Source organism: Cucumis melo, chromosome 4 (genome assembly GCF_025177605.1).
Source record: "Cucumis melo cultivar AY chromosome 4, USDA_Cmelo_AY_1.0, whole genome shotgun sequence".
Taxonomy (NCBI): domain Eukaryota; kingdom Viridiplantae; phylum Streptophyta; class Magnoliopsida; order Cucurbitales; family Cucurbitaceae; genus Cucumis; species Cucumis melo.
The window spans coordinates 3614167-3685707 of NC_066860.1; the positions used below are offsets into that span (position 1 = coordinate 3614167).

The window sequence follows — 71541 nt, forward strand, 5'->3', positions numbered from 1 at the left end:
CGTTGGCCTCAAATCTATAATACAATATGAGTTTTTGTTTGCTGTGATAATAATTTTGATAACAAGTAGTAGTGGATTTTTTTAGTAAATGATGAATTTATTCACTAATATAATGTTTTCTTTTATTGTGAGCTTGGGGATCAAACCTTCCACTTCTAGTATAGAAGATATGTTGGTTACTTTTGAGCAAAGCTCATTTTGGCATCGGTAATATATATAGGCCAGTCTAGTGAATATTCATAAGAGACAGTTTGGTTCATAATGACCCCTAGTTAATTCATGAAACCATTAAGCACGGCCGTTGTAGTTTGGTGGGTTATAATATCTCTACTTGAAGCAGCAACCAACTAATGTTTAGTTCGTTTGGTTTTCTACCGGTGTTCAGATCATATTATGAAAGTGAACCAATACTTGACTTTGCCTCACTACAAGAAGTGGGGCGACTCTCGACGCATAAATACGTCAGCGTAAGTATTAATAACATCGAGAACTGAATTCCTGACGCAGAACGCGACGTTGGGAAAACCGTCGGAAGAAACATATCGGGAGATTCTCATTGCGTCACCAACAAGGCATCGAGAATACACTTCTCTCGACATTATCATTACCGACGGTCAGCTATGCATCGAAAATAACTATTGCCGATGTTTGTATATCCGATGTCATCCATGTGTAGACAATAATCGACATATGTACTACGTCAAAAAATATAATGAATATGTAATTTTTTATTTTTTTTTGAAATATTTTCTTGTAATATTTTCCTATAAGATTTAGTTCTTGTAAGACTAATCTTCTTGAAACACTCACATTCATTTTTTATTTAATTAAAGAAAATTCAAAATAAATTAGTAAAATAGTAAATTACGAGATACAAACAGAAATTCAACAAAAAAAATGTTCATAATACAAACAATTCAAAAAATGTAACAAAGTTCATAATAGAAATAAAAAAATATTCCTCACTAAAAAAAGCACAAAAAAAGTCATACATCTTCTAACGAGTCTCGTACGCCATTCTACATCGCGAGTCCTACAATGATACAAAAGTGACTAAGTTTAGTACATAATGCATATCATCACTAGATACTGTCATTTCAAGAACTTAAGAATAATGAAAACATATATACGTACTGCAAAGCTAGGGATCTTGTGGTGGTCCTTGTTGTGCCCAAGTCATGTCCTATGAGCTTTCGCATTTGTTCCACTTCTGAAGCTACACATTGTGATTTCTTGTCTGTTGTTCAATCTGTAGCATAACTTCATCAAGTGCAGCCTGTAATTGAAGCTCTATTGTGGACTACGAATATGAGGTCGTGGTACTGCTCGCACTACCCATCCTGCGAGCCTTGGGCTTGGGTCCCCAAGGCCTTTTAAATAGCTCGGTCGTCTACCCAACACCGTCTCGAATATCTCGTTTCCAGAGAGTGGCTGAGTACCCTCTGAGGTAGGCTGGGATTGGAGTTCTAGTATTTGATTCTATAACAAATTTAGAAACTATCTTAGTAAATAAAAAATATATTATATATTAAAAAGGACAAATAAGAGTAGAAGTGTTGCTTGGATAACTTACATGCACATCCTCCGCAGCCTGTGACACAAATGTCCCTTCTTGAATGTGTGTTTGTCGGAATAATTCTACACAGTCGACCGTCTCCCCTTTTTGCTCAGCGAGCTTGAGCTGTTGTTGTAGAAATGACTTTGACCTGTTGCTGTGATTGTAAGGTTTCTTTTGTGTAGCAGTCTTATTCGTCCGTCAATTTTTATACATATTAAAAGTTGAAATCATAATTAACCATGACAAAGGGTTCAGTTGCTCACTGGAATACACGACGCAAGTAGTGGTCACAGGGGTAGTGTTAATCCTCATCACGTCCCACCAATAGGTATGGTGGGTTAGTACGAGCCTCCTCGAGGCTGCTGTAATTTTTGAAGTGTCTGTGACAGTCGGCCCGAAACTCTTTAAAGGTGCTGAGCATCTGATGCTCAACGAACCTATTCATTGGTTGATTATTGAAATCAAACATAAAAACCACATTAGCTTGGTTAACTTAAATATCTTTCAAATGAAAATAGAAATGTGTAGTGGACTTACCTAGAGGTCGGCCTTGAGACCTTGAAGTATTCTCTGCCTACGTTCGTCCACTTAAGGCAGCAGTCAGGAAATGTCTTTTCCACACACAGCCTATCGCCTGGCTGAAGCGAACGACGTGTGGGAAAATATGCTTCTCCGTGCCACGGGTGATCATCATCGAAATCTGCCCTTTGGTTGCAACGTAGCACTCCAACTCTAACAGTCGAGATTGCACACATCTCCTAGGAGTCGGAGTCGTAGATGGTTAAGAAGTACCTGCTCAATAAATTATAAAAACATACAATGTTAGAAACAAAGTTCAAATAATCCTAAGTTAAAATATATATCATTATTAGACTCACCTGAATTGTCGTTCACCGACGACGATCCTCCCACAGGTTATCTAGCGCCTCTGTAAACTTGAGGAACATGACATCGCTCTTGTCTTAATCGCTCGAAAATGAGAACATAGGGCTTGTACACATACAAAAGAAACATTCAATAAGCAAATACTAACACATAACTAAAATCGAAATATATAAACTGCAGAAATATGTGGCTACGTGGTTTTTCACTATCATTCGTCGTTGTCGCTTATTCCGCTTGTATGTGACAAGTGCTCATCTATATCATTGATGAAGTCGTCAGTAACATGACGCACAATCGATCTTTCAACGATTGTGAGATTGATGTCAATCCTGCATGGAGTGTCATCATCGATTATGATTAACCTTGTACCGAGCCTGGCCACATGTTGCAAATCAACAAACCCTTTCCAATACAATACACAATCATACTTGCACACATGAATTGTCTCATATCCTAAGCCCAAATCACGAAGTTTTTGTTTGGCTTCATCAGATGAACTAGGGATAGTACTACTACACATTGGAAATGCTACTCTTAAAAGTTTTAACAATATGTCGAAGGACTTATTACTCCAACCATTTAGAACCTTCACCATGCATTAACTTAACCAAAAAATTCGAAGAAAATTCAAAACAACCGAGGTACACATTACGTGCTTCATTCAATAAGTCTTGAAATATATTTGTTGTATCTTCATTTATATCTACCCCAATATTTTCCTCGACATTTCATCCTCCAAACGACCTTCCTTCGTTTCCTCTTCCTGTTCCATCGGGGCTTGTAAAGCATTAAGCATACTAAACATATCATCTTCTTCATCAAACTGCCTACTACTAGTTCCTTCATCAAATAGATTACTACTAGTTCATTCCTCAAAGTTTTATGTATCTCTAAAGCTAACTGACTCTCCATGATACACTCATTCTGTGTAGTAGGGGGATATTCCAATAGTCAGTAGATGTTGTTCCACACCCTGTAGTGAGTTCCAATTTGAGTTCATACATCTCTTGCATGGACACCTTATTCGTCTGTAAGCATCAACATGAAACTTGGTAACTTCTAAAAATTGGGTCACTCCCTCTTTATACTTAAGGAAAAACTTATTCCTAAGTTTCATCTAGCTCTTATCCATTGTTTAAGTCCCTAAAACATAAATAGGTTTAATTAGAAACATATTCCTCTCCTTTCACATCCTAAACTAACTCCTCTGAACATACAATCTCCCAAAATTTTCACTAAAACTAACTTCAAACTATAGAAGTTACCGTAACTGCACGATAGCCACCACAATCTAATTAACCACAAACAAATTCAATCTTCACATCCTACCCACCCCTTCCAACAATGCTACCTTACTACCACCCCTTCAAATCCTTAGAAACCCAAACAAATTCAAAATGAAAAAAGCTACCATAACTGCAGGATAGCCAAAACGAATCTTAACACAAATTACAGAATTTTTAAAACAGTAATAACCCTTAGCCCCCTCCCCTAAATTTTTAACTCATCTCTTTCAAATATTCAATTAAACCTACCTCACCTCCTTAAAAAGTTCAATTTATCAATTCTCTATTCCAATTGAACCCCCCCCCCCCCCCTAATTCAAAAATTCCAATTCAAACCTACTCTAATTCTTAACCCATTCCGTTCAATTAACTCTTCACCCTCAAAATTTTTAAATTTTGGAACCAAAATTTAAATTCTCCAACCTAATTTCTCAAATAATTCCCCCCTCCCCTAAATTTTCAACCCACACTCCAAAACTAATTCAATATTTAATCTTAAACTAACTTCAAAAAACAAAACTATAAACTAACTAACTTAAACTAATTTCTAACTTAAACTAACTTCAAAGTTAATGAGAAATTGCTTTAAACTTACTAGAAAAGGAAGAAGGACGACGTGGTAGCGAGGAGCCGTGACGACGAGGGGAAGCTTAGGCGCGGCGAGGGCGACGATCCTTCTTCTCTTCTCCTCTTTTCTTCGTTTCAGTTCTGTCTTTCACAGAATTGAAATGAAATATATAGGAGAACTCCCGACACCCCACGAAGACGTCGAGATTTCTACCGTATACCCGACGCCATTTTTGACGCGTCACTAATGGCGTAGGAAATTGGTAACATATTTTTCGATGTCATGGATGGGCCGTCGGGAACCTCTGCTCTGACATAATTAATATTCATGTATTTCCTGATACCCATGCAAGTCGTCGGAAAATATGTTACCAATTTTCGACGCCAGACGAGAATCGTTAGGAACAAGTGTCACCATGCCCAACTTCTTGTATGGGGCATCAGGATAAGTTAAATTTCTTTTTTAGTTGTGAACTATTCCCGACGCCATAAACCTAGATGTCGGAAATGTCTTCTTGTTTTTCGACGCGCTTCGTGAATCTTCGAAAAAAACGAAAGATTAAAATAATGTTTTCGACGAATTCCGACGTGTGCAAAACGGCATCGGGAAACAGGTATTTATTCCGACGTTCTAGCTTCTGACATCTAGAACCCTTCAATTTCTTGTAGTGCCAGTGCAAAGATTGACACTCTTAAACGATGGGACTTGTCAAATAGATGTTGCGCAGATATCCATAGGTTATCTAAGGTTTTGTTTTGTTACCTAAGTTATCATCAAACTTCTTCATGAATTCTCTTAGCTATTTCTAAGTACCTAAGTTCTCCTCTATCCACTAGGATTGTCTCTCTTAAAGTCAAGGGTGGCTGTTGGTAGGATGTAGACTTTGTCGGCATTGGGTCTACCAATTTAATCTCTTATATCCCTAAAGGCCTAGACTCCATGGTCTCCACCTATTTCCATAAATGTACCCATAACATCATTAAATGAAATTATTACTCAAGTACAAAAAAATTGTTTAATTTTATTGATAAAAACCATATGTGAAAAAATAGATGACATTTTTAAAAGCTTGTAAACAGTGTGTGAAATAAGTATCCTAAGTGAAGGCTATTAATTTAACTTAAACACAATAATTATTATTGTTTTAATGATGAAAATAATTAACTTATATAACCAATTTTCATCAACACATACATACCTTTTGGTATAAACATTTATTTGAACACAAATGAGAGACAAATAGAAATTTTTATTTGGTAATTTTCTCAGCATTATTAATTATCATTTTCAGATATCTTAATTGAAATTTCTGAATAATTTTTTATTTTTCGGATTTTCACATTATAATATTTTGAATTAGTTAGTTGAAAACCAAAGCCAGCATCAGTGAAAACTCATTAATACATGTAAAATACTAAAATTGTTTTTTTAAACTTCTCAAAGAAAAAAAGTCTTAATTTTTATTTTCTTAACTTGACATAAAAATCATTGGTGTTGTTTTTAATAAAGTAAATGTTAAAGTAGACTCAGTTAAAAAAAAAAAAAAAAAAGTTAAAGTGGACTCAACACTTGGAGTAAACATTTTTTTTTAAAAAAAATTAATCCTAAAATTATGATTATAATTTTTATTTGGCTTAAATATTTCAAAATGTGTTACACATGGTTTAGTTTCAATTTAGTTGTTACAAAATTTATTATTGTATTTGAATTTTTGATAGACTAATTAAAATTTGAAAATCAATTTATTTATACAGTTGTTTTTCTTTTAATGATGTAAATAGAGGTCTAATGATTTTAACTTGTAAGGGTTAATTTTTCTTATGATCTAATGTAATTCAATGAGCATTAATTTTAGAAGAAAATGTGTACTTATTTTGTGTAAAAATAAATTATAATAACAATTTTTTCATTTTGGTATAACGTATGATTAAGTTCCATGAAAAAAACAAAATAAAAAAAGAATAAAATATTTTTCCATTTAAAGAAAAACAATAATAAAAATGGAGGGATTCAATAGGAATTTCGGAGGGCCCACTTCCCAATTCCAACTCCCCACTCACTCACTCACTCACTCACTCACTCACTCACTCACTCACTCACTCACTCACTCACTTTTTTTTTTATTATTATATTAGAAATTAATAATTATTGTTTATTTCGCTGTCAAATAAAAATAAAATTGTGGGGCAGGTGCAGCTCACGTGCCTCCTCACATTGACACCACATTTAAACACTTTCATTTTCAAAGGCTGCTGCTTTATATTCTTCACAAAAACTTCCTCTTCCCTTTCTCACACTACTAATGGATTCTCTCCCCTTATTCCTCACCGGGACTCTCCTCGCTGCCGGCCTTTACTGGTTCTTCTTCATCTATGGCTCCGCCGAACGCCAAGGCAAACTTGCCGTCAACCTCTCCGGCGGCTCTATCTCCTCCGAGAAAATCCAAGACAAGTACAAACAATACTGGTCCTTCTTCCGCCGCCCTGAGAAGATTGAAACCACCGAAAAAGTCCCCGATTATGTCGATACCTTTTACAACTTAGTCACTGATATTTACGAGTGGGGTTGGGGACAATCCTTCCACTTCGCACGTCCCATTCCTGGAAAGTCTTACAAAGAAGCCACCCGTCTCCACGAAGAAATGGTCGCCGATCTAGTCAAAGCCAAACCCGGCGATCGGATCCTCGATGTCGGATGCGGCGTCGGTGGTCCGATGCGATCCATCGCTGCTCATTCCAAAGCCAATGTAGTCGGAATCACGATCAACGATTACCAAGTCCAACGTGCTAGATTACACAACAGAAAAGCTGGATTAGACTCGCTGTGTGAAGTGGTATGCGGAAACTTCTTAGAAATGCCCTTTTCCGACGAAACCTTCAATGGGGCTTACGCTATTGAAGCAACGTGTCACGCGCCGAAGCTTGAAGATGTATACTCTGAAATTTACAGAGTGCTGAAACCCGGTTCGTTATTCGTATCGTTAGAATGGGTTTCTACCGATAAATACGATACCTCAAACCCAGAGCATGTGAAGATCATTGAAGAGATTGCAAGAGGGAATGCTTTACCTGGGGTCAAATCGTACAGTGACGTTGCGAAATCGGCGAAGAAAGTAGGTTTTGAGGTTTTGAAAGAGGAGGATCTGGCCAAACCGCCGGCGCTGCCGTGGTGGGAGAGGTTGAAAATGGGGCGAGTTGCGTACTGGAGGAATCATATACTGGTGACGATTCTGGCTACGTTGAGAATCGCTCCGAAAGGAACTCTGGATGTTCATGAAATGTTGGTGGAAGCAGCTGATTATTTGACTCGAAGCGGCGATGCTGGAATATTCTCGCCTATGCATTTGATCGTTTGCCGAAAACCGGAATCCCCTAAAACTTGTTAGAAGAGTTGTCAATCAAGGCCTCTCCGGTACGGCGCTGTTTCTCACATCTTTTCTTTTTCTTGTTTCTGTTCATTATTTTACTATTATTACTTCTCTTGTTTTCGTCCTCGTCTTCGGCTAATATTAGTTTTTTTTTTTTTTTTGTTTCCTTCATGTAATTGGAATTATTATTTATAAAGAAAAAGAGAAAAAAAAATGGGTTTTTTGTTTATTATATATCTAGAAAAAAAATAAAATATTTTTAATTCGGTTCGTAGCTGTCTATTGAGTCGCGACTCGCGAGGTTTTGTCGGGAATGGCGTTCCGGTGTACTTTGGCTGCATGCAAATATTTATTTAAATCCGTAATTGTCTTCTTGAGTAAATATACAAATGCAACACAACATAAAAATTCGATTTACTTTAATTTGATTTAATTTAAATATGGAAATGTTGAGTTTTGAAGTTGTTGCGAGAGAGAAACATTGATGAAGAAAAAAACAAAGATATATATAATTTATTCGGAGATCGAGCCACGTGGGACACGTGTGGTGGGGGAAGAGTGAGCTGTACAAAGATTCTTGGGAAAGGAAAGAAACAAAGAGGATGAGACAGTGAAATAGAAATTGCAGATTTTATTTTATTAAAACATATTATTATTATTATTATTATTATTATTATTATTAAGATAATGAAGAAAGGCAAGGTTTGCACGTGACTTCAATGAGAAAAGCAATGTGCCTGTTTCCTCGTTGTCTCCCCCCCTAACCATTCATTTTTCTAATTCATTTTTGGCTATGTGACACAGCCAACTTTTGTTGTTTCTTTCCATCAATATATATCTTATTTTATTCTTGATAATAATATTTTCATCTTTTACCCAAATTCAAATTATACATAATATGATTTCTAATACACTCCTAATTATTGAACAACTTTATAATCGAAATAATATAATTAACTTTGAAGGTTGAGAGAAAGGTAAAAAAAAAAAAAAAAAAAAAATCATCATTAGAAAGAGAATTGAAGAAGAAAATGGGCAGCATTTGTTTAATGTCGCATTGCTTTGCCCTCATCAAAGTGGCTTTTACAACCTTTTTTTCTTTCTTTTTTTTTTTAATGGTTGATTTGATGTCTAAAGTATAATGAAAAGTGAATATGATAAAGAATAAGAGCTAGCTGTTATTGACATATTCTTCAAACTGCTTTTCTTAATTAATGTTATATATTATGGATTTAAATAAATATTTGCTTTTCTCAATTTAACTCCAACTTGCTTTCTGTATTTAAGTCTTTGAAGGAATTTTACTTTTATCAATTTGTTGGATCATAAGAAACCATTTCTAAATTAGCAAAGATCAAAATGGGACAACCATAAATTTATGGAACCATTGATATGTGAACGAGTGACAATTATTCCAAAATGAAAATTTTAGGTTAAATTTCAAAACGATGAATTCATATTCCTTTCTCTCTCTCTCTCTCTCTCTCTCTCTCTCTCTCTCTCTCTCTCTCTTTTTGTTCAGATTACTTTTTTTGGAGAAAATGTTATTGGTCGTAGAATTTTTATTTGGACTAATTGGACAGATTTTTCTGATTTACGTTGCGTAGGTGTTGAGAGGCAACGATCTACAATATTGTGAATGTTTTTGAAAATGTCTAAGTTACAGATTTGGTTGTTGTTGTTGCTTATTGTATTTTTTGTTTGCAATTTTCATTTGATGATTTAATTTTATTTTTCATGGTAGAATAATCAATAATCAATAATCAATATCTTTGGATAAGATTTTGTGGCATCCCTAAGATAACAAGGTATTTACATTAGTTGTTAAAATTAATTCATATTTATTTATTTAATTTAATTTACTATAAATATTCTACACATGAAAATGGCAATAATGGGACGAAAATGGACTCTCTTAGTGCAGGTGTTGTCTTTTCAAAAGAAAATTTGAATGTGACATTTCTAATTGTTAATCACGAAATATTAAAATCAAAATATTAGGTAGAATATGTATAGTTGGTCTTGGCAGAATGCAACTTTTTCAAAGTATATGTTTGATGAGGATCAATTGATGTAAACGATGCACATATGATATATATTCAGAGGACAGTGATTACACATCCAACATGTGTTTCTTTTCATTAAGTATGGAATGCACATATGTATATATAAAATATAAGAATTAGAGTATTACAAAAATCATATAACTAAACTTTAGGAAAAGAAGACACTAACTTTTAAAAATACAATTCTGAAAAAATACCAAGTAAATTTATATATATATATATATATATGTAATGGAGTTAAATTATTCTTCAAATTACAATTTTAAATGTACTGCATCGGTTTTTCAAAAATTCAAATATAATTTTAATTTTTAAAATTATATTATATTAAACTTTTTCATTTTTTTTAATAATTAAAACAAATTTCAAATAATGGGAAGAAAAGGATTTTAAAAAACAAACTAAACATTTAATTACTTTAAATTTAAACTACTGATTATAGAGGATAATATTTGTTTTATTATTTGATTTTTTATTTTTTAAAAAGATAATATTTTGTCATTCTCTTTCGGAGTCATTGACGAACAAAACATTAAGGGTGCGTTTGGGGGAAGGGTTGATTTAGGGAAGGGTTAGTGTTAAGATAAAACTAGTGTTAAGTTAAACCTAGTTTTATCATAACCCTTGTTTGGGGGAAGGGTTTAAAAAGGTAGTTTTATGATAATATGTGTTTGGGGGAAGGGTTAGGTGGGTAGTTTTATGGGAATTTTATGATAAAATGTGTTTGGGAGAAGGGTTAGGTGGGTAGGTTTATGTGGATTTTGTGATAAATTTTATTTGGGAAAATTGTTAAATGGGTTGGGTTAATTAATTTTTTATGTGGTATAATATATTTAAATTAAATTGTAAATATCATAAAAAAATTATTGCATACTTTTTTACGAAATCCTCGAATCCGTCTTATTCTCCTATTTTATTTGTTGTATGTGTAATGTTATTAAATTAATACATATAGTTGCCCAAATTAAAATAAAATTGTGAACATATTGTGATAAATTTATTACAATTAATTTTTTATAAAGATAAACATTACCAATGAGGAAAAGAAGTTCTTGACAATAGAAAATGCATAAATAGTCAACATCATACAGATAAAAACGTAAGGAAATAATAAGCAACACAGGTTAGTACAAACAGAAACTATCTCTCTATGTCTCGTAGGAGGACTCTACAGAATCCCTCTCTTTCATCCTCAGGCATGAGTACGAAACCCCGAAGGTCGTCCATACGAGACAAAAGTAGCCTTTGCAATAACGCCCTATCCAAACTCGTAAGTTCTGGCATCTCACGCAATATGCGAAAGAATTCCGTGCGTACGTGGTTGTCATTTGTAAGGTTCACTACAAGAAATCTGGCCTTTAATGTCGGTTTAAAACCGACATTAAAGGCCTTTAATGTCACTTGGCGACCGACATCTTTGCGAGCGTTATTAAAGGGCTTTAATGTCGGTTGGGCTTTAATGTCGGTTTATAACCGACATTAAAGACATCTTTAATGTTGGTTATGAACCGACATTAAAGGCCTCAATGTCGGTTATAAACTGACATCTTTGAAGGTGTTATTGAAGGCCTTTAATGTCGGTTCATCTTTAATGTCGGTGGATAACCGACATTAAATATGTCTTTAATGTCGCTTATGATACATCTTTAATGTCGTTTTTCCACCGACATTAAAGATGTCTTTAATTTTTTTTAACCGACATTAAAGTTGTCTTTAATGTCGTTTTGAAACCGACATTAACGATGTCTTTAATGTCATTTTTTCAAATTTATTTTTATTAAATCCTTACATTATTGTTCATTTTGTATGACACCAAATAGTTAAAAATGAAATCTTTTACTTGTACATATACAAAATGAAATCTTAATAATGTGTACATTTATATACAACTTGGATCCAAACACAGAAATTATGAAGCTTAATTATTACACTGATCATCCTTTGAAAAAAAAAAGAAAAAGAATATATTGAGAGAGCAATAACTAAAACTGCAACTAATAGCAAACTAGAACGCTTCACAAATGACTAACTTCAAGATCTTGTCACAAAGATGAGGGTCTGGCTAATTGTACTCACTTGCAACCATTTCTTCTATTGCAGGCATTTGTTTAGTGATAACTCCCTGTAAAAGACATCAAAACAGAAAAACCTTGTAATCCAAAACTTCGAATGAATTATAAATTTGTTGTTTTGTTTTGCACATGCATTTGTGCACTTCCGTTGGCAGGTGCACATAATGATGTGAAAAACAAATGCAACCCTAAACAGAAGAAAACAAACTTTTACCTGTCTTGTGCAGCTCTAGATTCAACAGAAAGTGCAACTTGCCAATCATTAAACAAATTAGGATACTCCTCTGGATCAGTAGCTACTTCCAGAGCTTCCTCTATCATACCTCGTGCTTCCAAGAAACGGGCCACACTAGCAAAGAACAGGATCAATTATCATACACCAAACTTTACTAGAAAGAAAAGTTGAAATCCATCGGGCACAACCAAGAACAAACTCCCACTCCAAGACTTTGGAATATACATACCACGCAAAAGATAGAGAAATCCCCAAGAAGCAAAAAGTTTGAGTATGAAAACAAGAGCCCTTGGATATTCAGAATATTTTAGCACGTAAGGAGATAGTAAATACCCAAGAAGCAAAAAAAAAAAAAAAAACGAAACAAAAAAGAAAAAATAAAATAAGTTCTTTTAAAAGACAACCCAGGGTATGAGGGCCCATCGATTCAAAATATTTCAGGTACAGATATCCCATAAATTTCCATATGGTTAAATACTATAAGATTTTCCATTTGAAATATTGTCAAATGTTAGGTGTTGAATTAAACATTCAAGGGGGAAACTGAAGAAACAAAACACAGAAAGGGAAAAGGAAACAAACAACACAAATGAATCTCAGACTGCATCAGAACTTGCAGGAACCATCCACAACCATGGAAACAAATAATGGGGTAGTACCTTCATATCCAAACAATCCTAGCTTATCATGTACAAGCTAGGCTAGAAAGAAAATATTATTGAACAGCAAAATATTCTCAACACTTCAATGAAAAACTTTAAACTCTTTGGACTATTACCTGTTACGATGCTCTTTGGGAATTGAAGGTAAGATTTCGTTGGCTCTTTCATAGTCCCCACGCATTACAAGGGTCTTAACACTTCAATGTGTATCCAACGACACTGCATCACAATAAATACCATCAAACTTCTGAACACAGCTCATATCGAATCAAGATTCCATGACTCTACGAAAAGGACTACAGTTTCCATACTTGAACTCTTTGTCTATCAAGTAGACCCGACTTTGGCTGGCAAGATATCCAAGCAAATACATGGGTCGATCCAAATGGAACATTGTGGTTACCTGAAATTATGATGTTATTTATCAAGTTAGATTTTGGCCATTAATCCGTACATATAGAAACGACTTTTAAGGCAATGCATCAATCCGTACATATAGAAATACATCAAAACAATGATGCAGTGAGAAGCAAGATTCAGATCCATATTGTGTAAGGAAAACAATTGAACTTCATCGACTTCTTAACGGCATAACAACTATTCTTACATGGTTAACAGAGTTCCTCCATAGATGTGCTCGACTAACAATGGAACAACATAAAATAATGATAGTTCCTTACTTTTCATGGATGTACAGACCACCTAAGTAGAACATAAGTTAGTAAATAGAAAATATAGGAAGAATCCACTAATAAATACATGATTCAACATCAGCTTTAGCATAAACAATATGCACATTCATGGGGGTTCAAAGTAGAAACAATGAAGTTGCATTACAACACAGTTAAATAAAAGATACCCCACATTATTAGGAATGTTTACATTAGCATATGACTCCAACACATTACAAGTAAGTCATTGTCCATACTGCAGCAGGCCCTAAGTTCGCAAAAAAAAAAAAAACCATACAAGAAAATCCGAGGTAAAGTACTCCATATCATTACTAAATACATTTCCTAACTCTTTTTATTTTTATTTTATTATCCTTTAATCAAATACAGTTGTGTACTCCATGAGTCTGAATTTTGTTCTTTTTTTTTTTTTTTTGAGAAACCAAAGCCAATAATCACTCTCAAGTGAACACAGTTGAGAAAATACAGAGTTTGTAGAGGAAAAAAAAACAGATCTCTAACTGTGTTTTGTTTGTTTGTTTTTTCATGGATTATGACTGTAGAAAGGAAATGGCTAGTTTATCAAAAGGAGATGTGTTGATAATTTTCATGCAGGCCATTCTGGAGTTTGTACAAACTAATTATATTGCAAAGTAGTTGAATGCTCTTAACTTAATTCAGATTATATTTACTTTGATGGGTTTTTTTTTTTTTTTGTATGTGTAAATGAAATTAAAAATGCAGGTCTACATTTGGTTGGAATGCTTATGGGGTAGGGGTTAAGTATACATCAGCAACTTTAGGAGCTGCAGCCTTCAATTGTATTCCTGTCACCACTTTCTTATTTGCTCTTATTTTAAGGTACATTCACATTTTATTATCTTAATTTATTTACCTTTTCCCTAAATGTTGTAGAGCAAAAGAAAATAAGCTACAGCTGCCTCTCATTATAGTGTCCAAATTAGCCATTTAACGGTTTCTTTTGTTGCTTTTGCTCTAAACCTCTTTAGACTAGAGATTCTTGTCTTGGCTAATAAATCCGAGATCATTAGTTAACCAAGAGGCACCCAAAACATTAGAACAAAACTAGCCCGAAAGTATAATAAATGAGTCATTGAGGTCGTAATATGAAGTAAAAACTTGGTTATTAAACAAGGGCCGCCAAGATGAACTGCAGGACAGGGAATAAAAAAGAATGTCATCTAAATTCAGGACTAAACTATTGGCCTAATCTTAGCCATCCAATGTGTTGAGTGTGATGTATTTTGGGTTAGGTACTGAGATTATCACAGAATTAATAATGAAAAAGATTGAGATTCAGAAACCCAATTTCAAGCCAAAATAGAAACTTGCCTGATCAATGAAGAAATCGAAGTATTGCTTGAAGTGATTACGGATCATGTGTTTTCCAGTAGAGAGAAAATAGACAAGATCATAGGATTGAAGTGCAGAGTAAACAAATCCAATAACATTCACTGCCATACAGTACCTACAAATTTAATGAAATTCCCCAATTGAATCAATTTTAGAATATCCAATTCAATTGAAGTTAGAAGGAAATTGCATAAGAAATTTCAATAGGAAGAAATGGTTTCATTGAACGAATTGATTACCGGAATTCCTTATAGCGATAGAATGAATCCAAAGCCCAGCCCTGATCCTTATCAGAAGCCATAACCGAAACCGAGACCAAACAGAAGGCAAATCCACAAATTCTAAACCCTAACAAGATCTTCTTCCTCAATTCCTCCTTCTTAATTTTCTTAATCGATAAACTCTCCATCAACTTCCGTCCTCGCCCAACCTTACCCCCATCGGCACTCTCTACATCGCCATCGCCATCACTATCGCTAACCTCTTCCACCTTCCGCACCCCCTGTATTTCAGTATCCACCTTCGTCACAACAATCGGCTCAGATGGCTGCGCGCGGTTGGCTGCTACAGGTCTGGGAGATGGAGGATTAGCGGAGGCGACTTTAACTAATTCAAATTGGCTCTCTTTGAATCTACTGATAATCTCCACGCTCTTCATCAAATTCTCCATTGCGCTGTTATCGTACATTCTAGATCCATGGCCAGGGGTTCCTTTAGCCTTGATTATCAACTACCATGGCGATCTGTCGGCGTAAAAAACCCTAAACTCATCTCTCGGTGAAGCTTGTCCTTCATCCATCATAAACCCTACATTCAACTCCTTGAACTCCTTCGACTGAACGAACTTCGCAGCTCCATCAAAACCCCCAATCTCCATCGGACAGGGATGAAATCCCGGTTTCTGAGATTCCAAATGGAAAAATGATCCATACCAAGTCACAAGAAGAAGAGGCTTACCTGGACCGAACTCGAGTGCCTGCATATGGAGACCGATTTCTTGTGCTTGAGATCTGAGGAAGGCGACGGCGGAGGCGTAATCGGGATCTGGATGTGCGGTTTAGATTCTGAGGTAGCGTTGAAAGCGAGAGACCAGACAATCTTGATCGGATTCATCATCAACGTACTGCGAATGGCTGAAAAGGAGAGAAAATGAAAGGAGAAGAAGATAAAGAGTAACTGAAAAGAAGCGATAGTGAAGACGGAAGTTCGACATGGGCTGTGCCGGTGGTTGCGGTGGTCAAGTAGTTCAAGTAAGTGGTAGAGCCGGTCGGAAAGTGATGAGATTGAGCAGCTATCGAAGAAGAGAGGGAAGAAAGTGATCGAGATTGAGAAGGGTGAAAGAAATTTGAGAAAGATGAAAAATAGTGTGGGGAGGGTTTGAGAAAAGAGTAAAGTAAGAGAGAGAAAGTTGAATTTTTACAAAATTAAAAAATAAAAATAAAAATAAAATAAAAATGGGCTTTAATGTCAGTTCTAAAAAAGCAGGGTGTTTAATGTCGATTTTAAACCGACATTAAAGCTCTATCTTTAATGTCGGTTTAAAACCGACATTAAACATCCGCCTTTTGAAAAACGACATTAAAGCCCATTTTTCATTTTTTTCACCCGACATTAAAGACTAGATTTCTTCTAGTGGTTGCGTGCTGGCCACTCCGCAATCTGCCTGAGTTGCTCGTTTGTTTGGTCGAGCGCCAGATGTATAGCTTCTACATCGAAGTCTCGCTGACTTCCCCTCTTCCTCTTCGATCCACTTGATCCGATCCTACCCTCTGAAGCGCGAGAAGGTCGAGATGCACGTACATTGTCCTGCGAGATGTCAACTCCCTGGCTGTACACGGGCGGGAAGTCCTCGTTTCCATCCCCCATATCAAATCTGTCATATCCCCCACCAGGCTCGTTAGACCCCACGTCCGCGAATGTCTCAGCGAACCGACCGGTCGCCCTATCGCGACCAAATACATATGTAAGCTCGTCGTAATACGGGAATGGTTTGTTCAGGAGTCCTTTCGCTGCAGGATGCGACTGCGGGCACAAAAAAAATATGACGTGTGAGTACTAATTGAAAAATTGTTTACGCGGTTCTTCACGTTGTATGATGCGGTTCTTCACGTCGTGAGCGAGGACGTGCAAGAACATTGCTACCATTTCCTCAACATCGACAATTTCAGTTGAAGAAAGACCAGCGACATTTCTAAGTAAATGGCATAGAATTGCGAATGTTCGCCTATCCATCCGCGTGCTTTGCCGACACACAAGATCTGACTCGTGTATCATGTGAAAGTAAGCAAGCTCCCTAATTCTATGGCGTGTATCGGGCGGTGTATGTGGGAGACGCTTATTGTTGTTCATTAATAGCTCCAACGTTAGTAAAATCTGACGTTGGGCCAACGTGAATGCAGTTAGAACTCCAATAAGTGTTTGTTCATCCATTACAATGTATGTAAAGTTCCCTAAAAACATGTACTATTTAAATTAGTACAATATCGATATATTGTGAAAAGATATGTAAACTTAGTAATATCCATATTTAGTAAAACTATAAACATAGAACAAAAAAATTAGATTATGACTGACGAGAACATTGAAAACCGAACAATAGTTTGGAATTTGTAATTTGAAATTATGACTTATAATTTTATTTTATTTTCAACAATTTTTACAATCTATTTTAGTTCTAAAATAAGTATTTTAAAAATAGAAATAAAATTGGTTGAAAAAAAAAAATTCAACAAAACATAAAGAAGGTTAAAATAAAAGAAAAAAGTTTGTGGTTAAAACATCTTAATAAGTTTGTGGTTAAAATACAATTTCATACAAATGTGTGAGAATAAAATAACTTTAGAAATAGTTGAAGTTTCAAAAGTATAAAACTAAATATAAAAATTGTTATTAAATGAGGCTTAAGAACATTAGAATCGAGAATAGGAAAAATGTTTGAAAATCACCAACATTTATTTTCTTTCTTTAACGTCACAATATGCTACATAACCTATTTTCTTTTTTCTTTTTAGGAAAAAACCTATTTTCAATGTATATATATTTTTGAACTAAATTTTAAATTTTTAGATGAAGAGAATATTTTGAACTAATTTTAAATTATTTAGAATCTATATGAATTTTTTTATGACTTCTATATTGCTCATAATTACTAATCTCAATATTTGATCTTTAAATATAAATGAACAAAATACCAAATATTTGAAGTGAAATAAATAATATATCATTTCTCTTTTTTTATGAAACAAATAAATACATTTTCCTTGTTTTAATAATTTTTGTTTTAATTATTTGTTGGTAGAAAAATAAAAGTTAGAATTTATGTTTAAAACGTTTTGGACTAAATTATTAAAACAAAAAATGTCATTAAACGTGTCTACTCCTAAATTTTCAAAGCTTCAAACACATTTGTACAAACTTTATTACTATATAGAAAAAAAATTGTTAAAAAACAGAAAATTAATAGGATACATTATGTAACAAAATTAAATCGAATGTTCTATATACATATTATAAACGAAACAAAATGTTAATTATAAAATTATACAAAACCAGAAAAAAAATGAACAAAAATAAAATACATTATCGAAAGCCTACAAACGGCTATTACAAGAGTACCTCTTCAAATAATTTCGAACTCCTTCGTCGCAACGTCCTACATAAGAGAAGAAGATGATTATTATTTGTAATTAAAACACAATAAAAAACGTATGAAAAAAAAATAAGTAAACATACCTTTTTATGACGAAAAATTAAACTCCAAATGAAGATTGAATCGGGAAACCGTAAGAATAAGATTAATTTTAATTTAGTAGCCTCAGAGTTTTGATTCCATTCAAAATAATGAATGGAATTCCATCATAGTTATAGAAAAAAAAATAAAGGACAGAAAGGTATAGAAAACATATCGCAAAAACCATATACTAAAAAGACATGGAAGAGACAACCTACATGGTAACGGTAATGAATACAAAAGATAAGTTACAAGCACAGAGAGGGTACAAAAGATACATGGTAACAGTAAAGAAGAAGAGGACTTACAAAATATAACTTAGAACCACAGAGATGATACAAAGAGGGAGAAGAATGCAGTGAATCAAAAGAGGAAAGGTGGCAATATATAGGGGAAAGATGGGGCAAGTTGAGAGGACTTGGAGGGAGGTAAACAAAAATATAAAGACCAAAATACCAAAGTACAGCCAACTATCAATAAAATACAGGCCCTGTCTCTCTGCTACAATTGACATAAAGTATAGCATAGTCAAAGGCTATATACTGAAACCTATACCAAAACCATACCCTACAAAAACATGGAAGAGACAACACTGGACAGAAAGGAAGAAGAGACAACACTGGACAGAAACAATACAGACAAATAAATTAACAATGTAACAATACAGACAAATAAATTTTGTAAATTAAAGTAAATGAAAGTAAATGAACAGAACAATAAAACAGAATAGAAGGATTGTAATAAATTTTGTAAGCAAATGTGAAGTCAAAACCATACACTAAAAAGACATGGAAGAGACAACACTAAAGCAATAAGACATGGCAAAAGAATACAGAGAATACATATAGAGAACAATACAAGAATTGAAAAAAAATGTAACAAATTTTTAAATGAAACAATTGTACAGAGAGAGGTAAGAATAAAACAATTGTAAAAAAATACAACAATTGTAAGAAAATTGGTAAGAATACAGAGAAGACATGTTACACAAATTCAGTATTACACAAATTCGAACTCATCATGGCCGGAACTACATACATTCATTACAAAATAACACATAGGTAAAGAATACAGAACACAGAATACATAAGTAAACAATACAGAACAGACAACACATAGGTAAACAATACAGAACACAAAACATATAGGTAAACAATACAGAACACACAACACATAGGTAAACAATACAGAACACACAAGACATAGGTAAAGAATACAGAACACATAACACATTGGTAAAGAATACAGAACAATTCAGCACAAATTCGAACTCATCATCGGCTTTAAAAAAAAAGTGGATTGAGAACTCCAAACCTCCCTACCAAGCTCCAATGGCAGAGTGAAGAATCTGTCCTATTGCCAATCGAAAGACCCGAGAGCATAATCGAACCACGGCGGCAAGGAGGTTTGAAGGAGGCAAAACCCACGATTCCAAAAAGGAAATCGTGTTCGGAGCCAACGAAATCGTCGGCTTCAACGAACACAGAAGTCCTTTCAGAGTGAGAGAGACGGATGAGAGAGATTTAGAGAGAGATTCGGCGTAACGAAATCCGGTTTCATCGCGAAAACGCAAGGGCATAATGGATTAAAGGATGAAGACAAAATTATGAACATTCGTTGAGGGAGAAGACGAAAGGAACAAATGGATTAAAGGATGAAACGGAAAAAACCAAAATCGACCGGACAAAAGAGAACGAACACAAACCCTAGAAAAGTTGAGAGAGAAGACGAAACGAACGAATGGATTAAAGGATGAAACGAAAAAAACCAAAATCGACCGGACAAAAGAGAACGAACACAAACCCTAAAAAAGTTGAGGGAGAAGACGAAACGAAACATGGATTCGTTGAGGGAGATGACAGAAAGAAGAGAAAAAGGAAAAAATTTCGAAGAAGAAGGGTTGAGGAGAAGATTGAAATCGGTTTGAAGGAAGAAATCGAACACGGATTGTGGGGAAGGACGAAACCGGATTCACGAAAACGGGAACACGCGTATCGCCGTTCAAAGGGGAAGAGGAAATCGTGTTAAGGAAACCCTAAAACTAGGATTTCCTTAACATTGGGCCCAAACGGGGGTTAGGGTTGGGCTAACCTAACCCCACAGCCCAAACCCTAACCCCAAACAGCCCCTAAATGTTGATTCTTTTCATGTATAGCAAAATGACCTACTTATTTTACCAATATAACAAATTAAAATAAAATAAATATTTTATTACAATTAAAAAATCACTATATTATAAATTTTTTAAAATAATGAATATAAAGTTTAATGTGCGTATGTTTCTCGACTAGTTTTATATAGATTTGTAGATAATTAAAATTATGGTTCCATTTAACTTTGTAACCCTCCTTAATATTTAGCTAATTTTACAAATTATATTTATAATAATTAATATTGATAAGAGGAAGAAATTTTAATTCATGGAAATTAACTTGATTCTTTTAATTTGTAGCGTAGGTGTTACGATTTCTAATTTTTATCATTTGATTCTTTCTTCCAAAGACATACATTAAATTTTAATTCTTAGTTACGCTTGCTGATCTTTTTGGATGATTTATTTTGGGCATGATGATTCCTTTGGAAGAAACAACTTTCGAACTTGATGATCTTCGTATAAATTATAAGTCTTTGGACTTATATATTGATGTTCTTAGATGATCAGCTTTGAGACTTAATGATCTTTCAATTAGATGATTGATGTTAAACTTGTTGATTAGTTTGAATCGAACTTTGACTAGTTATAATCGGATTGGATCGACAACTAGCTTGTTGATAGAGTTGGATTCGCCTATGACTTTCTGATCAAGTTGGATCAACCTTTAACTTGTTGTTAGGGTTGGATCATTGGCTTGTTGTGATCGGGTTTGATTGACCTTTGTCTTATTGATTTTGGTTTGGATCGATTTCTATCTCTCGTTGAACTGCTTGTATCAACTTATAGTTTGTTGATGAACTTGGGCTAGCCCTTGTTTTGTCGATAAGTTTGGATACTTCTCAAGCTTGTTAATTTACTTGGATCGACCTTTCAAGTTTTTTACTTCAATTAAAACTTTAAAGAGTTTTCAGATCTTTATAATAGCGACAATCGATCTCTGGAGCTTTAGTCAATCATAATTTTAAAATATGTATTTTGATCTTTAAAACGTCAGTGAGTTGTTTTCTTTAAATCTTTAAAACTTTAACCTTTGGAGTTTTAGTTTTTATAATTCCAATCTTTAGTTCTTCCAAACCCATGGAAATGAAGGATAAAATTTCTATTTATAGAGCATCCAGTCCATGGGCCTTACGAGGGTTTGCGCATGATTATTGGTCTGTGGATTCAATCCCAACTAAGAACTCGTTCTAATTGACTTAAGTAAAAATGTTTTTAATAAATACATTTCTTTAAACACTTCCTATAAAATGAGTTTAAAATTTAAACACATACGTATTTTGTTTAAATATTTTTATAAGATCATAATTTCATTTAGTTTGTCATATACTTAATATATTGACGTCTTCCAAAGTCAAGGGTCATAGCCCACAGACAAGCCCATGCCCATAGAGTATCAAAATGAGGCTGAGGGAAGTGCACTTTCTAGAAAAGATATCAATTTCTCAAGATTTTGGTCGACCAATTATGAACCGATGAATATATACCAATCGAGAAATAGTTGAGCCAAACTTGGATTAGCACCTTGCAATCATGAGTGTAAGAAATGTCCGTGATAATACCTTCACTTTACCACCGGAAAGGAGAGTAGGTAATTCCAAAGGAGAGACTCACTTTTTCTTTTTTTTTTTTTTTTTTTTTTTTGTTTCGTTGAACTAAATATTCCTTCTATTAACAAGAGGCTCATTGAGATCTGGAGAACAACAACAACACTAGCAACAAAGTTTGAGTACCCGCATTACGAAGAAGCAAGAACATAGCAAGAACAACTAAAGTTATTGCAGTATACAAATTTGGACACTCCTTGTCATTTAGAAAGGCATGTTTGCTTTTGTTCTTCATAATCTTTAACTTGGAATATTGTACAATCAAATACAGCATGCCACATTCAATACTTTGCAATAATATTATAATTCAAATTTGAATTCCAAATATAATGATAATGATAATAATAAGAGGAGGGCTTTTGTGTCTGTGATGTCACTTCAATGAAATTAATTTAAACAGTTGAATATTCTATATTTGCATGCCATTTTTTGACCAATTTTTTGTTTGTCATTATTTTTCATATGATTAAGTCAATATCTCTCATTTTCACCTTAGACAGCTTGCAATAATTAAACAATAATCTGTTCTTATCTAATTCCTAAGAAATCAATTTCAAAACATGATAAAACTCCGTTAATGTATTTTGGTCCATTTACCTTTTTTGTTTTTGTTTTTTTAAAATTATTTCTTCATTTTTAGTATTATTTGTATTTCTTGAAAGTTACCATTTTTTATCCTCTAAAAAATATGATGGTAATAAATACAAAGTCAATGGAATTTTCGGGGGAAAAAATTAATTTTTTTTTTCTTTATAAAAAAATGTTTTCAAAAAATTATTGTTTATCCGTTATTAATTAAATATATTAATTTAATTATCTTCACTTTTCATTTATTAATTCTAAGATTCAAAGCTTTTGCTTAAAATAAAGGAGGGGTATTTTCGTAATTTTATTCGAGATATGTCTCTTAAGTGAAGAGGCCAACATGACCGTTATCTATTATCTATCTGTTGACTTTTGAAAACCCACAGTGATCCTCAATCCATTGGGAAGAAATCCAACAATTCATCTTCGTAATATAATTTGAAGATTATTTTATAAATAAAATTCAATTTATTTTTTATTTTTAAAATATTGAAGGTAGTTATTATGGCAAATTGCAAAATCTATACGGTCGGAATTATAATATCACCTCTGAACTTTCAATAGCAAGAGTTGTGCCACCAAATTTCTAAAAATGTTACAATCGGATATGCTCAAGCTCACAATAATTGTAAAAGTGTTACAATATTTGACCCATGTTGTCATGAATAAAATCATCATCTTAACCAAACTGCAAATGAAATATGTATTAAGTTTTTTCTGTTATCGTTTTCTTTGTTTTGTTAAACTAACAATATTTGAACTCGTGATCAAATTCTCTTTTTAAATGTTAGTAAAATGTGAATTACAAATTATAGAAATGTATTTATTTTATAACTTTTAACTATTAATTTTAAATGGTAATCAAAACATCTTAAATTATTAAAATTTAGTTGTATATTTCAACACTTCGATCTACGTTTCTTTTTAATACTAATTTCCTATTTCAGAATCGTATTTTATCGAATTCGCAGCGTTAATTTTGAAGTGTTGAACACTTGCTTACATTATTTGTTTCATCACATTCTAATTTTAGTTAAAACTTTGAAATTAAGATTTAATTAAGACTTTCTTTTAATATAATTTAGAAGTTTTTGTTCAATAGTAATATAATCTCACTAATAAGAGTTTCAATAATGATGAGGTGTGAATCATATATTTCACCTTTATGTAATTATTAATATTTTATCCATGGAATTATGTTTGGATTAAACTTTTAGAGCTTACTTTATTTGGATTAAATAAATTTAAAAATTTAAAAACCATATCATAGAAGGTTAAATTTTGGATCATCACATATTGTTGTGTAATTTGTTAAATAAAGATGAAATTACCATAGGGATCAAAATTTGAAACTGAAACTAATTAAGAAGATTAGACCGATACACCCAAGTAGTTAAAATTAAAATAAAAGGCATAAGGTGACAAATCTAAGTTTTACAACGATGTTACGTGTTATCATCATGATGGTTGAAACAAATAAATTTAAGTTTTTGAAATACTAAATAAGTTTAAGTTCATAGACCAACCAAACTCAAACTCACAAATGATAATTTATAAAAGCAAAAAGGTTTTTTTATTTGAAGAGTTAAAAAATTTACACTAAATTTTCAACTAATGATAGGACTCCCAAAGTTAAAGCACTCGAAGCTAATTAATTACCCTTCAAAATAAAAGTACTTAAATACATTCACACCCTGAACAAGGTAATAATATGATAATACTATAAATCAAACCGTACCAACATAAATCGATAAACTTCATAAAACACATTTGAACAAAAACCTAACACAAATACATGTATTACCTAAAATCAATATCAATCCAGAAATTAATACTCTGTAAGTGTAAAGTTGCCGATTAATTTCCTTTTTCTTTACGGAAAATGAAATTTGCCATTCTAGATTTATATTCAAATATTCTTACATTCCTTTCTTTTGGGGTAAAAATACAAAAAGAAAAAAGAAAAAAAGCAAAGGAGTATAGTATCATTTTTGTTTGACAATGGTTGAGCTGAGTTGAAGAGGTGTTGGGGGAACTACGGTTCTTCTCTTCCATATATTTACTGCTTTTCTCGGTTGAAATGGCCCTACTTCTTCACCAATCCACACCGTTCTCCGCTCCTCTCCCTCCACCTCATCCTCCGGAGCAATCTGTGCTGTCCAATCAAAATTCGCCAAAGCCCCACGTCCACTCGAGAATCTCTTCATCTGATTCACCCCCGGCGCTCTCTCCGGCAACGGCGCTTTCCCCGTCTGAGCCCCCGCCACGCTGGATTTTGCCCTCCCTTGTACTTTCCCACCTGTAAAAATTCTCTTAATCCTCGACGGCGGAAGCCGATTTTTGGACTCAACCGTCGCCGCAGCCGTCTTAGCCAAGTCCTTCAACTTCTTCTTGTGCTTGATTTGGCCGATGCACGACACCTTCGGCGACGTAGGCTCCGGCGTTTCGAAACCGGAGTTATTGGATTTGGTAATTCGCGCATCCCGTGGTATGATCGAAAACTTCATCGGACCGGAAAATCCTCGACCGGCGAGTGGTCGAGTTTCCCTACCGGGACTGACCGGTGGGTTGTGGAAATTAACGGCGGAGGCGGCTCTGGGAAGAAATTTCATGAATTTGGATTTTGGATTGGAGGAATGTTTTTCCATGATCATTTATGTGTAGATTGAAATTGTTGAGGGTGTAATTATATATATGTAATTAATAAAGAGTTGGTTTTTATGGAAATCAGTTGACATTTATTTATTTAGTTAAACAAGGAATTGACAAAGGCTACTTCCGTCATCTTTGCTTTGGTCAAACGAGAAACGTCGGACCAAGAAAACTTCTCCGGCTAACTGCTATTTGGTAATTTTCGATCACTTATATAAAGAAAAACAACCAAAAACATTATTCACTACTTTCTTTTCTTTTCATTTTTCACCCTTTAATAAATAAAATTCTATGACACTCCTAAATCTATCCAATTTTAAATTGTTAATATTTTATTTAAGATTCAATAGAATTTGAAATTTTGTAATATTTTATAAATATTTTTATGATTTTAACTGTTATTTATGATAGATTATATTTTTTTTTCCACGTGTGTATATATACCTCTACAAATAAAAGAAGGAAAGAATATATAATTTTTGTCTATGTTAGGCTTACAACTTTTTGTCTATGTTATACCTTAGAAAATAAAATCCTATCTCTTATGTTTTAAAAATTTTACATTTTTATTTTTTGTATTTAAATTTTGCATTTGATTTTAATTTAGTTTTTAATTTTGAAATAATACAATTTTATATTTTAAGTTTGAATTTTGATTCAAAATCTACACTTTTAAGCATAATTTTCAATTAATATATTAGCGTAATTGATGTATAAAAATTAGGAGATTAGAGTGCTGCTTTTGATTTAGGATAAAAACATTCAATTTAATAATATTCACTTTTACTATATAGTGTTAGTGCATATTTAATTAATTTAATAGAATTTTAAAAATTATCATTAAATAATTTTAACTTTACATTATTAAATTTCATTTTAAATTTTCACTTTATAATTATTTCAAAAGGTCACATTATTCTCAAAAAAAAAAAATTAGTATTTTGTAAAATATTATAACTAAAATTTGAAATTTAAAACCATAGTATCAAATAAAGACGAACTTCAAGAATAAAACAAAAACATCTCGATATCTAAGGACTAAGTTGGTATTTTCCTAAAATTTAAAAACATCCAAAATTTGTTGACAAAAAATTTACTTTTCGTCCATAAAAGAAATAAGATAAAGCAAGGTTCAACTCACTATTATTTCATATCTATAAATAAGATTAATAAATTCTTGACAATAAAAAAATAATATTTTCAAATATAATAAAATGTACAAAAATGTATAAAATAAAAAAAAATTAAACCTATCCGTTTTATTTCTTAATTTATTACTATTATTAATAATAATTAGTTGTACGTAGTTGTCAAGTTTTGCAATTGGATTATGAATTCGAGAGGTTCCTGTGATGTTCCAAATTTTATTTTCCCCATCTCAGTCATCAAGAAGCCAATATTGAATGAATTTAATGTCAATTTTATTTTGTATTTTAATTCAAAAAAATACCTTTTTTTTTTTTTTTTGGTTCTCGAGAAGTTAAATTAAGAAATATTTAATACAAGGAATTAGTCGATATATGTGATAATTGGGGGCGATATAAAAAGAAGTGCACTAAAACGACGTGTCGCACGCGCCCTCATTTGTAACGGCACGTTTTGGCTATGTTAAATTAAACTAAACTTTAAAACACACTTTTACTTTAATCATTTTTAATTTCTCTTTTAAATTATTAATTTGCAACAATTTTTGGTACTTGAGAATTTTTAATTTTGTATTTATTTAGTTGTGAAAGTTTATAATTTTGAACGAATTTAGACTTTTAGTATGTAATCTTAAATGTGTAACAATTTAAGATATATTTGAAATAAGATTTTTGGGTGAAAACCAATAAAATTAGTTTTTTTTGGAGTGTATTTTAAATCATTTTTATAAAAATTAAATAAAAATAATTTTAATAAAGAAAAATTGTCAAAATGTTAAATTTGACAAAATACTTATAGTAAAACTTTAGATTCTATTAATGATAAATATTGATAGATATTGATATGTTTCTATCAATCATATTGATAGATAGTAATAGAAGCTTATCAGTATCTACCGTTGATAGAATCTAAAATTTTATTATATGTTGTTAATATTTTAGTTTATTTTACTATATTTAAAAGTTGTCTCTTTTAAATAAATATTGTTTTCTCGAGTCATTTCAAATAGATTCTTGGTCTCCAACATAAACAAAATTATCGAAAGTTAATGTCAATTTTTACGATTATATATCTAGACATTGTATTTTATAAAAATATTAAATCTCCAATTAGTTTATCGATTTATTTATAAAAGAGATCTCAGTAAAATTTTTCACTCATTTTTACATTAAATCATTACAAATTTTAGAGTTTACTGATAAAATTGTTTCATAGTAAGATGTAAAATTTTGGATCTCAATTATTAGAAGTTTAGTATTTAGGGACTAAATTTCGTTATAAACTAAGGTTGAACTAAATTATATCTTCCTAATTTTTAACCTAAAATAAATTATTTCTTGAGACATTTTCAAACATCCTTTGACTGATTGCATTTGTACTCACTCACTTTATCAAATTATATATATATAGTAATTTATTTTGGGTAATGGAAAACCCAAAGAAATCAGAAAAGTTTGAATTGGTTTGGTCAAAATAATGAATCCTATTTGTTAGTTTTAATTTTTAATTTACTATGGGTTCTAAGATTTCTTATTTGATTTGATTTTTTTTTTTTTTATAGTCTCTTTGGTCCGTAGTATGTGACATTAGTGTGGTGCTTTTTTTCTAACATATTTTATTTAATGCCTAAGTTGGGAATAAGCATATAAAGTAGTGTAAAGCCTCATATAATTAAGTTTTCATAATTCGATATAATATAAAATTTACCTCCACGCATAAAATTAAAATTTTGAATCAACCAGTAGTTTACGATGATATTAAATTAAGTGATCTAGCTAGGGAGGTTATGTATTCAAAAGCTTTTGCATTGTTATTTTTTCCAAATCAAAATTGATTTTCTACTTTTTTTTTTATGTTTTTCATATATCAAGCTCACGAGTGAAGGGAGATCGTTGAATGATATAATGATTAAATTCGTCTTCACCCACAAATTTAAGTTGTTGGGTTCATCAGTGATTTAAGAATTCAATAATTTATTATTGGCATTAATCGTCAAATATATCTGTAGGTATTCGTTTTGACTTAGAGTCTTCATCTCTTATTAGAGGGCAACCTTTCTAAACCTCGCCCTGATTATCGTGGAATTAACGAGACAATTTTTCTTTCTTTTTGAAGCATACAATTTTTGTGGGCCTATTCTCTATGGATTAGTCGAGATTACTAATCCTATGACAATTTCGTATACGTAATATAATTCATTCATTGAAAAAAAATATTTTTTTTCTTACCAAATACGTCGTACATGTTTTCAATAAAAAAAATTGCAAAGATGGAAAATCAAATCAAACCTTCAACCTAAAGAGGAAGATTGTATGACGATTAACATTGAGTTAAGGTGATAAAACCTAGACCTAGAGATGAAGAGTTTCTGTCTAAAGAAAATGCACAGCATAAAAAAAGAAGACATTAGCATAAAGATATAAACTTGCTAAGAGATTAGAGATTCAACGCTAAGTTATCGTCTCGCCTCGGAGGGAAAGAAGATGAGAATTTGTGATATAGAGTAAAATAAATATAATATTATTTGTGGATGAGATAAGGTATTATTAATTGGTTGAATTTGTCAAAAGAAAAATAATTTATGTTTTTGGAAGAAAGAAAAAAAAGGAATTTTGAACATTGGGTGTTATTGTTTGTTTAATGAAAGTCAAATGTGGTCCGTTCGTGAGGAAGAATTCAGATGCCGGCAGAAATATCACAATTCATTCCCCTTTTTCTTTCTAAGTTCCCATCATCAACTTCCAAAGTTTCCTTTTTTTCATCATATTATCTTTTTAATTGGATAAAATTATAGCTCAAGTATGTAGCAAGGGTTGCTCTACGAAAGGCCTAAAAAATATTAAGAAGCGGGAAAAAAGTCATAGCCTCAGATTCTAGGTTGCTTGGTCGAGTTGTGCTCTATTCCCAAACTTACACGTGACGGCGAAGGGGGATTATGAATAACCGTAATCGGCGACTCAAAATATGAAGAGTAAGTTATCTTAAAAGAGAATTCTAAGCTTAATTTTGTGTCTTGGCTAAAACATATACTCTCTTTACTAACAATTTATAGTATAAATTGGGGTGGGGGATTCGAATCATAGATCTTTTGGGCTTTAACATGCATCAATGTTCGTTGAACTAAGCGCATGTTGACACTCACAATACTAACTTAGTATCAAAGTGTAGTATTAGATTTGGCACTCTACACTGGTGCAAATGGATCTCTATATAAGCTCAAAAAAACAATGATGAAAAACATGTGCAAGATCCTATCCCTAGATATATTTTTTTCAAATTGTCAATTAATCTCTAATTTAATTATCGAATTCTTAAAATAATATTTAGTTAGTTATCTAAAAATTATTTTGTTACTTTTAAGGAAAGTCTGAGGCAACTAAATTGATTATATCTTAGTGTGTGAGTTATAATAATATGTAATTCGATTGTATTTTACATGGTCACGTAACTATATTTCATATGGATTAAGTAATATGATGTAATTATATTTTACAGGTTAAAATTACAATATTTTTTATGATCATATTTAAATATTCAAAAGTGTAGCATATATTTTGAGGTTGTATAGATTTTTAACATTTTTTTTGTTTGAATTTTGGGTACGAAGGTTAATTAACCATGGTTTTTTTTATTTATTCTAGTTTTAGTCTGAGTTCATCCGAAACGTCTCGAATTATATCAAAACAAAATATAATTGAGTCAAACTCATTTTTACTTTTAGAACGTGTAAATTTAAAAGCTTACCGATATATTTTATTAAAAAAAAGTAAATCCTTTTCAACATTTTTATTAACTCAGAGATGTAAAAGTTGAAATTTCATGTAAATATTTCAAATAAATATGAACTTTTAGTCTTTTATAAACTAAAAGGTATTTTAGTTTTTTTATGGAAAATTGTAAAAAAAAATATTTACATTTTTAAAAAAGTCAAGTATAATTAATTCTATGAAGTAGTTTTTGCCTACATAAATAATTTATGGGGTCTTTTAAAAAATATAACAAAACAGCAAAATATTTACACCGTACAAAACAATTCTGAAAACGAAAAAAAAAAAAAAAAAAAACTCACATGTCCACCATAGAAAATACCAAAAATGCCCCGTCAACCACGCCGTCAACAATGTGCGCGCAATATATATGGTACAAGATCGTTTAGATTTAGTTATTGTTTGGTACAAGATCGTTTAGATTTACTTATTGTTTGGTACACGATCGTTTAGATTTACTTATTGTTTGGTACACGATCGTTTAGATTTGGTCGTTTAGATCTAAGAAGTTAAATCATTATTCATCCAAACATTTAATTGTTATCATTTTGCAGATTAGAGGTGTAATCGATTAAGCTCGACTTAAGCTCACTCCATTACTCAAGATGGGACATAAGCTTTGGGATTTCATATTGCTTTGAGTATTTTAGGTAAGGGGGTTGCCTATCTTAGTTATTTAGAAAATAGAGAAAAAATGAAACGTAATAAAGTATTTTCTTCACGAACACTAAGGATTTATAGACATTAACAAAAATCAAATCAAATCTTACTTTAAAGTCCACACGTGAGAAGATTGTTAGTGATATATTTTAAATTTTAATACTTGAATTTTCAGTTGAAATTTTATTCAATATAATTATTTTGGTAAAGATTAATTTCATATATTTCTATAATATAACATATATGTGTTTTAGTCTCTAACAATTCAATATTTTCTAAAACAAATAATTAGTTTATATGATTTCACCATTTTGAACTTAGTTATTAATATTTTAACAATTCTTTTCTATGAAATTTTAATTTTTAGATATATAACCATGTTAGATAATATTAATATGTTTGTTTAATAAATATATAAAAGAAGAAAAAATCAATGTTACACAGACAATTATGAAAAGAAAGTGAAAGTTTAAAATTACCTCCAAAATTAAATGTAAATTTAATTATTTATTTATTTAAGAAAAATTAATTATTAGCAATTTCAATTTTGAGAGTTTAGATTAGGTTTCTATTTATTTTATTTTTATAACATGCATTTGTATCTGTGAAATTATAATCAAATTATGAGAGTATGTCTAAATACTTCTTTTTTTTTTTATCTTTTGTAAAATTAGTAATTCAAATGAATAAAAGGATTTTTTTTGAAAAATATAACAAAAAAAGTAAGATATTTATACTTTATAGAATAATTTTAAAAATGAAAAAAAGCTAACAGACCCACGCTAGAAAATACAAAAAATGCTCCGTCAACAACGCGCGTAATATATTTGGTAAAAGATTGTTAAGATTTTGCTATTGTTTGATACACGATCATTTAGATTTGGTCGTATAGATTTGGATCCAAATCTAAACGATTTATTTTTCAATTCTATTGATTAATTTGGTTACACTATCATTTAATTTTGTTGCACGATCGTTTAAATTTTGTTACACTATTGTTTAAATTTGATCGACTTTTTTTTAAATTTGGTACACGATCGTTTAGATTTGGCTAAACGATTTTTTTTTAATTCTTTTGGAACACAATCTGTTTATATTTGTCTACACTATTGTTTATTTTTTTTACACGACCGTTTACATTTGACTACTCAAATTTAAACGATTTTTTTTCAAGATTCTTTAGACACGATCTTTTAGATTTTGCTATTTTTTGTACACGATCGTTTAGATTTGGTTACGCAAATTTAAACGACATAAAAAAATAAGAGGAAAAGAAGAAAGATGATAGAAAGAAATTACAGTGAAAAAAAAAAGGGAAAAGAAGAAAGACAGTTGAAAGAAATCGCAGCGGAAGAAAAAAAAATAGGAAAAGAAGAAAGACGATAAAAAAAATAGCAGCGAAGAGAAAAGAAAGACGAAGGGGGCAAACTGGCAAACCTGAAATATTTAAAAAATGGCTAATTTCATAAGTTTTGTTCCACGAACCGTAAATACTTTAGTGGTTTGTTATATTTATGAAAATTAACCAGGAATAAATTTGAACTAAAAAAGAGGAGAATTCTATTGAAAATGGGAAGTAAAAAATTGATGAGCAAATTACAATAAAAACGTTCTATTATAAGTCACCAAAAAGATGTATTTCTCAACTCGAGAAGATTACATCTATGATGTATGTATTTGGACGGCAATTCATGCATGTTACTTTGAAATTATCCTAACTCTCTTTGAATTGTCTTGCCTACGCTTCAATTACATATACATATCACTTTTGTAGTACACCTGGATTGTTATACTACATTTCTACTGAACGCCACGACTATGTAGATAAATTGTTTTGAAGAATTTTCTGAAAAGATAAGGCTTGATTGAATCGAAAAAATGAAGGCATTAATTAAAACAAAAGAAGAGTTATCTCAATCCACTTAATCGAGAAAAGTGGATAACTAATCAAATCGATATTGTTATATTAAACTTAACTTATTCTCTATCTACCACCAAAGGAGTCTCCACCTTTGTTTAGTCTCTATCATATGGTTTAATTTTGCTTCTTTTTTAATTTATATTTATCACAATAATTAATCATTTGCTTCCAAAATCATTTTAAAAACATTAGTTGTATTTGAATTCATAATATTTTCTTAGTTAACATTTTTCTCAATTTAAATATAAATATTTAATTTAGTAACATTAGTATGTGATAGTGAGGATAGTGTTTAGTATTATTTATTAACGATTTGATTTAAAATACGATTAATGCATAGCATAATTGGAAGTAAACAAAATTTAGTACACTTTTGTCTAAAACTATTGGCTTTCTAAATAGTATAGATAATTGTAAAATTTTAAGATCTTATTCGTTGACTATTTTATTTTTATTTCTTTGATATTTAAAATTACTCTCTTTCTCTACGTTATTTTACATATTTGTCGGGTAAAATAGTTAAATTATTAGTAATACTTAATGAATCTGTTGTTGCATTTCGGTCTTCAATGTAGAAAATCGTCTAAATCCGACAAATAGTGGTGAAAGAAACGAGGCAGCAATTGAACGGATTGTTAAAGGAACAAAGACTGCAAAATAGAAAATGAATTAGTGAAAGGCTGAGTCGCGGAACACGCTCTCTTTAAGACGTTTCGCGACTCTGCTTTCAATCGTGCAAACAGAATTATGTCTCATCGTCCGCATGATAAAACAACCCTTTTTCGTCAGTTAGTTTTGCACAGAAACTAATTGGAACCGAAACCCTAAAAAAAGAATAGCTCGAAAAACTTTTAAGAGAATGGGAATTCAAGAAAAGAATGTTTTTGTTGTGTGTTGAGAATGAGAGTGAGGATTCTATTTATAGTGGTAGAAGATCAGTAACGATCAAAAGAATTTAATCGTAAAACGTTACAAATTTGTTATAATAAAACTTTTAACGATCAAAAATTAATTCTGTAAGGTTTAACGGTCAAAAAATTAATTTTATAACAACTATCAATAAATTTTTCATCAGGTAGAATCTTCCCTTAAAAAAAAAAAGACTTAAGAAGTAGAAAACAAATAATTAAAAAGAGTTAAAAATAAACTTAACATTTATAAGCTAATTTTAAAAGTAAAATGATTTAGAAAAGGGTTTTACAAAATGAAGAAATAATATAAAATTTATATGCGAAGAACACAAAAAGAGAAGTCGGCAAGAAAAGTACAAAGCCACGTGGCCCACATGCCTCTTTCCTTAATTTTACAAAAGACGTTAAAAATAAGAAATATTTTTTCAAATTACCTAATTTTTTTATTATATTTCACAAATTTCCTAAATTTTTAATTATTATGTTCCATAAGAAAAGGTTATATTTTAAAACAATTTAAACCTTCATATAATTATTTAAAAGTAATAATTTTTTCTTTAATTATCAACGATGTAATTTTCTTAATTATTAATATATTATATATTTTTTTATTTAGCAATGTAAATATTTATTACCATTAGAATGATTTAAATATAATATAAATTATTATTTATATGATAATAATATTTTTAATTATTTTACGAAAATAATATTTTCAATTTCATGTCCAACCAAAAGTTATTTTCTCATGATTATCAATTTCGACGCCGACATTCTTATCCGATTTCTATTATTAAAAAAATTGTTCTTTCTTCTTTCCTCACGATTTGCTTCTTGTGATACGGTTAGTCTTTTTTTTGTTTCGTTTCTTATATTATTTATTTTTCTGTTTCGTAACATATATTTTTTCCTTCAAAAATTTATTCTTTATTCTTTCCTTTTCGTAACATATATTTTTTTTCTTCAAAAATTCGTTCTTACTTCTTCTGTTTCGTAGCATATATTCCGGTAATGTTCCTCCTATATGCTACTGAATAATACATTTATGTTTTGTGATTTGTTACATATATACTACTTCATATATTCAATAAAAAAAAATTCTCATGCTCTGTAATTTTTTCTTACTCAATTTATATACTACTACAGATATTCAATAATTACGACACGTTCTGATCATGTTATTCATATTTTTGTTTAGTAAAATTCTTTTGAATAATATATACATTTATATACTACTGTTTAATCTACATCTATTATGTGATTTATCAGATATATACATCTTATTCATATTTATGTTCTATAATTTGTTACATATATACTACTGCATATATTCAATAATACATAAATTGTAGTTGAATTTCATCATATATCACTGCATACACAAATGATGTTATCAGTATATACATCTATATATATACAATAACAGGTAGTTAGTGACACATATAGTTCAGTTTTTTTCCTTCATGTTTCGTATCGTTTTCTTTAATTTTTTCTCTCTTTGATTTCTTACATATATGCTACTGCATAATACGTTTATGTTCTGTGATTTGTTATAAGTATAATACTACATATATTCAATAATACAAAAATTGAAGTTGTCATCCTCCCACCGAAAGTAAAACGTTCAGTTGGTCGACTAAAGAAGACTATAATTCATTTTAAAATTGAGTTCAAGAGACACTTTAAATGTGGTTGTTGTTGACGTGTTGGCCATAATCAAAAGATATGCAAGTTTTCTTTATTGAATTAGTTTTTTTCTTCTTATTATTAGACTTTTTAGTATGTTGTTTCAGAATTTTATTTGAAATATTCATATTTCAGTTTTTAGTTCAATTATTTTATTTCCATATTTTTCCATAAACTTCTAACGTACTATTAAAGTTACTCAATTTGTTATATTTAATATACTAGTATTCATACATAATCACTATTGTTTCAAACATAACTTATTATCTTTTACATATAATATGAATATTTTAAATAAAATACATAAACCAATTTAACAAATTGAAAACTAAAACACAATCTTTCATTTATAAAATATACGATGTATTGTTTCAATTTAAACTATTAATTGTTTTTTTTTTTTTTTTGCATAAAATGAAAAAAAATGGCTTTATTTGTCTTTTAAGATAAAAATTGAAAAATAATTAATTGTTTGAAAAAGAAACAATTTTAGTTCGGTCCAAGCATGGTTTCTCAATTTAGTTTCCAAATTTCAAAATATTAAGATTTAATTTTTTTTTTTAAAGCAAATTTGATTATTGAGTTTCAATGATTTATATTCCTCAATCATGATTTACTAAGTACATACTTTGAGCCAATAGTTTTCATGTCTATTAGTTAATTTAGTACAATTAAGAAAAGAATAGTTAACTAAGTTTCAATATTTCTAATCACTTAATTTTGAATTTTCTATATATTAAAAGAAAGAAATAAATAAAAAAAAAAACAAAAAGAAACTAACACTAATTTTGCAGATAGTTTTCACATTTTTGTCAAGTACCTCATTTTAGTCGTCCATTGGGTTAAAGCCCACTGTTCCTGAGCCCAATAATTAGCATCGGCCCAACACTCGGTTTTCCAAAAAAGCCTAACAAGAATAGAAGGCCCAGAGAAAGCCCATTATTTAGGAGTGACTCGCCAAATGCCAGGCTACTCAATATCAAAATCGGTCTTCCGTCGTTGAATCCTCAAAGAAATCGGAACCGAACGACAGAAATGATTATACCTCCGATTGAATCAAGCAGGGAATTCGCTTCACTTTAATCTGCACCATCAGTGTTATCCTCTTCATTTTGATCATTAAGGTAATTTCCTACATTCTCGAAGAAATTTACATTGTGCCCTAGTTTTTTTTTTTTTTTTTTTTATTAGTTCATACAACTCTTCAAAGAATTATTTCGATAATAAATCCTAATCTGCCTATGATTTCTGCACTGAACTGTTTGAATTTGTGATTATGAATGATTGGTTTTGGCATAGGAAAGAGAAATCGCGATGGTCTTCTCCCATGATTTACGTGAATTTATTCTTCGAGCAAGAGTGTTGAAACTGTATAGACAGGGTTTAAGAACAGCTCGGAAAGCACCTGTTGATGGTCGAGGTAAAGCTTTGTTTAATGGGATTTTATGATGACTTTGTGTTGTGGTTGTGGAAATTTCATGAATTGGATTTGATGATACTGGAACAGATGAATTGAGGCATATGATGAGAGAAGAAATGGAGAAGAACAGAAAGTGTAATGATAGACAGAAAATAAGATTTTTGTTGAGCGAAGGAATAGAGAGATTGAAGCAATTAGATGAGATGTTGGATATGCAAGGCCATTAACTAGAGATCTTTCTTTTCTTTCTTTTTTTTATTAATTTTGATTATTGGGAGTTAAGTTTTTCTCCAATCATTTTGGAGTGTCTCATAGAAAGGAATGTTGTTTTAGGGGAAGGATATGAGTTTGGTTAAGGGCTTATCTTCAAGTTATTGTAATCAAATTGTGATTAAGGTACAAAGGAGTTATTAATTCCATTTCCCACATTATTTGTATCAGTTTGATTTTTATGTTAGGTTTTGAAATAAGAAACTGAAATCATCTAAAATTGAGATGAATATGTGGGATTATTGACTGAGACCCAAAAATTTCACCAGTGTTACGAAATATTGAACCTACCATTCCTTGTCTGTAAAGATGATTTCTAAAATTGATTAATACTCCTAACTTAAACTAATCATTTGATTTTTTTTGGTTCTTTTTAAAACTGGACTTAAAAATGTTCCTTTGCATAAATTGGCTGTCAAATTTTAGTGCTTTTAAAACCAAACCAAGGTCAAAATTTGAAAGCTAAACAAATTTAATTTTTAAAACTACATTTTTCTATATGGAATTTGGGTAATGATGGATTATTTTTAGTTGCAAAATATGGAAATCATGGTAATTAAATTAAACAAAATGTACTTTTTATACCTTACGGGTTTAAATGTATTTAGATGATATTATTGTGGAGGAAAAACACATACTCAAAAATTGATAATCTGAGGATAAGCAATAATAAAACAATTTAAAAGGGTAATTAATTATCCATTACAATAACCATTTGTAATTAATCATCCATTATAATTTGATCATACTGAATCTTCAAAATTTGCCCCTACAAAAAATCATAGGCTGCTAACAAATTCTAGTATATTCTCGGTACCTTTTGCTTTCTGATTTTGATTTTGCTGTAGAGATCTCTCGTAGAACAGACTAGTGGCTTCAACCCAATTCCTCACTTCTTGTTTAGGATCTTCTCAAATCTGAAACCGGCTCAATGATCCAAAGAAATACGAGATGCCTCTGTCTGTAGATTGATTCATATCAGTAACACCGTTTTCAACTACTATAACTTCTGATCTCGAAGCTTTTGCGATTGCGAATACAAATTTGAAAGTAAAAGAAGCCAGTTATTCTACAGGTTCCTTGAGGCAAACCCTCTCTCAACCATCTTATCCACCAATTCCTCGTGCTTCTTCAACTGTCCTGCCTCTCTTAGCTGTTCCAAAACCATCTTATACAAAGACATGCTGGGTTTTAGGTTTTTCTCTTCGATCATTTCCCTGAAGAACTTGTAAGCATTGTTCCAATGCCCCATCCCACAATATAATGTTATCAGTTCTCGGTATGTATTAACGTTAGGCTCAACTTCTTCCTCGTCCATCTCCTTCTTCAACTTGAAAATCATGTCAGCAGATTTCGGTACAGCAAACATTCGCATCAAGATATTGTATGTCGCTGTATTTGGCTTACATCCTACATCCTTCATCCTAGCAAACATCCGATGTGCACCATTTACATCTTGCGACTTTGCGATACACCTGAATATAGGGTTGAAAGACGACGCATCTGGGGTGCAACCATTCTTAATCATTGAGTTGAGGACTTTTATAGCCTCTCCAAGATTCTCATCCTTGCAATGAGTCTCGATGAGGAAGTTATAAGTAATTAAGTCAGCAGCACAACGCAATCTCCTCATTTGGTTATAAACTTGCAGCACCTTCTCTGTTCTACCAGCTCTCACATGAACTCTTATAAGATTGTTAAATGTAACTGAATTTGGATTGCAACCAGCATTAAGCATCTCAGCGAAAACATCATGGGCACGAGTAATTTGACCAGATCTACACAATGCATCAATCACAATGCTATAAGTATAAACATTAGGGCTAATACCTGCCATCTTCATCTCTTTAAATACCCTTTCAGCCTCTGAGATATCACCTGCTCGACACCATCCATGAACTAAGCTAGTGTACACAACAACATCAGGTTCGAATTTATGTTTTAGATTATCAAAAAATGATTGGGCTTCAACTGCCCTTCTCTTCTTGCACAGAATGCTGATAACAATGGAGAAAGCAACGGTGTCAGCAGTACAGCCATACTCCTCCATGCGATTAAATGCATGAACTGCCTCCGCCGCCAATCCAGCTCTCACATACCGCCGCACAAGAATCGAGAAAGTTTCGACAGTAATTTCTACATTTCTAGCTTTCATCAAATCAATCAAATACCAAGCTAATCCGAATTGTCTTACCTTACCGGCTAGGTCAATCATCTCGTTGTATGGCTGTGTAGAGTGCTCGAAACCCTCTCCCGCCGTCACCCAGTTGAAGAACGCGAGGGCTGGAAGAAAAGGGATGCCATGACGGACGGCACCGGATTTCTCGATGACGTAACGAACGACGGCCGGAGAGACGGAATGGGGAGCTGAGATTTGGGATAGGTCGTTAGAAAGAGAGGAAATAGTGAAATTAGGGGATGGTGGAGTTGAATCGGGACTGGGATTTCTTCGATAGTATTCCTTGATTAGAGCGTGGAATTTTTCGGAAACCTGGATTTGGTCAGGCGAGAGGACAGGATTTGAGGGATTTTGAGGTGAATCGCTGGCGAGCTCGTCTTGAAGGGGAGAGTCAGAAATTGAAGGAGAGAATGAGAAGGAACGGTGATTCTGAATACGGTGGGAGAGAGATGATAGAAAGGGAGGAAGATTAAGCTTGGATTTGATCAAAGCCATGAATGGAATCTTCTGGTAGATGAAGTTTTGGTCAGCTCCGGTAGCAGAGACGAAGGTTTTTGGAGGGTTTAGTTTAGTGGAATTCACACCACTGGCGCTGCCCTAATACAAAATTTGGTTAAAAGTAAATTTTTCAAACCCTTAAATAAATTAAAATTTTATTTCGTCTCTCCCAAATAAATTAAAATGTTGGTTAATTTTTCAAAACATTTACGGTCCTAACAAACTCAAGTAGCCGATGAAGTCGGCCATTTCTTGAATTTGCTACTCAATTCTTCTTCTTCTTCTTTACCATATTCTTCCTTCTCTTCTTCTTCTTTCTCCTATATTTCTTTCTTAAATCATCCTTATTCTTGTATGATTATTATTATTCTTTTTCGTTATACATATGCTATTATTATCTTTATTCTCAATCCATATTATCTTTTGTTATTTGGTTATTTGGTTCAAAATCGTGTATCAAATATAAAAGATTTTGCTACATGATCTTGAACCAAGTCCGTTTATATCTTAACACACAATCGTCTAGATATTGTTACACGTTCGTGTACCAAATCCGTATACTAAATATAAAAGATCTTAGTACACAGTGTTTAAACAAAAACCATTTAAATCTTGGTACGCCCTCGTTTAGATATTGGTATAAGATCATCTACCGATAGTACAAGGTTGTGTACCAAATATAAAAGATCTTGGTACATGATCATAAATCAATATCGTTTAGATTTTGTGCTTGATCGTATATTATTTCCTACAACGATACACGATTGTGTATGACCGATTAATTACGTGTATGACTGGTTACTTTGGTATTTCTAAGTGTGTGTTTGGTATTTACGGTTGTGAGTTTTTCGATTTTCAAAATTATTCTGTATAAACATTTTTTTAACGGTTTGTTATATTTTTAAAAAAATCCCCTAAAATGTTCGTCATCATTATTTATTCCAAAAATTGTGCACTTTCCTTGTTAGGTTTCAATTTTTTATTTTTTTCTCAAACATAATTTTTTTAAATTAATATTTCATTATATCTTATTTTAAATAATTTTTATGCTTAACCCCAACTTTTCTTATATAAACACTTCAAATTTTCAAATTTTATTGTTAATATCTATTGATTAATTAAAAGTTAAATTTTCAATCTTTAAGGTTTTATAAATCCTTATAAATAATTTCTACTTTCAAAGATAACCATGATAGACAACTTATGATGATTTTATTAGACTATAAAGATGAATTCTAACTTTTAAACATATGGATTAATTTAAGACTTTCTCTAACTTCTGTAATCTTAACCAATTCTGTACAAATAATACAGGATCGTACATTGACAAATAGAAAACCTCTTTAGTATAATGTACATTATTGACTTTGTATTCTCTATATGTATATATATATATATATATATATATATATATATATATATATATATATATAGTTACACTTGCAATATATCCATAAATTTCATATCTATGCACAACAAACTTTAACTTTTTCCTTTTCTCTTTTTACAAGCAGTAATCTGTAATCTAGTTCATCTTTGCATCCACTGTCCCTTTTGTCATCATGTTTACAAACTCGTCGTAATTGATTTTTCCATCCTGAAAGAGAAATTTTACGAAAAGGGTTTGAATCTTTCAAGTTGCTAATCAATCAGAGATATTGCAAGAATATTCAGCTGTCAAAATCAGAGAAAAGAACAGTACTCCATCGATATCGACATCGTTGATAATTTCATCTATGGTATCTTCATCTCCGATGCCATACTGACTCATGGCTTGTTTGAGCTCATCTCTTGTAATTAATCTGAAAATTCAGCAACAAAGACAAAGTATCAGTAGCATAATTTTGTCGATCAATCAGCTTTCCAATGCAAGTGCTTATAAAATACTGCATTACGAACCCGCTTCCATCTATGTCAAAGAATTGGAAGGCCTTGTACATGTTTTCTTCTTTGTCGAGCCTATGTCGATGCATCGTTGCAGTAATAAACTCGTCATAATCAATCGTCCCATTTCTGTTGACATCAGCCTGACAAAAGTAGAGAAGGAAAAGCATTGCAATGCTTGAACATGCACAACCAGTTGGGAAATTAAAAGAGGGGATAAGGGAAATTTTCACTTCTTACTGCATCCATTAGTTGCTTTATTTCGTGTTCGGAAAGCCTTGAACCGAGCCTGGACAAACCTGTTTTCAGTTCATCAAATGTGATGGTACCACTTCTATCAGTATCAATGTTCGTGAACATTTGTTTCAGACCCTTCAATTCTTCTTCAGAAAGGTTTTCTGCCATTACCTACAAACAAACATTCAACATTCAGTCGATTTTCATATCAGTTGAGTGAAATTTATCCATTCCTAAGTTGTACCCGTAATTGTCATATTTTAAGTTATTTACTATTTTTATCTAGGGTTTAAAGAAGTGTGTTATATAACGTTTCTAACCTAAGGGTGTCTTCGGCCTGTTGTATGAATTATTCTCAATAATGATAAACTTTTCTCCTTCTAACTTGTGGACATAATTAAAACAATGTTCCTATTGTTTATATGTTTCAGCTTATCTTTATTTGTCGATTTTACAAAAGTTTGGGGGAAATGTAAAGTATGTGAAATTACCTTGAGAGCAAGTTGCTTAAACTTGTTCATTGCTCTGAACTGTCTCATCCTAATGAGAACAGCGCTATCAATGGGCTTGGTAGAGGCCTCACCCTCAATCTTCAACCAAGGATGTTCTGATCCATCAAAGACAGAAGTAGAATGAAAAAAGGGTTGATGGAATGAAAATATTTTATGTTATCATTATGTTCGTTGAATTAACTAAGAATAGGAATCAAATGAATTGGGGCGTCCATGAATTTTAGGAACAATGGAGAATGACATTCTATCACTTTTAAGAACAGATTGAACTTGTGACATGTACCCAAACATTGAAAAAAATGAGAAGTGGTTTTTGTTTTCAATCAAGATCTTTAAAAACTAGGGAAGTAGGCTTACTTACCAAGTGCTTCGGCAGCGGTGATCCGCTTCTTCGGGTTCCTCGTCAACATTTTCGAGACAAGATCCTTGGCAGAAGAGGATATGGAAGGCCATGGAGCATCTTCCATTTTTAAGATGCCTTTCTGAACTTCTTTTAATATGTCGTCCTCAGTCTCTGACCCGAATTCAAACATCAAAATCATTAGGAGAAAATGTCAGACACAAAGACATCAAGGCTAGTTTTTCCAACACTAAGCAAAGCCAACTCCATCTCATCTAATCTCAAGAGCAGAATAATGAAGTGTTTTAAGATTAAACTTGTTAGCTCTGTTTCGTTTTCAGAATAAATACTCATTTTTTGAGCATATACAATTCATCTATGAATTAACAACGATTTTAATATCTATACTAAGGTGATTTTCAGAAATCAAATAGTTATCATATAGAGCTTAAGAAGATTCAACTCACACGTAAAGGTAGAACTATGTTAAGAGTGACGTAATTCACTTACTTCCCCAAAAGGGAGGCTCCCCACACAAGAGAATATAGAGAATAACTCCAGCACTCCACATGTCGATCTCCTTCCCATAATTTCGCTGCAAAACCTCAGGAGCAATATAGTATGCACTTCCAACCATGTCCCTGTATACTTTGCCTGAGAAATCGAATTTTTCTTGTGTTATATCTCGTGAATGTGGACTATTCTGCCTTTTATTTAGTAATTTCTTAAGTTAGGACAACATATGAGGTAAAAGAATTTGAATACCTTTGGTTTAGGTTTGATTTATGTTTAGTTTTGGATAAACTTTGGGTTAAAAGATGTATAGAAAATTTTAGGAACTTTTTATTTAAAATTTTTTTTGCGGACCTTACTGTTCCTTAATTCGTTTTAATCCAAACATGTATTAGTAAATAAGGTAACGATAATCATTCCAAAAGTTGGTTGTTTGAGCTCATCATGCAATTATTAAACTCGAAAAAAAAAATAACGAAAAGTAACTCTATATATCATATAACCTCGACTAAAAATACAAGAAAAATAATTCATATCTCATATGTCAACTTATTGAATATTGATATAGAGCATTCATGAAAGTTTAGGAATAAAAAATATAACATTTAAGCTTTATTTTGCAACTATTTAGTTTTTAATTTTGAAAATTAAGCCTACACCTTTTTCACCTCTAAATTTCTTATTTCCTATCTACCCTATAATCATTTTCAAAAACCAAACAAACTTTTGAAAACTTAAAAAAAAAAAAAAACAAAGTAGTTTTTAAATTGAGTTGTTTTCAAATATAACAAAATATTTACAACATAGCAAAGTTTCAAAACTAATCGATGTCAATCATCTATAGATTTTGAAATTTTCCTATATCATATTTTATGATTTTATCAGTCATCAACTCAAAATATTAAATTTACTTGATTTCTTGGATCAATATGACTTTTAATCACGAATGAGCTCAAAAAAAAAACAACTGAATTTGAACCTCACAAACAAATTTAATATTATATTTTTTTTAACACCATTATTAGAACAAAAAAGAGAATTTAGCTAAATTAAGGGGTTGACCGGGGTTTTTCTTCGTTGACTTGGTGAACAGTGATTTTCAACGTACCCCTTATGGCTTAATAAGTTAATACACATTCCAATCCATGTTTAAGAGCTCTCACTTCAAGTTCATACTTAAAACACATACACAGTACTTCATAACAATTTCAGCTAACAAGCAAAAGAAATGCATATAAAACAGTGAATTGAGACATGAAATTGATGACTAACCTTCTTCAATGAAAACAGAGAGTCCAAAATCAGTCGCCTTAATCGGCGAATCCTCATCTTGACTAACCATCAAGAAATTCTCAGGCTTCAAATCTCTATGCATAACCCCCATAAAATGACAAGCTTGAACCACATTCAAAATCTGCTTACAAATCGACGCCGCTTCTCTTTCCGAGTAACTCTTCTTCTTAATAATCCGATCAAAAAGCTCTCCTCCAGAACAAAGCTCCATAACCAGATGCAAATTCCTCTTATCTTCGTAAGCCCCTTTAAACTCCACAATATTGGGTTGCCCAGTCAAATGTTGCAAAATCAAAATCTCCCTTTTAACATCTTCAATATCCTTCGGATTCACCATTTTTCTCCTGGAAATCGTCTTGCAAGCGTATTTACGGCCCGTGGATTTCTCGGTACAGAGATAAGTAATCCCAAACTGACCTCGACCCAGTTCCTTGTGGAGTTCGTAGAGTGTGGTTATGTTGATGTAAGGACGGCCGGTGATTGGACCGATCTGCGACGGCGGAACGGACTTGTAAGAAGGAATCTGTTGCGGTTTCGACGGTGGTGGTGGGTTTTGAGATTGAGGTTTGATTTGGGGATTTGGTGTGTCAGAGCCATTGTTGAAGGAATCGATTGGAATGTCGCGGGTTCTGGTGAAGCAGAGACCCATGGAGAAACCCTTTTGATTGTTGTTGTTGTTGTTGTTGATATGATGAAATGGGGTTTTAAGAAAAGAGATTCGAAGGGGAAGGGAGGAAGAAGATGATTGTAAAGCTTTTTGGTTGTTGTTGTTGTTGTTACTTTATTCTGTGCTTTGCTTTGGGATATGGGTTGGTGTTCAGCATCATTCTCTTCCACTTTTTGTTGTTTTGCCGAAAACAAAGAAATGGGTTATTACGAAATTACTACAGAGAAAGAGAAGAAGAAGAAGAAGAAGAAGAAGAAGAAGAAGAAGAAGAAGAAGAAGAATGGATTTCTTTTGAAGAATCGAAACCAAATTTGAGGATAGTTTCTGTCAAAGGTGGTGATGGTGTTTGTTTTTGTGTTTATGCGTTTTTCTGTGCTTCAACTTTCGCTCCAAGTTTTCCCAATTTCAACCCAACTCACGTGCTTTTTCCTTTTTATTTTCCTCTTCTTAATTGTAAACTTTTGTTATGCAATAATAATATCTCATCATTTAAGATATTAAGTTTAATAGATCCCATCTTCATGTATTTGTAAAAAAATTTGTGAAAAATATTCTAAAATAAAAAGTTTAAAACTTTGACATAAAAATATTAATACATAGAGTAAAATAAAGTAAAATACTTATAAATTATTACAAAATTTTGGATTCTATCTCTATCTCTGATAGAAATTATAAACTATTATCAATATCATTCCTAAAAGCTATTAATATATATTAGTGATAGAATTTGAAATTTTCTATATTTTTTCAAATTTATCATTTTTTATAATTCTTCTATTAATTTTATATCATATACGTTAACACACCGAAATAAACAAAAATGAATTGATTTATTTGTAAATATAACAAAGTTTTACCTTCTACGTAATAGACTCTATCTAAGTCTATTATCAAAAGAAATTAAACTTTTGTTATATTTGCATATATTTTAAAAAAATATATATCATTTAAACTAATTTTGATGTTTTACTTATTTTTTTGTTTAATAATTTTTTTTACGTATTCACGATGTAAATAATTAGTAAGTCGTAATAAAATTATTATTCTTTCACAAATTAGACTAACAACTTCACTTCTTGGACTCAATATTCTTTAGCAAACATATCTTTAAAAATTAGTCTACTTTATAACCAAAAAAATAATTACTTTCCAATTATAATATAAATGTTACAAAACTACTAAATAGAAAATTTTAGAATTGAGACTTGAAATAAATGTGATGACAACTTAAAATAATGAAATGAAGTAATTTACATTTTCTTTTTTGTCATCTTATTTCATATCTCAATTTTCGTCTAAAATTAGAAAAAAAAAACATATACTTATATAGTATTTTTGAAACATTTATGAAATTAAAGAGTATTGTTGTTATTTTTTTACGCAAATGACAAAGTTCAAAAGTATTTTCATTGTTTAGCCTAAAAAATAGTTTGATATATATGGTTTTAAAAGATTCTCTATAGTCTCTTTTTGGAGAAATTTCCTACGCCTCGATAGTATGGAAAAAAAACTCATACATCTGCTTTACGTGTACACGCTTTCAAAAAGTTTATGTTTTTTGAAAATTTTGTATATAAAATTCAAATGCAAAAGGTTATATTACAAGTTTAGTATATGAAATCTTTATACTTCTATCTATAAGACGTTACCACTTTCACTTTCGTGTTTACTTTTATTTTGGTTTTAATTTGAATCTAGTTTCTATTTAGTTCATAAGTTTTAGAATGTTATACATTTATTCCTTAAAATTGTTCGTTTGGTTTCAATTTAAGTTTCAATTTAATTCTTAAGTTTTAAAATGTTACAATTGTACCCTCAATATGTGTATTTTGTTTCAACTCAGTCCCTAGGTTAATAATGTACATTTTTAATTTTAATTTTCTCTAAATACTCATTTGTCAGTTACTCGCGTCAATATGTATATCAATATATTTAAATAATTATGAAGTGGGGTTTTAAATTTAATTTTAATAGTGATTAAAAATAATGAAACGTGATTGGTTATAATTGTTTTTAAATTGTTTAAAATAATTAACATGCACCAAAGATAGAAATTAAAATTAGCATTTAGTGAAAAAAAAAAAAGAAAGTTAAAAATACAGGTCTTGAAATCTATAGACCAGATCGAAATAAATTTAAGATGTCAAAGATAAAATTGTAACATTTTGAAACTTACCGGCTAAATTGAAACCAAACCCAAAAACTATTTACCTTCGAGAGATGATAATGGATGTCTTATATACTTAATTGTGCTTGAATGTACGACGCTCTTAGTAAATCTAGGTCACACTTAACCAAACTGTGATGAAAAATGGTGTAATTGAAATGAGACTCCATTGACCAATGAATCATAATAAGGTTTGAATTGCAAACAAATTGGATTGTTTCTATCCGGTTTACTTAAAACTATGAACCTAGCACATTTTACTCTTATCGTTACCACTAGCACTACTAATTGTCTGTAGTAGTAATGGTTATAGTAACGATAACAATAAGTGTGATAAATTCATAATTTTCATATTGTTAGAGTTACAATAACTATCACGATAACAATAAATAAAGTGGTAAAGATAGCAGGTCTCGCCTATTTTTTTTTACTACAATATTTCTCAATCATATTATAAGAAAGTAGACCCACATCCGATTACAATTACACAAAAAGAAGAAGGTAAATGACAACAAAACTAATCACTCGGGGTCCAATTTTTAGACTACCATCGATGAATTACTTTCCAACGGGTGTAAATTAGGTGGCCTTGGTTGTTAATATATTTCAAGGTGTTTAAGGCTCTAAGTTTGGTTATTATAGCCGGTGGGTTATAACAAACAATTTTATCGTTGGTTAAAATATTATATGTTTGAGGTACAAATTATTTTAATCCATAAAAAGTATTGTATCAAAGAAAAAGAGAGAATGAGTAAGATATATAGCAAGAGAAATTGTCAAAAATTTCATATTTGACAAAATATATACAAAATATATCAAAATTTCAAATTCTATCAACGATAGACAATAAATATAAATTTATCCGTATTTATCATTAATAGAATCTAAAATTTGTTATATGATGCAAATATTATAGTTTGTTTTTTTTTTTTTTTAACGTTCCCTATAGCAAACACAATAATCACATATTAGAAATTTAAAGACCGTAATAATGTAGTTAATGGTATGTTATAATAATTAATAACACAGATTTAATAACTCATTTCACCAATTTTGAATAGGAGGTTCAAACAGGCTGTTTATTGGTAATATCAATGGCAGAAATTAAACAAAACATTAACATGAAAAGAAATAACTTAACGTGTAAGAAATAGCACCCCTTTGGTGTTTTTCCCCCTCATTCATTTGGTAGCAATTGACCACAAATATGTAATTTGTAATACACACTTCAATTTTGCCCCAAACAGAGAATAAGTAAAGTTGAAAATTTAATACTTCTTTGGTTTTGTTAATTTGAAAAGGAAAAAAAAAATGAAAATGAACCGTAACTAATAAGTCGATAAGAAAGTAATGTCATAATTAGTTAACAAGAAAGTGACGTTGAAGTATCTTTGCTCTTGAACTAGTTTACATTGTTAATTAAATATTCAAAAGAGAAATGGTATTCGAGAATACGTTGATTTTAAATTAACATACAACTATTATATATTCCATGTGCGTGGTATATGAGAAAGGTTATTAAAAGATATCGTAGAAGAGTGTAACCCAAACGAAGAATGTTAATGTCTCGAAGTTAAGATCAATTAGTCTACACATTTTTAATATTTACATCAATCGAAAATAGACTACCATCCATGTCATTAATATACAACAATATGTTACTATCTATATCACTAAGCACATGGTGACATTTTATTATATTTATATTTTTTAAGAGTTTAGTAATTTTATTCTTTATAGACATTTCGATTTAATTTTTAAAAATAAATTTTTTTTATGTTATTGGTGTATTCGTATTTTAAATTTTAAAATAAAAAATTTTATTAAATAAAAAAACATTCGAGAATAACATTTGAACATATTGTGCCATGTTACATATATATATATATATATATATATCATGTTATAAATTCAAATTTTAAAAAATTAATGCATGTATTATCAAGCATGAAAACTAAATCTTAAATTATAACTATAAATGTTAACTAACAAAAACTCCATCAAACATATCCTTCTTCGAACTTCTAAAATATATATACCTTACTAACTTTTTACATTTTGTTCTCAAAAGTCACAAAGTTCTTTTCTAGAAAAAGAATAATCTTCAAATCTAAAATTATATCAAAACCACATTTAAAGAGTATCAGAGTCACCGACATGAAATAAATTATAACACATCCAATATTATAACTACAATAATATTCTCTCTTTAATTACAATATTTAACATTTTCTACACTTTCTTTCTTTCTTTCTTTTTTCTTTGGGAAAACTTCTACAGATCCTTGGTCGTAGTTGAAAGATATAAAATTCACCCATTTACGCATTAGACTAGACTCTTTCTGGTGGCGTAGTCACCACTGTGACCCCAATTTATAGGCCCATATCACAAAACTTTGTGCTTCGGCTTTCCATAGGCCGTAGAACTTCAATAGAAATGGGCGAGTAATGGATCGTGAGAAAGCCTAAAAAAACAGTCCATGTCGAGAAGAACTCAAGATACTCGAGCCTAAACGACTTGGGTTCATTCTACTAGATCAGAAAAACATCGACCGAAATCTACACTTCGCTAAAAAAGGATCCTTCAAAGTTTCAAAGAATTAAACACATGATTCACAAAGACATTATGATCCACCCATAATCATTTGAAAATGGAATTAGTAAATCCCTCACTAAAATAATTTACAGATCAAATTGTTCTCAAGTTGTTCTCAAGCTGCAGAAGATTCTGTGTACTTGGATAGAGGTTATAAATTAGAAAGAAAGATGAGTTAATAAAATAACCAAGCAATTATAGCTCAATCCACATCACCTTTCATTGATGGGAGAGTTGCAGTTGATCGTCTTGACACACTTTGGATGCACCTCGAATCCACATTCAAGGCACTGATACGCCCATCCCGAGCCCTGCTCATCACACTCGCAGCAAATGAAAGGTCCTCCCCCGTTTCCTTCCGACACCAAATTCAGCTCATGTCTATGCCCGACATGGCGCACCGACGTTGGAAGCTTTTTTGCCTCTTCCCCCATTTCTTTTATCAACTCTTCCAATCTTGCTTCCGTGAACGGATAAGCGTTTTCTCTGTACAAGTTTATTAAGTTTCTACCTTGTTTGGTGATTGTTTTGCCATTTGGAGCTAAGATTATCAAACAAGGGATGCCTTGCACGTCAAAATGTTTGGCAAGTTCTCTGATCATTGGGTCTCCAAATGGCAATGCTAGCCATGGCATCGAACCAAAATAAGAATGGAATGAATCTTCGTCTCGATCACTTGACACGAAAACAATCTCGAAATCTTCGTCTTCTTTCATCTCTACCATTCGCTTTATCTTGTTGTACACCGAAATCAGCTTTGGCGTGAACATACCGGGAAGACACCATTTCCCCGAGAAGTAGAGCCCAATAGTCTTACCTACTAATGAAACAACAGGCACCTGCACAATCAACATCCAATTAAAGGTATACAATTGAGTCGACACTATCAAATGTCCAAAACCACAAAAACTCCATCTCCCATCGCGATCATGTCTTCTAAACAATACCAGTATTTTGGCTCGAGTTCAATGAGCAATATTTCCATAGTCAAGATCCATCTACAAGCTACAATGAAGAGAATTGTCTAGAAAATATTTACAATAACCGGCGGAATTATGGGGCACTTTGATGACAGCATTCTTTTACTTGAATACATAAAAGTTTATGTATCAGATTTGATATCTACATATGATTCTTGTGAAACTAAAGTTAACCATCTAATCTCAACAACCAAACCATTTGATAAGGATTCAGACTCCGTTTTATAACTATATTAAAAAAAAAGGTGAGCTAATTGTACCACACAATCTTTTCATGATTTTTCGTATTTTCTAAGTAAACATATGAACTCCGTAGTAAAATTTATATATATATATATATATATGTATGTATGTATGTATAAGAAAACAAGAAAAATAATAAAGAACAAAACAAGAACTAGTTTTTTAAAATTTTCAAAACTTAGCTTAGATCGTAAAAATACTAAAACGTAAACAGCCAAACATACAAATCTCAAACAACCAAACATACAAATTAAATCAATAGATGGATATGGTATTTATAGACTAATATAACTACTAAATAGAACCTGTTGGCACTCAATGGTTTTCAACAATCTTTAAAGAAAGACTTGAACTTCTAAGGCTTTGTTTGCTGTAACTATTCCGTTTTTCGTTTTCTAAAATTAAGCCAATTCCTATACATTTCATATAACCCTTTGTATCTTTCTAGGTAGAATGGTTGAACTTTAACCAAATTTAAAAATAAAAAATAAAAGTAATAATTAAAATAAAAAGATTTTTTTTCCAAATTTTGATTATTGTTTTTTAAATTATATGTGAAAATAGATAACAAACGAAAAAAAGCCGGAGATAAGCTTAATTCTCAAAAAACAAAATAATGACGCTTATCAGCTAGAAAGTAAGCTTTTTTTTTCTTTTCAAAAACCAAAAACTATGGATAAATTGGTTACCAAACTACAGAACATAAATTACATATAAAAAATTATCAAATCTAAAATTGAATTCATTCAACCGACGAGACGGAGGATGAAGCACAAACTTTTCCACTAAAAATGTGGCCTATGTATATTGCTCCGTTCATTACTCACAGAGATGAATGGAAAGTGTAAACAACTTTTCCACTCCTTCACAACCATACATATCCCAAAATTCAACTGAATGACTGAAAAGCAACAGTGAGTACTCGACTCAAAAGCTATGTAAGAACAACTCAACTGACGAAGACTTGACAGAATAAAGATCGATTGCCAGATATCAAATCTTCAACCAAATCGTAAAAGCAGTGAACTGAAGAAAGGAATCCCATCAATCACACAGGATAAACAGCAAGCAAGAAAGAGAGAGGAATATAACAGTAGAAGGAAGGATAATGTTTCAACTTACAGCAGGGATTGCCTGAGTATCGGGGTCCATCGAACATCAAAGAGACCGACATCAATAAACATCAATTGGTCCAAGGTTATCAAAGGTATGGGATCCACATGTACAATCCTCAAACATATCCATAGAATATTGATGACAAAATGCGAGTGGCTATGGTTTTACGATCTTGTAGAGGGAAAAACGATCTTCAGATATCATTGAAAAATTTTCCCTCTTTTTAATTTGAGGCCTTTTTTGATATGTATTCAAGGAAAGAGTTTCACTTCCGTTTGTCCATTTTCCTCATTTTTCATTTTTCTAGAAAAGGTGAAAAAAGCTTGCCCATCTCTTTCCCTCTTCCATGTTTGTTTCACTTTCAATTCTTGAAGGGAAAGACTTACCATTTCCATTGGACTTAATCCATCAATTTTTTCACTGTTGATGTTCTATCAAGCAAAAGGAAAGTAACTATAATATATACAACTTGCATTTGAAATCAGTTTTGTCATATTCAAAATAATTTTTTAAACATCTAATCATTTGAAATCAGTTTTGATTGTATGAAAAGTTTCGTTTTCAAAGTGATTTTAAATATGAAAAAGAATGTACTGAAATCGTGAAATCAAACTTAAACATGACCAATAGCCACTTAACTATTCTTGTCGTCCTCGTTCAGAACTATAAAAGTGACAACCACATTGTAACAACTATCCAAAATAGTTCAAAAGATTACAAAAGTGACAACCACGTTGTAACAACTATTCAAAATAGTTCAAAAGATTATAAAAGTGACAACCACACTTACAACAACTATTCAAAATATACCGTTTCAAAAGTATGTAAAAGCGAAAACCTCACGGTACACCTATTCTTGCATCCCCTCATCACACATGCAAAAAGAAAATAGATAAAATATCGAAAGAAACACATTTAAAGAATCTCGCACGTGACAAACTATGATTAGACAATTCCGATAGAGTACACTCTTTTTTGTAGCACGGAATGTATCTAACTATTTTTCTTAAAGATAGTCTCCAAATGTCATAAAATTGACAACCACATTGTCATAGCTATATATAGCTATGTAGTGTCAAAAGATTATACATATAAAAGCGACACAACAGCATTCACATTGGAATAGCTATTTAAGATTATATATATAAAAGCGAGACAACAGCATTCAATTCAAATTGGAATAGCTATTTAAAATATATCCTTTCGAAATATTATAAAACTGACAATCACGTTGTAACAAGCATACAAATAAGTTTCGGGATAATTGGAACTGACCTGTTTAGGGAAAGGATGAGCCAAGAGATGATCTCTATAGTTATTTGTTAACAAAGTGACCAAAGTCTGATTTTCTTCCTTTTCTCTATCCTCTTCCTTCAACTGCTCCAATCTCTCCTTTGTAAATGGAAATGCATCCACTCCATAACGGTACACAACCTCCACACCTTCATTCAACGTCGCCGTTTCATCCTTACTCTCACGCGGCTGCAATATAATCAAACACGGAATCCCTTCAATTCCAAATTTCCTATTTAAAGCAATCTTAGTTTCTAAATCGGAGAATGGAATCGCCGGCCACGGCATACTCGCACGATACTCATTGAAAGCGTCGGAATCCTCATCGGAGGATACATAAACCACTTCAAAATTTGATCCATTATCTTGAAGCTTCTCGTAGGTTCGGACAAGAATCTGGTTGAAGTTCCGGCACGGTGGGTACCAGTTGGCAGAGAAGTAAAGGCCCAAAACCTTGCCGTCGAGATTGGATACTTTAACCTGAATAAACGCCGGAGTTAAAACTAGAATCAAAATCACCGCCGCGAAAAGGGAATCCGACGGGGAAGGTTTAATTTAATTTTTGTATGAAAGCGATGGGATACCACCGGAAGATTATTCCACGTAAACCCCACCACGTAAGCAAAATTTCATAAATTATTTTTGTTTTCATGTAATAAAATCGCTATTATTCTCCCTCTAGAATAATTTCTCAATTCAATCACTACATCTTGAATTTTTTGTTTTTATGTTTCTGGATCTTTAATGGAATGACAATTGTCCTTTCAAATTGAGTGTCACAAAAAGGAAGCATCAAATTCCCTCTCGGCTCCCTTCAAAAATAAAAATTGTACAACCAATTTGCCACGTGCTGCTCGTGCCAAATGAACACTGAATAATACCCAAAGAAAAATAATAATAATAATAAACGTCTATTATCTATCCCAGTATTCCCTTCATACATCGTCTTCTTCTTCATCTATATGTTATCAGACCTCATAAAACTTCAAACAAATATGTCTAAGATTAAGATTGGATCCACAAACAACCAATCCAACAAGTAAGGAAATCAAAATATAACTATTTGGGTGTGTTATGGTATGATTTTATGTAAGTTTTTTTCATAGTTTTGTATTCGAAAAAGCCCTTGAGCAAATACTAAACCAAATCCAATGGCGTTTAAGTTTTCACAAAACCATTAATATGAACTATTATACAGTTTTTCTTGGATTTACTGCCATGAAAGTTATCAACTCCCAACTATTATAATTTATACTCATGTCGTCACTACTCCTCAACCCAAAAACGGTACGGACGTTGATTTCTTCTCATCATTCTATTTTTTGCTTCCTTAAATATTGTGTCTTTGGTAAGCAAAATATTTAAAAATAAATGGTACCTGAGCTCCGGTGGGTGATAGAAGATAATCGCGATCTCCAGAAGCCAAAAGAGAGGAAAATCTGGAAGATCTACAAGAACCACCGTTCGTCAGAGCTCGGTTTCCATCCTTCATTTCCAAACACTAACAAAACCAACCAACCACCCTTTCTTCTTTAAATTCCAGCCGCCGCCACCACCACCACAGCCGCCGCCACCAAGGTTCAGCCTGCAGCAACTTGACCACTCCATTCTTTATATTCCATTTCTCAACAACCATTTCTTCTCCACATCATTGCGCCCTTCGCTACTCCACATCAAGCATCAACTTTCCAACACGTAGCACACTCACGAGATCCCCATCCTCTACTCCTGCTCTAAAATACATCTCCAAACCACCCCACCACGTGGACGAAAGCCGACAAGTGTAGGGTTCAGGAATGCGGGTGCAATGGGAGAATTATGTTGGAGAAACAGAGGAATATGGCTTTTTTTTTGGTTTTGTGTAACGTGGAAATGGAAATGGGTGAGGTCCGTGTAGCCATTAAAGACTTGGAATTGATGTGTTGTTAGCGAAGGGAAAAACAAAAATTAAGGAGACACCTGTCCCTCCCCTTTCTTCTCCCTATCTTTTTAAATTTCTTTTTGACCTTTTTTTTTTTTCTTTTTCTTTTCTTTTTTTGTGTGGAAAAATAAAATTGTTTGCGATTTAATTTACGTACGAGGTGAGGTGTGGTGGTGGATGACGGAATATCGGATCTCGACATCATCTTTCATCCAACGCTCTACATCTCTCCATCTGGCTTTTTCTTATACACTCTATTCCCCTTTTAGGGGTGTCTTACCCCTTGTACTTCACGAAAAAGTATTTTTATTTTACTTCCATTTTCATTTACTTCATTTTAAATCAATCTCCCTCAATAATTAAATATTCACTTCTTAATTCTTTCTTATCTCTCTCCTACAAAATATTTTATTTTGTCTATTCTTTTCCCAAAATAAGATATTAAAAAATCGTTAAAATTTGTCCAATCATATATTTATTGACCAAAAGGACCAAAATGTATCTGTCTATTGAATTTCAGGTTTAATTAGAAAATAGTTATTTACTTGTTTTATGTAAAACAAATTCTCTTATTATTAATTCCTAATGTCATATAATATATAATAGAAATAAGAGTTATTGTAAATGACATAATTAAATTATTTATAAGTAATTTTTTTATTTATATTTTGAAATAACTCTAATATCAACATGTATTAAAAAAAAAAAAAAAAAAAACCTGTTTTTCTTTTTGCAAAAAAGGGACTACTTTATTCCTAAACTATTGGTTCTTGTTTGTTTTAGTTACGTAGTATATGACCCCATTCATTTTTATTTTATTATTATGTCATTTTTCTCCATTGTTTTATTTGTTGGTTTTTTTTTACGTATTCGTTAATTTGTTTCCAAAATTTTCTGCAAATTTTATATTGAAATTTTGATGATATAGATTAAAGTAAACCTTTTTCAATCACACCAAACATAATATTGTATTTTAAAAAGACAATTATAATAAATAATAATTAAGCATACGTTAATATTTTTAAAAGATTTTTAATGTTGCAAATATTGCTTTGAGTCCATCGTCAATAGAATTTAACATATTTTACTATGTTGGTAATTTTTTGAGAAATTTTGTGATCCAAATGAATAGAAATTTAAAGGATAAATATACCATTATTCGTACCAAACCAAAATTGAAAACAAACCGTCCAAAGTATGTATTTAATTTTGATATGCAATAAATTTACAAAGCTATTAACTTGAAGACTTTCTGTAAAGCACATCAAATGAATGTGTTTAATTAACTGTTTAATTTTAAAAATTTGTGTCAAATACCATTTTTAATTACTGATTACATTCATATTTTATAAATCAACGTTTGAATTTGTTGTAAAATTTCAAACACATCATTGTAATATTTACGTATATATATATGAAGTAGTGGTTTAACATATATACTTTGTATGTTAGTTAAAGTTAAACCTAATTTTAGAGTTGTATAAAGTAATAATAAACAAATGACATTACATTGTTTTATATTATATAAAAATTCTGGAAGGGCCCTCTATGAGACAAAAAGGACATGAAATGTTGCAATATTGAGCTATATATATATATATATATATATATATATATGCTATCGATTTCCCTATCCCATCTTATGATGGCACATTGCACCTAAATTTTTGTTGATTATTATTTATATCAACATCAAAACTTTTTTATTTTTTTTTATATTATTTATTCACTTTTTATATTCCCTTTGGCAATAAAATTTTGAAATTCAAACTTACAAGTATACAAAAATTAGTTTTTTTTTCTATAAATGTTGATAGTATGAAATTATTTCTTAAAGGCTGTAAACAAATACATGTTTTTCTTTTGCCTTTTTTTCTGCATGGATTTCACCTAACAAATAAAAAGTAACATCATTTTTATATCTTAAAATTTATTTTACCTTAAAAGTGTGGCTCTAGAATTCTTATTCTTTTAAAACTTAGATAATATTAAATTTCTATTAAGATGGGAAAATAAATGCGTGTCCTACTTTTTGTTATATTTACATCTATCACTACATGCATGTAAGAGAGAATGTATGGACCTATACCTAATCAATTGCAATTAATTGATATCAATTATATCTAATGGAATCAACACATAGACATATTATCTAAAAACTTCTCGAAGAATTGTATTCTACCATGTCATCAAATTATACTGTCTACACTCAAATAATTGAATTTCATCTACAATGAATAAAACATCGGTTTGCTAAAGAAATAGAGACAAAATGGGAGCTGATAAGGATTCTCTAATAGTAGCACATTTTATCTATAGTATAGATATAGATTTATACATGTATTATTGTAATTTTTCTTTCCATTGCTTTCAACCAAAAACCTATTTTTTTTAGTGTTTTCACACTTCAAATTTATTCAACGCCCTATTCAACCTAAAAGTCTAAGTTGATGGATAAAGACAAATTTAATATAATACCTAACACTCTCCTCCACAAGCCAACAAGTAGAAATCAATTTTAATTGGAGATGAAACAACATTGCAGATACTTTAACCCATAACTAACAGATTGAAACAACCTGCTTTGATACCATCTTAAATCACTAATTCAACCCAAAACCTAAAATATCTAAACAGGTTTTCCTATTAAACTTTTATTGTCATTTTGAAATATAATCCATTGTCCGTTTCTTTTAGGGATGTTCAAATAATCCGACAATTCGGAGTATTCAACTCAAACGGTAAAGATTGGATTGAATTTTTTATGTTCTTCTTTTTATGGATTAGGTTTAAGTTAGATTTTTAAAAATATGAATCCATTTAATCCAACCTGAATTTTTAATATTATTAGAACATATATTACAACTTATAAATATTATGATTAATTTATATTATTATAAAGTTTTTCTAAAAACATTGTAATAGATATATTAAATTTTAATATTTAATATTTAAATTTCATAAAATATTAAAATAAATTTATTTAAATATTTTAAGTTAATAAATAATATATTCATTCTCCAACCCAACTCGGTCTTTAAAATTCGATTTGGGTGTGGAGAAGAGAGGAAAAAAAAATTATAGTAAAAGAAAAAGTAGAAATTGCTTAAAACAAATTAAAAAGAAAAGAAGAAATCGTATTATTCGTTTAATAAGTAATACACGTGGTAAAGGCAGGAGGAAAAGGGGGCCGTCTTAAATATGTTGCGAATCCAGTGGGACCCGACCATAAATAAAGGGAAAGACACGTGTCCAAGCAAATGCCGTGTTGGAACAGAAGAGCAGCAACTCTAAAGCCTCTGGGCCCCACTTCCCCAACCTTCCCTCCCCTCCCCTCCCCTTCCCTTCCCTTCCCTTCTCACGCTTTTTGCACATACCCAGGAGGCAAAAAGCTAGCGTGATTGAGCTTTGTGGCCTGCCCTCCAGCTGGCCTTTCTTTTCATCCTCTTCCTCTCTTTTCGTTACACGTGGCCTTCTAGCTCGATATCTACGCCACGACGACAGGGGTCCCTTTAATAATTATCATCATAATCTTCATTTTTATCTATCTATCTATCTACCTACCTATTATTTATTTATTTATCAACTTTCTGATTATTTATTTTTTTCATCTTCAAAAATCAAATCATGTAAACACCACCTCCCAATAGTGAATCATGGTGTTAAAGTTCCATTTGATCCATAACTCAAGATGGAGAATTTTTCTCTAATAAAGAATGTTATATGCTTTTGAGTATCCGTACATTTATTGAATATTATATATTATATATTATGAATTTTCAAAGAATAGTTACTACCTTATAAATAATTGTGGCGAGATTCGTGCTAATCACGAGATGATTAGTCGCATTTCATGGTTAACATTAAAAGTTTTGATACACGGATTTGGATGAAGAAAATTTTCAATCAAATGGAACAAGAAAATTAAAGTATGGAGAATAAATAAGTTTATGTTATTTCAAACTAAACATAAGAAGAATGAGAGGTTTTAAATCTATAAAATTGATTTTAGATATATAACAGTCAAACAATCAAAAGCATTTGTGATGTCAAAACATTAGATTTATAACGTTAAAGCGTGTTTGAGCTGGATAGTAAAAACATCTTCATTTCAAATATTGTAACAATTAAAAAAATAACAAAATGAGTAAGTATTGAACATGAAATTTCCTTTGAATGAATGACGGTTTCTAGGAACTCAACGACTCAATCGACCACAACCACGTTTTAGAAGACCGTGGAGATATGTGGATATATCTCATTTATGTCCAAATAGATTCTTTAATATATATATATATATATTTTTTTTATAAAGATCATCCCAATCTTTGTTCGTCTCAAATTATAACAAATTACCATAATTTGTCTCCATCTATCGACTAGGTGATATCCTTTATAAAATCTTCAAATGAGGTAGGTGTTTTTGTATTTTCATATGGGAAGAAAATAAGTTCCTTGAAATTTTATAATTCAAAGTGTATCCCTCCAAAAATATCAAAATCCTCCAACATGGAGCAAGTGTATGTCTTGTTTTAGACGGCGTACGATTATATATAAATTTTCTAAAGAAGCTTTTTATTAAAACCATAGATTATTTCCATCAGTAGTACTCGATGTATTGATAATAAATATTTTACGAGTATAATTAGAAGATATCAAATCCCAAATAATAATAATAATAAAGTTATTTTTTAAAATGATAGAATTGTTGTAAATAATTTTAATTATAAAAGAAATGTTATTATATATCATTTATGAACAAGTTATTATTATTTTTTAATAGGTTGATTGGTTTTTCCATATTTGAAAACGAGATCAACTAAAATTACGTGAAGTAAATGGGAGGAAGAAAACCAAAATTTGAAGAACTAAACCACGTGTATAGTCATTCAATTCTTAGGCTTCGTTTTTGGATTGATTTTAGAACAAGTAGAAGTGATTATTAAATACTTTTTTTTTCTTTTTGTGTTTTGTTAAAATAAATTATGATTAATTAAAAAAAAAAAAAAACCCAAGTTTTAATTTTATCATTCAAACCTAAGGTTTATTATTAATAATTCCAAATTATATATATTTAATAACATTAAGTTTGTTTTATTTATTATATTAAAACGATGCTTTCAAACTTATTTACCCGACACGAGTATAATTAATATTTTCTTTGAAAAATTAGCAATAGTAGCCCAACTTTTGTTTTCATTTTTAAAAGTAGTATACTTTTTAAAGCTCGTAAGATTGTTTTTCAGTCATTCTCAAGGTGAAATGGACTATCAAAATTTTCTTAAAACAGTTTTACATGTTTTAAAAAATGTGCTACTTAAAAAAAAAAAACAAAAAAACAAAAATGAGTTACAAGTTTTAAATAATTCTTTTTTCTTTTTGTGTTTTGTTAAAATAAATTATGATTAATTAAAAAACTCTAAGTTTTAATTTTATCATTCAAAACTAAGGTTTATTATTATTATTATCATTATTATTATTATTATTATATATATATAATTATTAAATAATTCCAAATTATATATATTTAATAACATTAAGTTAATTTCATTTATTATATTAAAATGATACTTTCAAACTAATTAATATTTTTTTGGAAAGTAACAGTAGCACAATTTTTGTTCATTTTTAAATGTAGTACATTCTTTAAAGCATGTATTTATTGTATTTATGTCCCCTGATCAAATTTTTTAGAAAAATTGTCAAGAATAACGAAGAAATAAAACTATTTATAAAATATAGCAAAAAAATTTAAATTGACTAGAGAGAGTTGTATATGAATTTTACTATCTTCGTAAATAGTTTCAATATATTTTACTATTATATTATGAGACACTTCTCATTATGAAAACCGATAACTTGTATGGGTGAACTAGACAATAATACTAAGGCAAAAACTTGATAAAGATCAATAAGTCATGGATCCAATCCATAATAATGACCACCATTTGAGATTTAATGCTTTACGACCTTTCTTAACATTTAAATGCTATCAAATTAGATATTTAAAAAAAAATTAATCAAAAATTGACTACACCGCCTGTAAATATAATATATTTATATAAATTGCGTCATTTAATGTATATGTTGTTGAACACTTATCCTTGCACTAATGTAGTTTTGTACTATAATTACGTATATATTAAGGACAAATTGGGCATTTGTGAGACTTGTACACTTAGAGTAAAATAAAGGATGAATATAAATTTATACTATGAATTACTTTATATCAATTTAGGCTTCGATTGTATTACTTTAAACATTATTTAAGGTTGTATCAATTTAAACACTAAATTAATAGTTGTATCAATTTAAATTCTAAACTTTCACAAATGTATCAATTTAAACTTTAAACTTTTAGAAATATATCAATTTAAGCCTTCAACTCTCATAAGTATATCTAAACAAAATATAATGAAAGATTTAAATTAATAAGTTCGACGTTTAAATTGAGACAAAATTGATACTTAACTCATAATTCAATATTTAAATTTGTTAATTATTAACTAAAGGTTTAAATTAATACAATTTCTATAGTTAAAAAAAGAAGGGAGAAAAAGAGTCCAGTTTAATTTCGACTAAAGTATGAGATGAACATCTGTACACCAAACTTTAGGAGCTGTGTTGATGAAAATTCTGTTTGAAAAAAATATATTATCATTTCATTTCAAATTGAGATTTCCACATTGCTAAGAAAGTAAAATTGAATTAAACTTTCTTTATATACCACTACCTCATACGTCATGTTATGGGCTTGAGTCCAATGAATTGCTTATATTTAAGAGGGAATAAGGAGATAGACAAATGTGGATTTGTTGATATCTCTACGTACGGATGAGACGTGGTGAATATAGTGATATGAGAAATAATAATATATTGTTTTTTTTATCGAATCCTCATTTTGTATGTTTAGGTCCCAAGTTACACGTTGATCGTTAAAACAGTACTTTTTAGCATGACTATTGAAGATTTAAAGCGTTACGATTTTACTTGTTCGTTGAGGGTGCTACTGATCTAAGGCAGGCGTAATTGCTCATACGACCATTGAGGTGTTACGAAATTCCATTCAAACCTAAAAAGATGAAACAGATGTAGGGTTATTATAGTAAAAGAATAATGATAATTAAAAAGAAAACACCCTTTTATTTCGACCATATATGGACAATTTCCCTTCATTAAATGCTTTAAACTCTCCCGAAAGTGCACTTGTGGCCCAAACTGGGTAGAGAACGTGGTGTTGGGCCTTTAAGATACAGGTTCGCAGGGCCTCGTTGGGCCTTTAGAAAAACAAATGGGCCATGATATCAGCCATCTTCGGTGTTGGCCCATAGAAAATTAACGGGCTTGTTCTTTTTCACACACACAAAAAAAGAAAAACTCTGCTTCAGCATATCCCATACCGCAAGCCTTCCTCACTTTGCTTTTAAGTCCATCCAAACTATTTCCTACTACTAGAGATTTTTATCGTCTTTTATAATCATCCTCTTATCTAATCAACGAGAGACTTTAATTGCATTTACAACATAAATAATCGTTATATATATTATTTATAGTTTTGTATGGTTGGTTTGTCCATATGATATATTTTTCAAATGACAAAAGAAAAATTGTTTGCGTTGAAGTACCAAGATATAGTGAACCTATTTATATACCATATATCATCATCTTGATATTGAAAGGGCATTCAATCTCGTTCCACTTTAACTTGTGCAACAATTTCATGTCAGAATTGTCAATAAGTTTCCTATCATTCTTAATGAAACTACTAGACCATATGCAAACAAGCATGTATAGATATTTTTGCCTAAAATGTAAAATTAAATATAGAATATACGATTAGATTATGATAATTAAACATGACATATTTAATAAGCGTAAGATTAGAATTAAGATCATGATGTATCATTGTATATGGAGAACACACGTACATAGTATGCTTACCATCTCACATAACACTGAAAAACATGGTATGCTTAAAATATTAGTAGATACGTGTTTTCTTAGCATTTTTGTAGAAAAATTAAATAATAATATTCAATATATCAAACCCATTTGCAATTACGAAGTTAAACAAATTTTCATAGACAAAAGTATACATTGCAAATGTCAACAGGAAATAGTTGAGGAATGAACTGCGAAGAATATGGAAATGCAAAGTCGTATGCTGCATACCAACCACACGTTGGAGAGAATAAGAAGTTGGTTTTTGAAATCATGTCTTAATCAGTTTATTTTGGAAGGAGAGTGTTGGAAGCACGTGTATGGTCTCTATTTATAAAATGAAGAGGTTGGACGTATACTTTGGACACAACGTTACACTATTAAATAACATTTCTCGACAAATATATAGAACGAGTGATTCTTATTCACGTTTTTGTTTTATTTTTATTTCTCAATCTTATAATGGGGTAGTTAGTTGTGGACATTTCTAATGTTGAAGAAGAAATATATATCTAATATACCTAGTTTTGCAATCACTTAATTGAGCACAATGCGACTTGCCACTCCTCCTATATCTTTTATTCATGTCTAAAGTAGAAGTTCAAATCAATTATCTTCACACTTAAGAATAAAAAAGTAATGTAGAAGAGGAAGAATTGGAAAGAAAAAAACTCTAGTTCTTTATGTATATGATTCCATTATTTTTAGAGTACAGGATTGTAAGATATATATACAAAGTATACCTAAAGAATATCATAAAATAAACCGTATAATTTGAGTTTCATACACAGAGGGAATAAAGAATAAAAGAATAAAAATGAGTTGTCTTAACATGCACACCCCCCTCCCCTTACGACTTGTATAAATGTGAATTCTGATGTAGCTATCCTTAATGGTGAGGTGGGATGGGAGCCATTGTTCCTGACTCAATGATCGATATTTTTTTTTTGTTGTGGAGAGACACCTTCTTTTGACAAGGTATGTTGAGCTTGCATAGGACACTATTAAGTTATTTTTAGAGCTATTGAAGTTGGTCATCTCTTTCTTATGAGTTGAAATCGATTCACATTTTGATCCTATGAAACCTCTTAGTTGGAAGAATTAGACAAATAAAGAAGATATAGATGTTGGTAGGTTCCATGTATGACATTATTCACAAAATTCTTTTGATTAATCGCCACAAAACTCTTTTGTTTACGTGTTGATAGGCCATATTCGTAAAATTTGTAATATAAAGATTTGGTTTCACAGAGTTATAGTCCTCGGATAGATTCGACCTTGTGTCATGATAGGAGTGGTTCTTAATTGCTTCAGTTTATGTTATACCAAAACCAAAATTGGGTATGACGCCCAAATGTGTAACCATGGTTCTAATGAATGAAATACTATAGAGTATTGTATTGTCTCAAGGCCAAAAGGAAAAAAATGAAAAAAGTACATACAACGATTGGATTAAGTTATTAACATTGGGGTAGGGGTACAAATCGTAAATAACGTGAAAGAAAAGGGTATTAGTGAAACAAAACTCCTCGATTTTCCCCGTTCGCACCATTTCCCGCTTCGACTTCTCTTCCTCTCTCTATAAATGCAGTGCAGGGTCTCCATTCACGCCTTCTTCCTCACGTCATTACTGTTTCTCTCTCTCTCTCTCTCTCTCTCTCTCTCTCTCTTTTTCTGTCCTCAGGGTTTTCTCTCCATTTCCTCTTCCTTCTCTGCTTTCTTTGCATCAATGGCGGAATCTGATGTCCAGAATGGAGTTGTTGAGAAGCCCTTGAGTTTCAAGGCTTTCAAGCCTCAACTGCTTCTGGAAGCTCCCAAGGCTACCGATGCCGTCGACTTCTACAAGGCTGCCTTTGGCGCCGAGGAGCTTAACCGTACTCTCCATCCCAAACGTAAGGCTGAACAAGAAACTCCGGCTATTCTCTCCGTCGAGCTCCGTGTTTCCGATTTCTCCCTCCTTGTCTCCAATGTTTTTGACGATTCTGCTTCTGCGTGAGTCTCTCGTTTTCTTTCGTTGAATAAAACAGTTGCATGTGTTAGTTATGTTCAGTTTCGGTTTTATTTTTATTCTTTTGCACTTTACATTCATACTTTTTGTATTATTTGTTAGGTTATTCTCTTTTAAGGTCTTTGTTAGGTTATTCTCTTTGAAGGTCTCTTTCAAAGATCTACTCTAGATGATGCTTTAAGAACTTGTTTCATTCGTTTTGATTTCCTACTCTGCATGTCCATTCGCTCAGTGTCATTCAGCAGATCGACCGTCGTTCTATTTGGTTCTATGATTTTTCAAGCATATATATCACACCTAGCGTTTCTACTTGTTATGCCTTTTTTTTCCAGCGAAAAGGTTGCCGAATCGAGAGTTGTTCTGTTTCTGGAAACGGAGGACATTGAAGCAGCTGTATCAAAGGCGGTGAGTGCTGGAGCTGTGGTAGAGTCTAAGATTGCTGATAGTGATGGTCCGTACGTCGGCAATCGCGTTGCCAAGCTGAAGGATCCATTCGGTTTCACTTGGCTCATCGGTACTCCGGCGAAGGAAAGTCCCGTCGGTGAAGTCTAACTCCTACCTCTTACCTAACCTCACCCGTAGTTATCTTTTGATTTAATACCATTGCTTTTAGGCTGATTTAACTTAGGCTCTCATTACTGTTCTGTTATCTTTCTGTTTGGCATTCTGTGTAGTGAACTGAACGCCTACGAACGTTTTCTTTTTGTTTTGCTTTTATTATCAAGCAGATTGTCTTTTCATCAACATATGAGTTCTATATTCGTCTTTTGGCTTTATAATATTTGGAATAGAGGAAAAGTTTTTATGGTGATAAACACCACTAGCTCTACTGCGGAGTGTTGCTTTTAATGGATAATGTTATTTAATGGAAGGAGGTGCTTGGTTTTTACACAATCTTCAAGAATGTTTTTGATTTTTTTTGAAAAAGAAAATGCTCGGCCGGCCTCATTCTCAAGAACGAAGGTTTTGAAATTGTTTGCGGTACTTTTGTTGTTGTTTACACTACTCGGAGAAATTGATAAGATTGACAAGATTGAAAATAGACATGAACGGCTTTTTTGTTTCGGTGGTCCAACTTAAAAGGGAGAAAATAGGATCGTACCGGATTCTTCTTGACTTCTCGTAATGTGGTGCAGCAATGGTTGGCTGAAATATTCAGTGACTGTCGTGTCGTTCATATGCCATAACTTCTTTTTGAACCGATGGGGTATTCATTGGACGGAGGCCCTTTGGGGTTTATAGCCCAATTTTTCCTTCTACCAAGGAATATTTTGTGTTCCTGAAACAGAGCCATGACTTTTAAATTTTGTTTGTTTGTTTTGGTTGAATTGTATGAAATTTGGGATTTAGGCTTTCGTTTTCACCAAGTAAATAATAATTAATTAAGCATATAGTAACATTATCGGAATAGTTTCTATATACTCTTTTGAATTTTCACTTGCATCACTTACAGGTTTTGTCTTAAACGTTGGTAAGTTCGTATATACGTACAAATATTTGTAACTATTTTTTTAGATTTTATTTTGAAATCTAAGTCTTTTTCTTTATGGGTGTGATTTTTGAGTTTTGAAATTAAAAAACAGACGTAATTTTCCCAATTTCTTATCCAGTTCTAAAAACAAAAAATTTAGAAGATTGAATGGTGTTATCAAAGGCCTCATTTTTTGTTTTTCAAATTTAGCAATTTGGCTACAAATTTCCGTGTTCATTTAACTAAGATCCATAGAAAATATGAGAAAACTAAGTTCTCATTTTTTTACAAAAATAAGCACAAAATTAAAACTAAGTTCTCGTTCTTATACAATTTAAAACACAAAAAATAAAAAAGGGTTGTGAAAGTTTCAATTTTGCTTTATTAATATTATTATTATTATTATTATAAATTTTCTTTGGTCTTCCTCCTTGGTGTAGAGTGTTTGGAGTGGGCTAAGCCATAGGATAGGACACATCTTTACTTTCTAGGAATGTAAAATAAAGTACTTAACTTTAGGTTCTATTTTATATTCTCTCTTTTTCCAATTAAATGATTAATATATTGCATTAGATTGTTTGAATATTCTGTTAAGTTAAAAACAAAAGAGTTGGAGAAAATAAAATTGGAGGAAGAAAGTGAGAGAAATAAGAAGAAAAATATTTGTTTGAAACTTATGTGCATTGTGATTGAAATTTGTTGCATCATAAATTGTGATGGGTATGCTTCTTTTGAAAAAAATGAACTTTAATTTTGTTAAGTTTGGTTGATCTTTTTGGATGATTGACTTTTGGGCTAAATGATCTTCTTGGTCTTTGCGCTTGTATTCTTGGAAGAGCGACCTTCGGACTTCTTGGTTGATTGTTACTCTTCTTGAATGATTAACCTTCGGGCTTGTTAATTGTTGTAGATATGCCTTCGACTTGTTGATCAACTTCGATTGATCTTTGGTGATAGATTTATACATCTTTTTCTTAAATTTGAGGAGGTTGAATCTTTAACTTGTAGGTTATAAAGATACAATTGATTTATCGAAATCTTATAATCTTCGGTATTTCTAGTAGTTTAGATTTTTGGTTCGAAACAGTCTTTGCAACTTGAGGAACTTTGATCTTCAACACTTGAGCTTGAAAGCGAAGATTTTCAAGACTCGAGAGCCTTCGACACCTTGATCTTGGGAACTTATGTCTTTAGAGCTTTAATATGTTTTTTGATTATTAAAACTCTAGCGTGTTCTCTGAACTTTAGAGCTTTAGTATGTCTTCTGAACTTCGGAGATTCAAAAGCTTTGGTCTTCAAAATTTGAAAGCTTTGTAGTTTTAGTAGTTTTAGTCCTCAAAACTTAATGTCTAGTTGGTCTTTGGTTCTTCCCACCTTTTTCTTCTTCTCTCTCTAAATGAAAGGGGCAGGACCCTATTTGTAGAGACCTTTCATGGGTTTCAAACGGGCTTGGACTCGATTGCTTTCGGTATGGGCTAAAGTTTGGGCTTGGGTCCATTTTTTCCTTTGCCCCAAATTTATGTAATGGGCTTGAATTGAGTGGTCCAAAAAATTTTAATTACTCAGTCCAGTCCAATTATAATTTCCATAATAGAGTTGACTTTTGTTGCGATGAATTTAATTGACTTAAAATTCTCATTCAACAAGTCTATCACTGATCAATTTAAGATGAACTAAAGTTATATTATTTTTTATTTAAAATTTAAGTTAATGTAATTATCAAATGAAATTAGAAAAAAGTGAAGATTTTTTTTTTTTTTTTAACAAAACAGTACTATCTTAAATATAAGTAGAAAAATAAATTATTTAAATATAAATAAATAGATAAATAAAAATGAATATATTTGAATGGTGTAATTTCTATAGTTTTTTTTTTCATTAATTATTCAGTGATTTAAACATGAATTAGGTTTATTGGAATCAAATATTTAGAGACAAATCAAATTCTGATTCATTTTAATTTATGTGAACTTTTTTAATGATAAATTTTGGAAATCAAATTTTTTTTTTAAGTACTAGGTAAAATAAAAATTTAATCAAGATTTTAGGTTAATTATATAATTTCTTTTAATGGTATCAAATCTAGATCTAAACATGAGATGATCATATTCGTAGATAGATGTTGTAATGATACTAACTCATCTTTTAATTGTGGTTGCTTTGTGCATAACCAACACTTAGTTTGTTTAAAACATAACAAATGACAATAACAAAGTTTATAGATTTTGAGTCATCATTTACCCACCCACTTTCTAATGTTCCTCTTTAATAATGCTTCAAGAAAAGATATATATTCCTTCATGGAATATATATCTAAACTTTATAATTCATGTCTCAAAATTCGTTTGCCTTTTCCATTTTCCTTTTCAATTTTAAACTGATTAAATGATAATTTGACACTACACATTATACTAAGGGTGTGTGTGCTTTTGAAATAGAATAATTGTAACTTTTTATTTAAATTTGATACCTAAAGAAAAATAAATAAATAGTAGGACGACAATAATTTCAGTCTAGACGAAAAATGCTTGTATGAGTTTAAGAAATAAGGTCTTGCTAATAGCGTTTGTGTTATAGTTAAAATTTGAGCGAAAAACAGACAACGAGAGATACAATATGGGAGAAGAAAAAGCAACACCGAGAGAGGGAAAGAGAAAGTAAACAGAAAAAGCATCTATAGGTGAAAAAAGAGCAATTGGGTAGGAGAAGGGAGATAACATCTTATAAATTGGACACAAAAAGATAGGGTGGGTCGTAATCAAGTAATCGTAATCAAAATTCCACTCATTTGGGGGATTACAAAGAACGGTAGAACATGAATTGTAATTATATAGATCCAATAACTACGGATTCTATTCTTTTATTATGCTTATTGAAAAGAAACAAAGAAATAACTGTAAACAAAATATCACTTATTTTATGTTTTCCATCTATCTGTCATACAAAAATAAAATTACCGAATATACTTTTAATTCTTTTAAAATTTTGTATGGCAGATAGATCGTTGTACGTAATAAAAAAAATAAAGCCTAAGATTAATTCATATTACATACTTTAGTAAATCACAAAAATCGAAATGAGTTGGATTCCTCACTTAGGGATAATGTTTGTAGGAAAGTAAAGAAGCTCTAAGTACCGATGGCAATCAATGGGTGCTTATGAATGTAATCAATGGGTATGATCATATCTAAGTTAACGTCATTAATAGCAAACATTTTGCCGGTAATATAAATATCACAAAATTTACTTATCATACCAAAAATAGAATAAAAGATCTTGTCTTAGTACAACTTTGGTTAATAAAAATCAAATATGTTAATTTAACTTTCATATAAGTAAATTTTGAACTTTCATAATTATGTTAATCTCAACTATTAAAGTTTCGTAAAAGTGTATTTAAATAAAATATGATGTGGAAGGTTTAAATTGATACGATTATGAAAGTGTATAGTTAGAATTGATATTGTTATTAGTTTGTGGTTCAAATTGATAAAACACAAAAAGTTTATGGTTTGAATTAATGCAATCCTGATGTGCGGTTCAAAAATATGAATTGATATTTGTGATTATTTAGGTCTCGTTAGATAACTATTTTGTTTTTGTTTTTTTATAAATTAGGTCTATAAATACTATTTTCACCTCTAACCTTTTTACAGTTGTTATCTACGATCTACCATTTGTTAAAAAACCAATCCAATTTTTGAAAACTAAAAAAAGAAATAGTTTTTGATTTTAGAATATGGTTAAGAATTCGACAATTGTGTTTAAAAATGGTGCAAATCATTGTAAGAAGATAGACTTATATTTCAAGAAAAAAAAAAAAAAGACGAAATGTTTACCAACCATGGTCTTATTTACCAATGTCATATAAATTTAAATTAGATCAAATCATTAATTTAGTTCTAAAGACACAAGTTTGTATCTCCTTCAGAAAGTTGTGGTTGCAAGTATGTTTGAACTTCAATCTTCTAGAATTTAAGGAAAGTTTGATCTTCCAAGTTTCAATATTTCAGTAGATGATGATCTTGGAAAGTTTGATCTTCTAAGTCTTCAATCTTTCAGAAGATGACGATCTTGAGGTTGATAAAAACTTACACATCTTGAGAGCTTTTTGAAATTTAAATATTCAATTCTTCAAAGCTTTGATTCTTTCTTTAACCAAATATCCCCAAAATGAATGGAAATGTCCTATTTATAGAGAATTTACGTGGACTTTAGGTGAGCTTGGGCCGATTTGCTTGTTAGGCTTGGGCCCATTTATATGGCAACTTGGGCTTGAGCCCATTTTCTTGACAGACATGGACTTGGATCCATTTGTTTGGTGGGCTTAGGGCTCGGGCCCACTTGTTTGGTGGATTCAGGCTCAATTTTTCATCAGAGGCTTTAACTGGGTTTGATAAGAGAAAACTCGACTACCAGAATTCAATCAAAT

At 31.1% G+C, this 71541-nt stretch overlaps 9 protein-coding genes across 12 annotated transcripts; 3 read left to right on the plus strand and 6 right to left on the minus strand.

Moving 5' to 3' along the window:
- The first annotated feature begins 6427 nt into the window (after positions 1-6427).
- Positions 6428-7893, plus strand: LOC103503852 (24-methylenesterol C-methyltransferase 2). The gene has a single exon (XM_008468231.3). The coding sequence runs from the start codon at positions 6600-6602 to the stop codon at positions 7680-7682; it is 1083 nt and encodes a 360-aa protein (XP_008466453.1). The 5' UTR covers positions 6428-6599; the 3' UTR covers positions 7683-7893.
- Positions 7894-11586: 3693 nt separating this feature from the next.
- On the minus strand, positions 11587-13105 carry LOC127149023 (coatomer subunit beta'-1-like). 3 transcript variants are annotated; one of them, XM_051083675.1, is made up of 4 exons: positions 13011-13105; positions 12816-12918; positions 12017-12151; positions 11587-11852 (listed from the first exon to the last, which is right to left on the minus strand). In XM_051083675.1, the coding sequence occupies exons 2-4, from the start codon at positions 12878-12880 to the stop codon at positions 11822-11824; spliced, it is 231 nt and encodes a 76-aa protein (XP_050939632.1). In that variant the 5' UTR covers positions 12881-12918; positions 13011-13105; the 3' UTR covers positions 11587-11821. The 3 variants fall into 3 exon arrangements, 2 of the variants coding, with proteins under 2 accessions (XP_050939632.1, XP_050939633.1); XR_007820226.1 differs by lacking the exons at positions 12816-12918; positions 13011-13105 and adding an exon at positions 12267-12293; XM_051083676.1 differs by lacking the exon at positions 13011-13105 and having other exon boundaries at positions 12816-12999.
- A 1567-nt stretch (positions 13106-14672) lies between these two features.
- LOC103499311 (CASP-like protein 4A1) lies at positions 14673-15853 on the minus strand. Its single transcript, XM_051083677.1, has 3 exons — positions 15702-15853; positions 14984-15316; positions 14673-14859 (listed from the first exon to the last, which is right to left on the minus strand). Exons 2-3 carry the CDS (start codon positions 15151-15153, stop codon positions 14688-14690), a joined length of 342 nt encoding a protein of 113 aa, XP_050939634.1. The 5' UTR covers positions 15154-15316; positions 15702-15853; the 3' UTR covers positions 14673-14687.
- An 8667-nt stretch (positions 15854-24520) lies between these two features.
- On the minus strand, positions 24521-25559 carry LOC103503853 (uncharacterized protein At1g76070). Its single transcript, XM_008468232.2, has one exon. It carries the CDS (start codon positions 25470-25472, stop codon positions 24804-24806), a length of 669 nt encoding a protein of 222 aa, XP_008466454.2. The 5' UTR covers positions 25473-25559; the 3' UTR covers positions 24521-24803.
- Positions 25560-36522: 10963 nt separating this feature from the next.
- On the plus strand, positions 36523-37421 carry LOC103503854 (uncharacterized). Of its 2 annotated transcripts, none has more exons than XM_008468233.3 (3): positions 36523-36685; positions 36861-36981; positions 37069-37421. In XM_008468233.3, exons 2-3 carry the CDS (start codon positions 36876-36878, stop codon positions 37206-37208), a joined length of 246 nt encoding a protein of 81 aa, XP_008466455.2. In that variant the 5' UTR covers positions 36523-36685; positions 36861-36875; the 3' UTR covers positions 37209-37421. The 2 variants fall into 2 exon arrangements, with proteins under 2 accessions (XP_008466455.2, XP_008466456.2); XM_008468234.3 differs by having other exon boundaries at positions 36527-36685; positions 36866-36981.
- A 490-nt stretch (positions 37422-37911) lies between these two features.
- LOC103503855 (pentatricopeptide repeat-containing protein At1g20300, mitochondrial) lies at positions 37912-40041 on the minus strand. Its single transcript, XM_008468235.3, has one exon. The coding sequence runs from the start codon at positions 39923-39925 to the stop codon at positions 38321-38323; it is 1605 nt and encodes a 534-aa protein (XP_008466457.2). The 5' UTR covers positions 39926-40041; the 3' UTR covers positions 37912-38320.
- Positions 40042-41118: 1077 nt separating this feature from the next.
- LOC103503857 (calcium-dependent protein kinase 29) lies at positions 41119-45803 on the minus strand. Its single transcript, XM_008468239.3, has 8 exons — positions 44687-45803; positions 43412-43555; positions 42923-43075; positions 42541-42656; positions 42053-42220; positions 41828-41955; positions 41631-41730; positions 41119-41525 (listed from the first exon to the last, which is right to left on the minus strand). Exons 1-8 carry the CDS (start codon positions 45354-45356, stop codon positions 41454-41456), a joined length of 1551 nt encoding a protein of 516 aa, XP_008466461.2. The 5' UTR covers positions 45357-45803; the 3' UTR covers positions 41119-41453.
- A 4349-nt stretch (positions 45804-50152) lies between these two features.
- On the minus strand, positions 50153-55712 carry LOC103503856 (probable nucleoredoxin 2). The gene is made up of 3 exons (XM_051083678.1): positions 55147-55712; positions 53751-54248; positions 50153-50975 (listed from the first exon to the last, which is right to left on the minus strand). Exons 1-3 carry the CDS (start codon positions 55258-55260, stop codon positions 50349-50351), a joined length of 1239 nt encoding a protein of 412 aa, XP_050939635.1. The 5' UTR covers positions 55261-55712; the 3' UTR covers positions 50153-50348.
- Positions 55713-65242: 9530 nt separating this feature from the next.
- Positions 65243-66382, plus strand: LOC103503858 (uncharacterized protein At5g48480). Its single transcript, XM_008468240.3, has 2 exons — positions 65243-65622; positions 65971-66382. Exons 1-2 carry the CDS (start codon positions 65360-65362, stop codon positions 66188-66190), a joined length of 483 nt encoding a protein of 160 aa, XP_008466462.1. The 5' UTR covers positions 65243-65359; the 3' UTR covers positions 66191-66382.
- The last annotated feature ends 5159 nt before the right edge of the window (positions 66383-71541 follow it).

Coding starts and splice junctions, on each gene's coding strand:
- LOC103503852 (XM_008468231.3), top strand. CDS start 6,600: ATGGATTCTCTCCCCTTATTCCTCACCGGGACTCTCCTCGCTGCCGGC.
- LOC127149023 (XM_051083675.1), bottom strand. CDS start 12,880: ATGCGTGGGGACTATGAAAGAGCCAACGAAATCTTACCTTCAATTCCC. Junction 12,152..12,815: donor CCCAAAGAGCATCGTAACAG/GTAATAGTCCAA, acceptor GTTCTTTGCTAG/TGTGGCCCGTTTCTTGGAAG. Junction 11,853..12,016: donor TCTAGAGCTGCACAAGACAG/GTAAAAGTTTGT, acceptor TGTCTTTTACAG/GGAGTTATCACTAAACAAAT.
- LOC103499311 (XM_051083677.1), bottom strand. CDS start 15,153: ATGGAGAGTTTATCGATTAAGAAAATTAAGAAGGAGGAATTGAGGAAG. Junction 14,860..14,983: donor TATCGCTATAAGGAATTCCG/GTAATCAATTCG, acceptor TTAAATTTGTAG/GTACTGTATGGCAGTGAATG.
- LOC103503853 (XM_008468232.2), bottom strand. CDS start 25,472: ATGATCATGGAAAAACATTCCTCCAATCCAAAATCCAAATTCATGAAA.
- LOC103503854 (XM_008468233.3), top strand. CDS start 36,876: ATGGTCTTCTCCCATGATTTACGTGAATTTATTCTTCGAGCAAGAGTG. Junction 36,982..37,068: donor AGCACCTGTTGATGGTCGAG/GTAAAGCTTTGT, acceptor ATACTGGAACAG/ATGAATTGAGGCATATGATG.
- LOC103503855 (XM_008468235.3), bottom strand. CDS start 39,925: ATGGCTTTGATCAAATCCAAGCTTAATCTTCCTCCCTTTCTATCATCT.
- LOC103503857 (XM_008468239.3), bottom strand. CDS start 45,356: ATGGGTCTCTGCTTCACCAGAACCCGCGACATTCCAATCGATTCCTTC. Junction 43,556..44,686: donor CTCTGTTTTCATTGAAGAAG/GTTAGTCATCAA, acceptor TCGATTTCTCAG/GCAAAGTATACAGGGACATG. Junction 41,526..41,630: donor ACGATGTCGATATCGATGGA/GTACTGTTCTTT, acceptor TTTCTCTTTCAG/GATGGAAAAATCAATTACGA.
- LOC103503856 (XM_051083678.1), bottom strand. CDS start 55,260: ATGAAGGATGGAAACCGAGCTCTGACGAACGGTGGTTCTTGTAGATCT. Junction 54,249..55,146: donor TATCACCCACCGGAGCTCAG/GTACCATTTATT, acceptor GCGTTTATTCAG/GTTAAAGTATCCAATCTCGA. Junction 50,976..53,750: donor CTCATCCTTTCCCTAAACAG/GTCAGTTCCAAT, acceptor TTGATTGTGCAG/GTGCCTGTTGTTTCATTAGT.
- LOC103503858 (XM_008468240.3), top strand. CDS start 65,360: ATGGCGGAATCTGATGTCCAGAATGGAGTTGTTGAGAAGCCCTTGAGT. Junction 65,623..65,970: donor TTTGACGATTCTGCTTCTGC/GTGAGTCTCTCG, acceptor TTTTTTTTCCAG/CGAAAAGGTTGCCGAATCGA.